Here is a 72,089-nt window from a genome sequence, read left to right as displayed (position 1 = left end):
CAAACAGAGCAGTGCTACTTGTCTTGTTTGACCGCCTAGTTAAGTTAATCAGGAACTAATAAAATTTATCGAATCTAGTAGAGCAATTAATTCCATTTTTGCATATGCTCCACCATCTTTTTCTGTTTCTTTATCTTTTTCCTTTCTTACTCGTTCAGCACTAGCATAAATGGGAGATAGAAAAACATGGCACTCCATAGGAACCTGCACTATTACCATCCCTAGACAAAATCATACCTGATATATGCAAGAAGCCTCCAGAAATACCTTAAAAGGAGGAAAGAATGTTTTCCTACACTTCACAATACAGCCAGACAATCGTTGTTGGAGTTAACCTAAAGGACACAAACTACATAAATATTTATGCCATTCTTTATGCCACTAGCTGACCCCAAATCCGGACTTGATGAACAGCATTCATTTCAACACAGTATAGGTATAGCCTTGTTCCAACACATAAAGAGACCAACTTGTATAGAGTAAAACTCAATCTAAGCTCAACGTTAATGGTTGCAACCACCCATTATAACAACACAGTCTCATAAGCAAAACACTGCTAATTACCCAAAATTGAAGAGCATTATTTTCAATTCAAATAAGCTGCATGCAAAGCAAAAGCTTACCTTGAACTTTTGATCCCGATGGAAGCGCGTGATTTTCAGCTTCGGCAGACGAATCTTCTGCCTTCACAGCCAACGCCTGAATATTTATTTATTTAAAGAAAAAAAATTCAAGTATTAATTAAATTATATAATATTAACTCCAATTGAAAAACGGAGATTGCCGAAAAAGAGAGGAATACACGAGAGAGAGCAACCGCAGCGCATTCCAGTTCGAGCTTGCTCTTGAGGATCGTGTGGTAATCATCCGAGTCAGTCGGAACAGTCGGCGTTTGATCAGACGGCGGATGATTATGATTCTGGCTATTAGGCCTTTTTATCTCCACCACGTTACCTTCTTCCACTTTGGAAACGGACGACTGAGGTGACATCAAGGACGGACCGATCACATTCTCGCCCGCATGCGACCCAGAGATCGCCACGCCGGCGCCGGAAAATTCTTCCAGAAACCTTTCCAACGCCCACTCGGAATGGCTTCGGGTCATCCCAAGCGCATCATCGGAAGCCGGAGCCGCCCAGAAGGAGTCGGAGAAATCGTCAACTGAGAAGACAGTATTCATGGTTTTCAGTGAAATATTGTTCCTTTTTCTTTCTCTTTCTCCCAATCTGCAATTCGCCTTTTTCCTCCGTAGCTTCCTGTTTTATCGTTTATGCGGGAACAAACATAAAAATATCAACTGTTTTGTTTGTTTAAGAAAAACAAACCACTTATATCTCGCCACATGCATAAATTCTACCTTTTTCCCACACGTGGTAGTGGGTAGTGAGTGCTTTTTGTGAAGCTAGGTGTGGCCCTGTCTGTGGGCTAAAGCAAAAAAAAAAAAAAGAAGAAGAGAGGGGTCGAGGGCTATGCAAAATTGTACGTATTAGGGAAAGTGTGGCGGTGTGCTGTGGTCCACGGGATGGGGACTGTTTCGGTACCCAAATATGGTTTTTTCACTTGCATTTTTAATTAATTTATGTTTACTTTTCAGAGTGATATTGGTATTCACGGGGATGTCAACACCTTAACTTTTCTGCATTCTGTTTTAATTTATTATAACATATGTGTCCAGTTTCTTGATAAATTCCACATTTATTGTAGATCTTTTTTTTTCTATTTTTATAAGTTGTGTGAATTAAAAAATTACATAATAATTAAATTATAATTAAATTAATAATTTATTCACAATTTAATGATAAAAATGCTTTGGTTTTCAATGAGTTTTCTTCTCTCTCTCTTTTTTGGCCTCCTGAGGATATTTGATTATTGTAAAAGGTGAAATACAAAAGTAGATTCCCAACACATACAACCATAGAGAACGATAAATAAAATAAAATCCAAAGTGTTGAGATATAGAATTCCTATCCAGACAACAACCAACAATAATGGTAACTTTGTTTTAATTACTGACTACCATCACAATAGTCTCTATGAAATTAAATCATAATTAATACGATAACTCAATTAATCAAATTTAATTTTCAATACAATATAATCATTTTAATATTATACTGTTGTATAATAATATTTTTATTTGGTTTAATTTTAAAAATATTTAATATGATTATTGATTTAACATTATTTTATATTTGTATATTACATATATAAATAATTATAAATAAAATATGCATTTTTATTTTTACAAAATAACTGATATTTAATTTTTATTCACACAATTAACTTGAAATTAAAGCTTGAGTCATAAAATTACATCAAATCAAAATTCATGTTAAATCAAAGTTAATGTGTAAATTTAAAATTTATCCCTAATTCATATATAAAATTAAAATCCAAATGCTAAATATGTTATATTGTGCCAAATCAACATAGGCATGAAAGTTATCAATTAAAATGAAAAAGAAAAACGATAAACCTAAAGTTTTCATTAATGTCAAAATATTAAAAGGAACTTGAAATCCAAAAATACCAAATAAGATAACCAAACTCGCTAGTTTGCAAAGCTATAGATGATATGATATGATTTTGAAACTTAACCCATTAACAACACCAAAACCTCACTTATAATAGTAAATATAGGCATCCCTCTTTATCTCTCTAAATGCCAGAGGTATGTAGCCAGTGGATGAAGCACCACTACCAGTTTCTCTTTTGCACTTCCTCTTCTTGGGTTTCACTTGCTGCTGAAAAGTTGATGGGTATCTTGGATGGACTGGAACCCATGAATCTTTTTGTTGTTGTTGTTTCTTATTTTCCTTCTCCATTTCATTATATCAATTATTTTCATTCCTAATTATTAGTTCAACACTAACTTCAAATGTTGCAAACATCATCATCATCATCATTATGCACTGTAAAAATATTTGTATCTTGCATCTAATACATATATATTAAAACATGGATATGAAAGTGAAATTATCTTTCACCCAATGTGTATATACAGTGCATTCATATATGGATTTTAGTATATACAGTGTATTCATATATGGATTTTACACCTACCTTGAGTTGGCATACGTAATTCACAAATATGTAGGACATAAATATCAAAACTAAATACATTTTGGTCTAATACATTATGTGATACATGAATTTTGACTTTTGTGATTATATACATGAAAATTTAATTTGATATAGAATTTACTTATTTTTTAATGTGAATAGTTAAATCAAAATTAAAGTTTCATATGTAAAAATTAAATCAAATTAAAATTTCATATATATTGTTGCGTTAATTTAAACTTGATATATTTTATTGCACTTCTAATTAAAGTTTATGGATAGATTTAAGATTTATCAATGTAGGCTAAATATCTATATCTATATGTATGCGTGTGTAAAAAATGATAAAAAGTGTTAATTAATCTTATAAATTGTAATAAGAGGTTTTAGTAAAGTATAAGTGATGGTTTATTTATCTTGGATTAATCCTTTCTAGATACTCGCAAACTAGTGGTGGAGGAGCTACAATTTTTTGTAACTCTTGATAGTCTACTTCCTCATATACATGATTTTCATAATCTATCTGCAATAAGAAATTTAAGATATATGTACTAATACTACTGCAAAAGAACAAAATGTAAGAAAGCCTAATAAGTTTTTCATGTATTTAAAATGTTAAAAAGGAAATAAAATAAAACCTGGAATAATTTGGTTTCACCACAGTAATTCACAACACTACCCTTATAGCTTTTGTTATCAAATTCCTTATTAACCAAAACTCCCATCCATTTTTCAGCTTTGGTAGCCATCTGTTCACACACACACATAATATCAATAAAAATAAGTTAAGAATAAATCAAGTAGGTCAAAAATTAGCAAAACATACATCAAGGTCATTCTTATTTTCCTTAAATTTGATTCGCTGATATTCATCATTTTTGTTACTTTTATTCAATAGGGAAGATTTCATTGTAGCATCCTCCAAGTAGTTATCTTGAACTTGATTTAATCCTGCGTCACAAAAATTATTGGTAAATTATTTATTAAAGGTTATATATTAATTAAACTACATTATTTCAATATTTGATTCATATCCAAAGAATTATCAATGATTATTTTTGTATATAATCAGTGATACTTGTATGAACAATAATTATAAATATTAATTACTTCATATAAACTATTTAATCAATATCAATAATAATTTATTATTAACGCAACTATGAAAAAAATCTAATTATATTTTATCGTATTATTTGTCTACGTCACACATATATTACATGTCAACTTAGAGACTAATTAAATAGAAAAATGGACAACAATGTTATTAAAGTATAAATAGTTGTTGATATAAATCATCGATTGTGTGAGTTTAAAATAAAATAAAATCAAAACCTACACAACTAAAATTAATCTAAATCATCATTTATCGTTCAAAAAATTCAACCAAGGTTCACCAAAGGAAAAAAATAAAAATAAATTAAGATTGTCACATCAATTAAAGCCACAAATATATATAAATCTTTCATATAACAAAAAAGAAATCATCAATCTAGACATTAAAATGAAAAGAAAACATAAAAAAAAAAAACATGAACCAAATCATTCCAAATGCTCTTATGGCATCAAGATCTCACCTCCAAGGTTGCCTTTAACATCCATAACTTCACTAATTTTCCAATGAAAATCTCTTAACAATTCTATTTACTATAAATTGGTGATGAAAATATATTATATTTATTATAAGTATGTTGATAATTATGAAACAACTTTTATTTGGTGAAATAACACCATGAACATTATAACAGGTCAAAATTATTTAAAGTAATTAATTTCAAATGACACATGCACTTGAGATTCTTTGCAAGAGTGGAAAGCACTTTAATTTATAACTATACTTCCAAAAAAGACAGCTAGGACTAAAAATGTCAGTTTTTTTGGTAAGTTTTACGAAATTTGGAATGTGAGCCCCACCTACTTCCAATAAAGTTTTTAGTTATAAATAGAGAGTGGGTTAGTTATAAATCTTATATGGTAAAATTTGCAATAAGTCATTTTGATATCAAGAATTTCATTCAAATTCAACACTTATGTAGCAAACAATTCACAATCAAAGTCGTTGTTAATAAGTTAACCACGCCAATTATAAAACTTAGATGGTAAATTTTGCAACAATTCATATTGATATAAAAGATTTCATTCAAATTCAATACTAGATTAATGCCGCTTAAGGAACATAATGAAGTTTTTATCATAAATTTTGGCTTTACCATTTTAACAAAGGAAGGAGCTTCTTGGGTCCGTGTGTTGCAGAATAAATATAAAATGGGAGAGGGATGTTCGGACTAGATCGATAGACAAAATTGCTCATTTATATAGAATTTAGCCAACTTTGAAGGACAACATCTCTTCTATTGTAAGAAATGGTGCAAAAATAAAGTTTTGGATTGACTATTGATTACCGGATGTTGGACTTTTGAAGGAGCATTATAAGGATTTGAGAGTTGTGGACATAGATACTTGTGTGAAAAGCTTCTTTCCATTGATGTGACACAACCACCTCATAGTCAAGTTTGTATTGATTTCTTCAGTTGGTTGCTGAACGAAACTAGTTTGTTTTCTATATCAAATGCTTATAAGTCTCATTTGTGTTACAACTAGAAAGTGATTTGGAATACACAAAGTCCCCGATGCATTTACCATTTCCTTCGGTAATTGCCATAACATATTACTAACAAATTCATATATTAAAGGGCGTTGATCCTACTTGCAATGTTTGTCGTAATTGTATGGAAGACCGTTTAGATGTTCTAGGAGATTCTGGCATGGCAAAAGTGTAGGAAAAACCATAGTTGCATATACGCAAAGTAACTTTTTTTATTCATAACTTAAAGTATAGCTAATTAAAAACCTTTTGAATACATTAGAATATTAATTTATCGATGTTTATTGGGAAACGTATTTTGGGTTAGTTGTTCTTATAGAAAAATAGATATAAGGTTCTGTTTAATAAGAAACATTAAAATGTTGATGAAATATGTAACACCCCTAACCCCTATCCGTCGTCAGAACAGGGTTACAGAGCATTACCGAAGTTTACAAATTTGTTATAGAAAAATTCATATCATTTACTATTTATATCTGAAATCAAGCATATTGTCCCTTTAATGGGCCCTCGAGGCCCAAAATATGCATTTAGATCAAGTTAGGACTAAACCGAAAACTCAGATAATTTTTTGTGAAATTTCAAAATTTTCTTAAGTGCAGGGGACACACGCTTGTGTGGCCAGGCCGTGTGGGCATTCAATGTGAGGCACACAGCAGTGTCCCAGCCTATGTTCAAATTAAGGTAGCTACTGACTTGGGTCACACGGCCAAGACACATGCCCATGTGCTAGGCCGTGTGAGCATACTAACTTTCAATAACTAGGTGTAGAGTTCACACGGCCAAGACACACACCATGTGCTAGGCTGTGTGTCACACACAGCTGAGACACACGTCCGTGTCTCTGCCCGTGTGAAATTTCTTGAGCATTCTGTTTCTCAATTTTAAGGATGTAGGGGACACATGCCCAAACCATACGCCCGTGCGCATGGCCATGTGTAACACATGGTTGAGACAAACGCCCGTGTGTCTGCCCGTGTGGATGAAAATTTGTCATTTTTAAGGCCACTTTTCTCACCCAATTTATCTTCCACCACATCATTACTTGAATACATTCACCAACATATTCAAGACATTAAAACTGTAATATCCCAAATTAGGGCCTAATCGGAATAGTGGTTTTGTGACCACAAATCCGAGGTAGAAAAATTTATTTTATTATCATTTTAAGGTCTATGGCATGATTGCATAATTGTGTGAAAATTTCGTTTAGAAATTTTATTGATAGAGGGTCCAATTTGATATTTAGGACTAAATTGCAAAAGTTGTAAAATGTGTGTTCTAGTTCACAAAGGTATTAAGTACTTGTGAGTAATGGGTTTTTAAAGTGGAGGTCCTTGGATAGTAATTAGACCATTATACTAGTTTGGACAAAAATACCTAAAGGAAGATAAAACACCATAGTTTTTAATTAAGGGCATTTTGGTCATTTAGTTATTAAAATGAATTAAAAACAAAATTAAAAGCCAATTTTTGTCCATCTTCTTCATGAGGCCGAAATTTCAAGGGTTCTCCATAGCTAGGGTTTGTTTCAAGCTTCCAAGCTCCATAATAAGTGATTCCAAGCCCCATTTTTAATGTTCTTTACGTTTTTAGAATCCCGGTAGCTCGATTTAGCTTATGCTAACAATAAGTCAACCTAGGATTCATATTTGGAAAAATACCCATAGGTGAAATTTGTGTATTTTGGTGTTTTATGATAGAATATGGGGTTTTAAATTATGTTAGACAACTTGTGCTACTTGGTTTTAAGTGAAAACGAGTAAAAGGGCTTAATCAGTAAAAATACCTAATAGTCATAAGTACATGTTAGAGTGTGAATTTGATGTTGCCATAGAAGGGAAAAATGATCAGCATGTCATAAAACATAAGAAAATAGGATGAGGTTTAATTTACGAGCCTTGGGGAAAAAGTGCAAATATGTGAAAGTTTAGGGGTAAAATGATAATTTTTCCAAAGTTCGTATTAGGGGATGTTTTGATGAATGTATGTATTAAATAAATTATTTGAGTTGCTTAATTAATGAATTAAGTTCGTTAACACCTCGTACTCGACTCTAGTGACATTCTCGGGTATGGGGGCATTACATTTAGTGGTATCAGAGCAGGTTTAGTCGGTTCTCGGACTAACGTGTTGTATGCACGGGTTTTTCTATACATGCCATATATATATTGTGATAGTGTGACGACTCCTGAAATTTTTTAATGATTTTTTATATAGTAAATGGATCCCGATCCAGCTGTGGCTGATGATGTAGAGAGTAATGCACCAACTCTGGCTGAAGGGGCGGTGCCAACTGAAAATCCACCTCCTACTGTTGGTCAAGGAGGAGGAGAAGGGGCTCGAGAAGCCTTTCTCTAGATGATGAATGCTTGGTATTCTGAGTTCGTTCGTACAAACCCGAATGCACAACCTCCCCTACCTCCCCCGATTCCTCAACCTGTACGCCCGATGTCTCAAGGTGTGGATATGATGAAATTTCACAGAACTCTATTTGATAGAATCCGTAAGCAAGGGGCTGAAGAATTCAGGGCAAATGTTGATGATGACGCAGAGAAAGCAGAGTTTTGGCTTGAGAATTCTATTCGGGTATTTGATGAATTGTTTTGTACACCTGAGGAATGCTTGAAATGTGCTATATCATTGTTGAGGGATTCAGCCTATCATTGGTGGAAGACATTGATTTTAGTAGTACCGAAAGAGAAAGTGACTTGGGAGTTCTTTCAAGAAGAATTTCGGAAGAAATACATCAGCGAAAGATTTGTTGATCAAAAGCGTAAAGAGTTTCTTGAATTGAAGCAGGGGAACATGGCAGTTACTGAATACGAAAGGGAGTTCGTCAGGTTAAGTAAGTATGCTAGAGAATATGTTCCTACAGAGGCTAAAATGTGTAGACGATTTGAAGACGGACTCAATGAAGACATCAAAGTATTTGTTGGGATTCTCGAATTAAAAGAAATGGTAGTACTTGTTGATCGAGCTTGCAAGGCTGAAGAACTACTCAAAGAGAAGAAAAAAGTAGAGGTTGAGACTAGAAATTGGAAGAAAAGATCGATGAGCAGTTCATTCTCACAGTAATCCAGAAAATCTAGAAATGTGAATCCTCGTTCTTAGGTGGACAATCATATGGAAATTCTAAGAAGCAAAATGTGAGTTTTAAATATCAGACTACTTTCGTGGCTAGTGTGGGAAATTCGAGATTTGTTAAGCCCGAGTGCCAACGGTATAGTAGAAATCACTTTGGCCCATGTAGAGCGAATGAATGTTTTCGGTGTGGTTCTCCGGATCATTTTATTAGAGACTGCCCAGAGAGAGTTGAGAAAGAAAAAATTCAGAGTGTAAAAGCTAGTGGTGCAGACTCGAGGGGAAGATATTCGAGGAAAGCTGGAAATGAAGCAAGCAACAAGAAAGTAGTCAAAGATTCAGCAGCTAAACCTGAAGCAAGGGCTCCAGCTAGAACTTATGCCATAAAGGCACGTGAAGATACCTCATCACCTGACATGATTACTGGTATATTTTCTCTTTATGATGTTAATGTTAATGCTTTGATTGATCCCGGTTCTACTCATTCATATGTGTGCATGAAATTGGTGTCTAGTATGAATATACCTGTTGAGCACACAGAATTTATGATTAGAGTGTCGAATCCATTAGGCAAATGTGTGATAGTTGATAAAGTATGCAAGAAATGTCCTTTAATGATTCGGGGTCATTACTTTCTGGCCGACTTGATGTTGTTGCCGTTTGATGAATTTGATGTTATTTTGGGTATGGATTGGTTGACATTGCACGATGCTATAGTAAGTTGCAAAGAAAAGGTTATAGAATTAAAGTGTGAAAGTGGTAAAATTCTGCGGGTTGAATCAGGCAAATCAAATGCATTATCTAGTGTGATTTCCTCGATGTCGGCTCAGAGATATTTGAGGAAGGGTTATGAAGCTTATTTGGCATATGTAATTAATACAAAAGAAATTGAAAAGAAAGTTGAATCAGTGCCAATTGTGTGTGAATTCGCGGATGTATTTCCAGAAGAGTTGTAGGGTTTACCTCCAGTCAGGGAAGTAGAATTTAGTATTGAGTTGATACTGAGAATAGCTCCGATCTCGATTGCTCCGTATAGAATGACACCAGCAGAGTTGAAAGAATTAAAGTCGTAATTGCAAGAGTTGATTGACAAAGGCTTTGTGAGACCAAGTTTTTCACCTTGGGGTGTTCCTGTGTTATTTGTGAAAAAGAAGGACGGTTCTATGAGATTGTGTGTTGACTATTGGTAATTAAACAAGGTGACAACCAAGAACAAGTATTCGTTGCTGAGAACTGATGATTTGTTTGATCAGCTGAAAGGAGTGACATGGTTTTCAAAGATTGACTTGAGATCTGGGTACTACTAGCTGCGAGTAAAAGAGTCGGATGTGCCTAAAATTGCTTTTAGAACAAGGTACGGTCATTATGAATTTTTAGTTATACCATTCGGGTTAACAAATACTCCTGCCGTGTTTATGGATTTGATGAATCGCATATTTCGGCCATACTTGGACAAATTTGTTATGGTATTTATAGATGACATCTTAATTTATTCAAAAGATGAGATAGCGCATGCCGAGCACTTAAAGATAGTTTTGCAAACTTTGAGAAATAAACAGTTATATGCCAAGTTTAGTAAAAGTGAATTTTGGCTTCAGGAAGTTGGATTTTTAGGTCACGTTGTTTCAGGTGATGGTATACGGGTTGATCCTAGTAAAATTTCGGCCATTGTGGAAACCACCAAAAAATGTAACCGAGGTTAGAAATTTCTTGAGGCTAGTTGGGTATTATCGGCAGTTTGTAAATGGATTTTCTATAATTGCTGCTTCTATGACTAGACTACTCCGAAAGGATGTTAAATTTGAGTGGACGGAAGAATGTCAACAGAGTTTTGAAAAATTGAAAAAGTTATTAACTAAAGCACCGGTATTGGTACAACCCGAATCAGGTAAAGAATTTGTGGTGTATAGTGATGCTTCTCGAAATGGCTTAGGATGTGTACTTATGCAAGAAGGAAAAGTGGTGGCTTATGCTTCGAGGCAGTTAAAATCTCACGAAAGGAATTATCCGACTCATGATTTGGAATTGGTGGCTATAGTGTTTGCTTTGAAGATTTGGCGACATTATCTGTATGGTGAAAAGTGTCGAGTATATACCGACCACAAAAGTCTTAAGTACTTGATGTCACAAAAAGACTTGAATTTGAGACAGCGAAGATGGTTGGAGTTATTGAAAGATTACGAGCTTGTTATTGACTGTCATCCAGGAAAAGCGAATGTGGTTGCCGATGCTTTGAGCAGAAAGTTGCTATTTGCTTTGAGAGCTATGAATACCCAGTTAAAGGTATTAGATGATGGTTCGATTCTAGCAGAGTTAAGAGTAAGACCGATGTTTTTACAAGAGATTTGTGAAGCTCAGAAAAATGACCAAGATTTGCAAGCCAAGAGAAAGCAGTGTGAAGCTGATACGGGATCAGATTTCAAAATCGGTTCTGATGGTTGCTTGATGTTTAAAAATCAGATTTGTGTACCGAAAAATGATGAATTGATTCAAAAGATTTTGCATGAAGCACATAATGGTTGTTTGGCAGTTCACCCGGGCAGTACGAAAATGTATAATAACTTGAAGAAAATGTAGGTGGAGTGGAATGAAAAGAGATATCTCTGAGTTTGTATCAAAGTGCTTAATTTGTCAACAAGTGAAAGCTGAACACCAAGTACCTTCAGGACTACTCTAGCCTATCATGGTTCCTGAATGGAAATGTGATCGGATTACTATGGATTTTGTATCAGGGTTACCGTTAACTTCGGGGAAGAAAAATGCCATCTGGGTAATAGTTGACAGACTGACTAAATCGGCTCATTTTATTCCAGTACGTATGGATTATTCTCTTAATAAGTTGGCAGAATTGTATATTAGAGAGATTGTTAGACTTCAAGGAATACCTTTGTCAATCATTTCGGATAGAGATCCAAGATTTACTTCGCGGTTTTGGCAAAAGTTGCAAGAGGCATTAGGTACGGTTAAATTTCAAGATCGCCTTTCATCCACAAACCGATGGACAATCGAGAGAGTAATTGATTCTTGAAGACATGATCAGATGTTGTGTATTGGAATTTCAAGGTAGTTGGGAAAGGTATTTACCGTTGGTAGAATTTGCTTATAATAATAGTTATCAGACGAGTTTGAAGATGGCACCTTATGAAACATTGTATGGTCGTAAATGTCAGATGCCATTGTATTGGACTGAACTCAAGGAAACTCAGATTTATGGAGTTGATCTAATAAAAGAAACTGAAGAAAAAGTGAAAGTGATTCGAGATTGTTTGAAGGCTGCTACGGATAGATAGAAATCTTATGCGGATTTGAAATGAAAGGAAATCGAGTTTCAATTTGGTGATAAGGTATTTTTAAAAGTGTCTCCATGGAAGAAAGTTCTTAGATTTGGACGGAAGGGCAAGTTAAGTCCACGTTTTATTGGACCTATGAAATAATTGAAAAAGTTTGACCAGTAGCTTATCGGCTAGCATTGCCATCTGAATTACAGAAGATGCATGATGTGTTCCACGTATCTATGCTACGTCGGTATCGTTCGGATCCTTCACATATAATTTCACCGACAGAAATTGAGCTACGACCGGATATGACTTACGAAGAATAACCGATTAAGATTTTAGCTCGAGAGGTCAAGCAACTAAGAAATAAAAGTGTCGCTCTCGTGAAAGTATTGTGGCAAAAGCATGGAGTAGAAGAGACTACGTAGGAACCTGAGGAAACCATCAGAAATCAATACCCACACCTGTTTACCGGTAAGATTTTCGAGGACGAAAATCCTTAAAGGGGGGAGAGTTGTAATATCCCAAATTAGGGCCTAATCGGAATAGTGGTTTTGTGACCACAAATCTGAGGTAGAAAAATTTATTTTATTATCATTTTAAGGTCTATGGCATGATTTCATGATTGTGTGAAAATTTCGTTTAGAAATTTTATCGATAGAGGGTCCAATTTGATATTTAGGACTAAATTGCAAAAGTTGTAAAATGTGTGTTCTAGTTCACAAAGGTATTAAGTACTTGTGAGTAATGGGTTTTTAAAGTGGAGGTCCTTGGATAGTAATTAGACCATTATACTAGTTTGGACAAAAATACCTAAAGGAAGATAAAACACCATAGTTTTTAATTAAGGGCATTTTGGTCATTTAGTTATTAAAATGAATTAAAAACAAAATTAAAAGCCAATTTTTGCCCATCTTCTTCATGAGGCCGAAATTTCAAGGGTTCTCCATATCTAGGGTTTTTTTCAAGCTTCCAAGCTCTATAGTAAGTGATTCCAAGCCCCGTTTTTAATGTTCATTACGTTTTTGGAATCCCGGTAGCTCGATTTAGCTTATACTAACAATAAGTCAACCTAGGATTCATATTTGGAAAAATAGCCATAGGTGAAATTTGTGTATTTTTTGTGTTTTATGATAGAATATAAGGTTTTAAATTATGTTAGACAACTTGTGCTACTCGGTTTTAAGTGAAAACGAGTAAAAGGGCTTAATCGGTAAAATACCTAATAGTCATAAGTACATGTTAGAGTGTGAATTTGATGTTGCCATAGAAGGGAAAATTGATAAGCATGTCATAAAACATAAGAAAATAGGATGAAGTTTAATTTACGAGCCTTGGGGCAAAAGTGCAAATATGTGAAAGTTAGGGGTAAAATGGTAATTTTTTCAAAGTTCGTATTAGGGGCTGTTTTGGTGAATATATGTATTAAATAAATTATTTGAGCTTCTTAATTAATGAATTAAGTTCGTTAACACCTTGTACTCGACTCTAGTGACGTTCTCGGGTACGGGGGCGTTACAAAAACCAAGCCAAAACCAATCTTATGCATGATATGTTATCACAAGCATTCATGTTTTTTTTTTTTTGTATAAACGTATAAGTTTACCAAAATTTAATCTAAACATACCAAGCACCTTTATGTTAATCATGATATACCCTTATATATATACAGCAAACATACCATCACTAGCCATTCCAATAGCTAGATTTCAACCAACCATTTACATGCCATCATTGACCAACTTAGACTATACATGCCATTATACCAAAATAAGTTTGTTATTTATACCAAAACGAGTTGAAGGATAGTGTGATGATGCTCCGAACTGTAGCACTTACCTGTATCCCATGCCGGGAGAGGGTACGAGGCATTACTAGACTTAAACACATGCATACAAACATTTTCGGGTCATAAAATTTCACTCAAATTTTAAAACTTTGAAACTTCCTTTCAACATCCCTAATATGGACCTACGAGGCCTAAATCACACTTTGGAAACCGTTCGAGAATAAATTACCCACTTTAGAAAACTTCAAAAAAATTTCAATGTAAACAGGGGCACATGTTCGTGTGGAAGGGCGACACGCCCGTGTGTCCTCTTAACATGGCCATGTTGAAGGCCCGTGTGGCTCACATGGCCTGAACATATCGGGACATGCCCGTGTCCCTAGCCCGTACGGATTTATTTTTCAATTTGAACCTACAGGATTTTTACACAGCCTAGCACACGCCCGTGTCCATGGCCTGTGTCCCTTACACGGCCATGACATGCCCGTGTACAAAAACCTTGACATTTTGTTTCTGAAGTCATCAATCCATTTAGGGGCACACGGCCAAGGCACACGCTCGTGTACTTGATAAACCATATTATATACACATTTTTATCCCATGATTGGCATATTTATGGATAATTTATCTTTGGTTTTACTAAATTTGATGCTCCTAATCTGTTAATTTCGTGTTTTATACTCAGGAGAGCATAGGATAGTGAAAACAGCAAGATACGGGCCAAAAACGGACAAAATAGGCTAAAATTAGTGTTTCACACTGCCTAGGCACTCCTACACGGGTAGGCCACATGCCCGTGTGTCATGGCTGTGTCGATATTAAACCACGTCAGAATTGCACACGGCCTGAGCACCTTCACACGGGCGTGGCACACGGCCGTGTCCCTATCGAGCCCAAGTCTAATTCTATTCAGAAAAGGCTAATTTTAGGCTATTTTGGGCATTCCAAAGTCTATGAAAACACCCTAGAAGAGGATCAAATGGGACACGAGAGCAGAGAGAAGAAAATACTTAAAGATAGCCATTAGAATCAGCTCGGAAGCAGGAATTACTTCAAGACTAAAGATCCCCATTCAATTTCTACCGAAGTTTTTGGGTTTCTTATGTTTTGTTATTTTCCTAATTTTGAGTTGTTTTCCCCTATCATTATGAACTAAATTCCCTAAATACCTAAGGGAGATGAAACCTAAGATAGATCTTATTATTATTTGAATTATATGATAAATACTTTTCTTATTCTTTGTTATGAATTTTAATCCTTACTTTAATATTCTAGGATATTAATTCAGGTTTTGATGTGCTTATTTAGTGGAGCAAAAGTCCCTGTTTAAGACTAGATATTCCATAATTAAGCAGAGTTGCATGCAATCCTAGAGATAGGACGACATAAATCTGCCGGATTAGAGTCAAATCAATAAGGGAGTTTATAGACCGAGTTAATGTGACAATAAGGGTTTTAATTAGAAAGAGATTTCGATTAATCAACCTAGAGTCAATTGTTTTTATTCTCGAAAAAGATATTAACATAAGTTAGGGATTTCTACGAATTAAGTCAAGTGAATAAATCGTCTAGTTCAAAAGTAATAAGTGAAGTCTAGGTGAATTCTTCCTTGGGTATTGTCTTCTCCATCGATTTTCCAAAAGTATTTTCCAACTTTAATCCCTGTCGTGTTCTTAGTTAATTAGATAGTTAATCTTAGTTAAAAACATCCCTTTAATTCTTAGGCTAGATAATAAAAAGATAGTAATTACTAGTACTTTTAGTCCTTGTGGATATGATATTTTCGGTCTCACCATAACTATACTACAGTTCGATAGGTGCGCTTGCCTTAGTCGAATTTTTAGTTAGTTTAGCGACCATCAAGTTTTTGGCACTGTTTCCGGGGGCTAAGATATTAGGAACACTTAAATTTTATTACTTTAGCCATTTTTTATTTTTATTGCAATTTGATTTTTTTTATTTTAATTACTAATTTTTCTTTTATTTACTTCTGGCAGGTTTTTATAGTTTATGACTAGAAGAAACTCGTCAGGACCTCTACTTTTTGACAGTGAAATTGAAAGACAGCTCGTAGAAATCGTAGAGAAATAAGGCGAAGTTTACGGTATATAGAGGAAGAGCACGAGGACGACAACACTAATACCAGGGAGATGGTTGAAAATCAAAATAATCCGCTGCCTCCTGTGGTTGTCGCAAATCCAGTGAATCAAAATCCTACTCTTCGTACCATGTACGACTATGCTAAGCCCAATTTAACAGGAACTGAATCGAGTATAGTTAGACCCGCTGTTGCTGCAAATAATTTTAAACTGAAACCTAACACGATTCATGTAATGGCCTAAATTCAAGGTTATCAGAATAGTAATTTTGTAACCACAAATCTGATTTAAAGAGAAATTTATTTTAATATTTTTGCATGAATATTTATATGATAGGAAAATCGTATTAAAATATCAATAGAAAAATTTTACCGATTTTGTGGTTAGTTAGAAAAAAAAAGGAATTATTGAAGGAATTGGGTAAAAACAAAGTATCGACACCTTGATCTCGTAAAACTGAGTAGGAAATATTTTTATAAATATTTATAAAATGTTAGTGATGTGGTATTAAAATTTCGTTAGAAAATTTTAACGTTTGGGTAGGTAATTAAATGAAAAGAACTAAATTGGAAAAGGTGTAAAAGTTGCTAGAATGATTAAATAGCTTAAGTGTCTAATGAGAAAGGATTTAAAAGATAATTAGACCCAAAATTTATTTGGGTTGGATGGTAAGGGCATGAAATCAGCAGGAAAATTGATGATTTAAGGGCAAAATTGGAATATTGCATAATTAACTGAATAAAGATAGGACTAAATAGAAAATATCTAGAGAAATCATTTTTCTTCATTCTTATCAGCCAAAACGCCATAGGAGGGGTTATTTAAGCTGGTATTCCATAATTTTTGCACCAAGTGAGTTAATCCTTGCCTTTTTCTTATAATTTTTGTGTTTTTAAGACTTTCACAACTAGGTCCTACTATTAAATTCATTAGTTTTTGATTTCATTGATGAAATTGAAAGTCACCATGGTTGAGTGCTATAAGTTTATGATGAAATAGAATGAAATTGAAGCTTTAATTTGTTTATAAGATGATTTTATTAGGTAATTTCAATAGAAATTTGATTTTTAGGATCTAATTGTGAAAATGTTTGGAATTAAAGTCAAGTGCTGAAATTATGATTCCCAAAGGTTATAAGGTAGTTTAAAGTGATAGAGTAAAGTGTTAATTGAAAAAAATCAGCTCAATTAAGAGCCTAATTGAGTAGGGATGAAATTATTATTTATTAAAAGTTTGGGGGAAAAATGGTAATAAACAGCTTGCACTAAAACAGTTTTGGAAAGCAGCAGTAGATTAAATTTTAAAAATCACCATAAATTCTATAAATTGAATTAGAAGATTAAAAAAATATGAATTAAAGCTTATTGAGTCTAGTTTCTCATAGAAGAAACGATTTAAGCAATGGATTTGTAAATCATGAGATATAATAAATTTTGTGAGACAAGGTCAGAATGAATTCAGGTTCCCCTGTTTTGACTTTGAAAAATCATAAAAAATTGAATAAAAATAATTATGGGCTTAAATTTATATGTCTAGAATCCTAAATGAGTTTATTTTTAAGATAAACAAACAATAACATCATTAGAATCTTTTATAAAGCGATAATTAATTTTTAGTGAAGAGAGGTCAGAACTATTGGATAGCAGAACATGGGTGACTTTAAAGAATAAACTGTATTTATTGGCTAGATCAAAAAATTTTGAAAATTTTATGATAAGAAGATATGTGAGTCTAATTTCAGGAAAAATTAGCGGATCCTAATTTTGAGTTCTGTAACTCAAGATAAAAATAATTTAGTGACTATGACTCAAGTAGACAACTTTGAATGAACTATAAATAATAGTTGAATTATAGAGAATGTTGCATATGAACATGAAATGTATTGATCGCATTATTTCATGATAGGTTTTAAATATTTATAATTAATCGTTCTTGAAACTAACTATTATCGCGATGTAGACAAGTGTACCTATCGAACAGTAGTATAGTTTTAGCAAGACCGGATTGTCGAACCCAAAGGAACTTAAAGTACTAGTAATGACTGTCTTTTTATTATCTAGCCTAAGAATAAAGAGGTTTTGTTTTGACTAACTAATTATCTAAACTAAGAATTCACAGAGAATAGAATTGGGGAATTACTTTTGGGAAAATCGATTGAATTAAGACAATACCTAAGGAAAAATCCACCTAGACTGTACTTGTTATTCTGGCTCCGAATCGGACAATTTATTCATTTAACTTGTTCCATGGAGATCCTTAAGTTATGTTATTATCCCTATTCAATACTAATAACGTTTGATCCCTAGATTGAATAATTGAGACTTTTCTCTAATTAACACCCTAGGATTGCATTAACTCGATCTATGGATCCCCTTATTAGGTTTCACCCTAATCCGGCAAAATCTTGTCACCCTATGTTTAGGCGTGCAAACAACTCCGTTTAATTCCGAAAAATGTACTCTTAGACGGGGTCTATTCCTCCTCTGAATAAGAGCTTATCTTGAATTAGTATCCTGGGATATCAAAACAAGAATTAAGAACACATAATTAATAATAAGTTAAATATTTATCATACAATTCAGAAAATAATAACAAGATTCGTCTTAGGTTTCATTCCCCTTAGGTATTTAGGGGTTTTAGTTCATAACTAAATAAGAAAACATCTCAGAATAATAAAGAATACAAAACATAAAGAAAACCCAAAAATCCTGAAGGGGAAATTGAGGAGAGATCTTCAGTCTTGATGATGAATCCAGCTTCTGAGATGGATCAATTGGCTTCCTTAGAGTAATTTCTTACTCCCTCCATATGTGTCTCCCTTTCTTCCTCCTCTAGGGTGTATTTATAGGCTTTAGAATGCCTAAGAGCCCTCAAAATTAGCCTTTTCTGAATTGGACTCAACTTGGGCTCGGTAGGGACACGCTCGTGTGTGATTACTTTAGGTCGTGCTCGAGCCTGCCAAATTGACACGGCTGTGTGGTCTGCCCATGTGAGGAAGTCCAGGCCGTGTTGATTTCGTACTTTGGCCCATTTTCTCTGTTTTTGGCCCGTTTCTCGTTCCTTTCGCTCTCCTATGCTCTCCTAAGAATAAAACATGAAATTAAAGCATTAGGAGCATCGAATTCACCAATTCTAAGGGAAAATCATCCATAAAATGCGTTAAGCATGGGGTAAAAATATGTATATATTACGGTTTATCAAATACCCCCACACTTAAGCATTTTCTTGTCCTCAAGCAAAATCCTCAACTCATAATCAAATTAAATCTTTCTCAACTTATAATCTCTATTGAAAACATCTCAAAATAATCCATAGGTAATCATACATTGAGAATTCAACTTAGAAGAACATAAAAGTTTCAAACATTCCAAGTTGAGTATTTAATCATGCAAACATAGGTCTCTCCCCTCATCTAAGTAATTACCTTTGATTTAGAATATCACAGAGATTCACATCCTCACTAAAGATTCACTCAAATCACTCGAGGTGTTTAAGGACAATAATTGAAGCACTCAATAGTCAATAATGAAAAATTATTACCATAGGTTGGCATGAAAATCAAATCTCCACCACTATAAATTGAGATGATACATCAATCACAAGGTCTTTAGAGGGTTGTAATGAGGCTTGGTTAAGGGGTGTGGTTACCAGCTGAAAGAAAAGGTTAGAATCGAGATTGACTTGAAAAATTTGCCTAACTAGAAAAATAGCTAGTCATCAATTGCATACAACAGAGCTTTTTCTCAGAATATGGAATTTAACTTCTTTAGCTCAGAAGATTACTACTATTAAAATGTATACACAATTTTTTTAAAATTAAGAATAAGTTAAATAACATAGGGTAACTATTAAGAACAAGACATAGCTAAGCAATTTATTCAACTCAAATCTCGACAAAAATAGGGATAAAAAATAATTGAAGGGATTTCAACAAAAAATGGGTTAAGGGTTAATATTAAGGGTAATACAAGAAATGTCTTGTTAGGCTTAAAGGGGTTTACTAGGGGTTAATCGTGGAGGTAGGCTTTTCATGGTATGAGTGGGTTAATCCTAAGTGCCTTAATCGTTTTGACATATCAAATCAAATGGTGGTGGTCTTGACATGCATAATCAAGCAAGTTCTAGAATAACAGTTCAATACTGACGCACTCAAGGCAATAATAAAAGTGAGCATGAAAGAATTAATAGATGCTCAAAAGGCTCAAAAATCTCACAAAAATTATGGCTTTTTGATGTTTAAAACTTGTGAATTCCAATTCAAAGTAATACCTAAACTTTGGGGAAACAACTTAAGATTTTAAATTCTTAAAAATCAACTTATCATGCTTGATTCTCTAAAGTCTTAAAGTTTAAACAATCAATGCATAAATGCCTATGTTTTAATTCAAGATATATCAATAAAAATTATAAATCAATTAAAATTTATCCTAAATATGATATGAAAGCTTTTCAAGAGAACAACACAGTCATTCAGGGATTTTTCTGATAGGGAAATGAAGTAAATACCCCCCCACACTTAAGATGTACATTGCCCTCAATGTAGAAAAATAGATATAAGAATATAGAAAGAAGATAGGGAGAGAAGTGAAACTTCCTGTATGATGAATTCCTCGAACTGGAGTTTTGGAGAGTAATCGGTGCGAGAGTGGAGGAGGATACTGTAACACCCCTTACCCGTATCCATTGCCGCAATAGGTACGAGGCATTACCGGAGTTTACTGAATATTTTCAGATAATTCTGAGTCATTTATTATTCATATTTTGAAAATAATCATAACGTCTCTCTATTGGGCCCTCGAAACCCCAAACATACATTAAAAACCAACCAGAATTAAATCGGGATCATAAAAAAAAATTTCGCAAAATCTTAAATTTTATTTTCATCTAAGTACTTACCATTTTAATACTTCTTATAATTAAACATGTTACCATTCAATCAATAGCTTGACACTTGTCTAAGCGTCAAACAACATCATTTTTAGTATACTTGCATATATTTCATATAAATTCAACATTTATATAGTTATTTTCTCGACATGTTACACTTGAGTTTAATAATTGTCTTTACTTACATAATTTCCTTGTATTAACATATCAAAGATAATCATATATGTACATGTCATGAAAATATCATTCTCTTACCGCTTTCTTCATAAGTATATATCAATCATTTCATTATATCAATATTTCATGCACCATCATTTCCATATATTTTATGTATATTTATTCCTAAAGTTTATATCAAACTTAACATAAATTATATTCCATGTACTTATTCTTATTTTGTTTATCTATCTTCATAATTATTTCATATAACTATTTTGTACATATATTTCCATATGACCAGTTCTTGTAAACATTTCACACAACTATTTCATATAACCATTCGTCATCTGATACATATTATCTGAATATCAATTGTTCAATAGATGTCATCGCGTCTCCCATCCACGGTCTTTTTTATCTTTGACATGATGCCATAGTGTCTTTCAACTATGGTCTTACTCATTTTCTGTCATATTGCCATGGTATCTTTCAACCATGGTCTTATTCATTTCATGTCACGCTGCCATGGTATCTTTCAACCATGGTCTTATTCATTTCCCGTCATGTTGCCATGGTATCTTTCAACCATGGTCTTATTCATTTCATATCAGGTTGCCATGGTATCTTTCAACCATGGTCTTACACATTTCATATCAGGTTGCCATGGTATCTTTCAACCTTGGTCTTACATATTTCATATCAGTTGCTATGGTATCTTTCAACCATGGTCTTACACATTTCATATCGAGAGCACACTCCATGAACCTCATCCTTACAAAGGGATTACCACCAAAGCTAAATCCTCAGAATATAAACTCATAGAGTATTGTCTGGATTACCACCAAAGCTAAATCCTCAAACGACAATTACTCTAATGAGCTTGGATCCAATTACCACCCAGCTAAATTCAGACCCTAATTTGGATTACCCATCCGGCTAAATCCATTTACACGTATTCTTCGGAGGGCTATATCAGGATATGATCACTCGTCCAGGTTAGATCCTTTTTACCGTCAATTCCTTTTTAGAGATCCATCGAAATTTTCTTTCATTTAACCGGGATTTCTTCCTCTTTTATCAAATATATCAATATTTCATTAATTTTCATACAATGAACATTCAAATTATTTTCACATCAATAACATACATTTCAAGCATTTAAGAATATAATTCAAGTTACACGAACTTACCTCATTTCTTGTTTGTGTTTATAATTTTATTAATCCGATATCTTTTCTTTTCTACGATCAAGTCTCATATTTGAGTCGTCCGGATCTTTATAAATAAATTTGATCATCATTTTCATTCATTTCATATTCTAATGCATTTAATTAATGCTCTAGGAAAAATTACCATTTTGCCCCTAAACTTTTAATTAATGATGATTTCATCCTTAGGGTCAAGGAAAATAAAATTCTTGCAATTTAATCCTTATTTCCAGCTATTATTCTCATATGTATTGATAACAGTTCAAGAATTCTATAAAATATCGAATTTTCCATAATTTTAACACTTTTCAATTTAATCCCTAAAACATGTTTTTCCCAGATCTTGAACTAAATTAATAATTTCATTCAATTTTGTAATTTAAATAATAAAATAATCCATTTCATGCAATTTGGTCATTTTTGACATTTTTACAAAATTGCCCATAAAGTTTTACTTTTATTCAATTTAGTCCCTGAGCCTAAAATATACAAATTAGCCATGCTAGATGAATATTCATACATATTTTTCCTCCTCCTCCTCTCCATTCCACATCCTTAATGTAGATAACACACTTGTAAGTAACATTATCCATAATTTTTATTATTTACTTTTATGAATATTCAAGCTGTCTATCTACGTCATAGTCACTAAATTATTTATATCTAGAGCTATAAAACTCCAAATTAAGATCCTATAATTTTCCATGAAACTAGACTCATATATATTCTTACCATAAAATTTTAATAATTTTTTGTTTACCCTTGTTTTGCTGTCTGACAGTTCTGGCCCTTCTTCACTAAAAATTAATTATCTCCTTGTACAGAATTCGAATGATGTTCCCATTTGTTTCTATTGAAAATAGACTCATTCAGTATTCTAAAAATATAAATTTAATCCCATAATTATTTCTATCAAAATTTTTATGATTTTATAAAGTCAAAAAAGGAGAACCCAAAATCATTCTAACCTTGTCTCACAAAATTCATCATATCTCATGATTTACAATTCCATTGCTTACATCATTTCTTCTATAAGAAACTAGACTTAATAAGATTTCATTTCATATTTTATTCATCCTATAATTAGATTTATACAATTTATGATGATTTTTCAAAGTTAGACTATCGTCTTTGTTTAAAACTGTTTTAGTACAAGATATTAATTACCATGTTATAACACCCTTATTTTCTTTTTCTACACCATTTCTCATCACTTTCTCTTATTTTCTCTTCACTAACATATCAAGAACATAGGACCTTATGTAAGAAAACTATACTATAACATTATTTCCATGCTTTGTCAATAATAACAAACTTAAAAACATATTGAAATCTTGATATACTTACCTTGTTCTATTGATACTAATCTTTAACTTGATTTTCTCTCTCCTCCAGCTTCTATTTCTTGAATCCAACTTGATATTCTAACTTCCCATGGTCTCCTTAACATTTTTCTCTCTTAGTAGCTATGGAAATTCTTTTGATTTCTAGGTGAAAATGGTGAATTTTTGGTGGAAGGACCAAATTGTAAAAAAACAAAATTTCTTTCTTTTCCTTCTCCTCTAACGTTGGTTGCATGGGAAAGGAAATGTGATGTTAATTCTTCATCTTTCCTTCCTTTTATACTAAATAAATAATAATATAATAATAATAAACATCTCATAAAAGTATTAATAAAATAATATTTATCTAATTAATTAATTTAAAATATCATCAACATAATCATTACATTCTAGAATTATCTCTCTTACTAATTGACCATTTTTCCCTTCATGATCTTTTAGAATTCCATCCTTGAGTCATCACTTAATTTGGTAAAATTGCGATTTAGTCCCTCATAATTTTTCACCTATTCAATTTGGTCCTAATTCATCAATTTTTCTTGGTTTCTAGATCATTCCACCCTTAAAATATTTGCACCATTAGTCCTTCAACTTTTTTATATTTACACTTCAACCCTTTAAATTTTGAGTATTTACTCTTGTGCAACAAGACTTTTCTCATATTTGCAATTTAGTCCTTTCTTGAATTAATATATCATAATATACTTCCCAATATTGACATAACTCAAAAATTCCCTTTTTGTCACTTTATTTCTTATTTTACTATATCACGGATAATATTTTACTGTAAAAATTTTCGGAGTATTACAGATACTCCGGCGGTGGTAGAGGTTCATTAGTCCATAAGTCCTGCGCCAAAAGAATATTATATCTAGTGGTAGCTATGGTCGTGGTCGATCAGGACATGCCAGTCGTGGAGAACCTTTCCCGGTGGAGTTTTTAGTTCCTATGCAATGATGAGCTTAGGAGCTCTATATAACTGTGATAAAATCAGGAACTTTTTAGGGGATATTAGTAAGAATAATTACTCTTAATAAAATAATTGAAATTGATAATAAAATAAAATTATAAAATCTTAATAAAATAAAAAGTAATTTTAATAAAAATTAAAAACATAAAATAATAAATAAATGTTTTTAAACATCTTCGTCGCTGAATGGTTCGCGAGGTGGGACTGGCGATGAGAAGTGGAGGTGCTGACAAATCTGCTGTAGAGTAGCATCAATATTGTCAAATCATTGAAAACATTGCTGCTCGAATTGAGTGAGGCGCTTAGAGATGTCAACATATGAAGCCGCCGCATGAACTAGACGAGAGGGTGGTGGTGGCTGAGTCGGTGGGTCCTCCTGCTGTGGAAGGACATCATCAGGAATGTCCTCGTAGGCCTCCTCCTCGGTAGATTGGGTGAGACGATATTGAGAAGGGTAGGTTTCTCAGCGCTTTTCGATCATCCTCATGCTAAGCATGCTCGAGATGCCTTGTGGAGACATCTGGCCAATGAGGGTTAAGGATGATTCTAGGGCTGCGGTGCTGAGGAGCCCGAAGTGTCTAGCCGACCAAGTAACATAGGGGCCAATGGAGATGACCCCCTTCTTATGCCTCTCCGTCTAGTTCTGAATCGCGAGGGCGATGAAATAGGCAAGGTCGATGATGTGCCCATGCGACATACACCATAAAAAGTAGGCATCGTGAGTGTTGACGAAGCCGGTGCTCTCTTGCCTTCCTATAATCGTGTGAGCCAAAATAGCGTATAGGTACCTCAGAGATAGAGGGAGAGCTGATGCCTTGGAATGGCTAGGATTGTAGGTGGCCCCACCTAGTACTAGTGCGTCTCAGCACCATGAAGGAGAACGATGGATGTGGTGGTTGAGAGCATGTAAGTAATTCTCCTCCTTGAATTCCTCCGTATATAAACCCAGCGCCGTATCGAATTCTGGGACGTTGAGCTGGCGGACTAATCCGCCTAGGTGAAATTGGACAGTGTCAAGATCATCGTAGTTCATCATCACGGTCTGAAGATGAAATGTGGAGCATAATTCCATTGAAAGCTCGAGATACGTCGGCTCGATGATCCCAAAGAAAAGCTCCCAAGCGTCGGTGGTTAAGAGGGCTCGAATCGCTTCAGCCAACTAAACTTGTTCTACCACAGCCCAGTCGATGCAGCGGCCCGCAATTAAAGTTCGGGCTCAGAGTATTTGGAATAGTTCTTCTTGGGGCCCGATGGGGAACCTCAGGAAAGGGTGACGAACTTTCGCGGTAAGACCCGGGGAAGATGACGCTCCCTTTCTTTTCTTTGAAGCAAGGACAGCGGCCTTTTTACCACGTGAAGATGACATGGTACCTGCAAATAGAATCATCAAGTCATCTTGATGAGTGGTCAAAGTAAAACGAAGACAAATTTTAAATAAAAATCATAATTTCAGCCACAACTATCAACACTTAACAATTTTAATTAAACTAATCCATACTTTTGTGGCATTACATAATCATGAATAACTAAAAAAAAAAAATTACAAAGAATATTGTATGGATGAACAAAAATGTCAATACAAAAGGCATGAGAAATCATGAATATTTACGTAAACTAGTCAAATGGAGTAGAGAAATCACGTAATGAGTAAGAATTTTAACATGAGAAAGATAATAACTATTCTAGATATAACATTTGTATGATAAAAATAAGAAAGGAACATGAAAAATTTCATATTATTATGATAAATAGCCCTAGAAATCAGTAAGAATAAACGAGAAAAGTGTGAACAAACGCTAGAAAGAGGAGAAGGGGCGTTAAAAATAGAGTTGGAGGTGGCGCATAGGCGTGGCAAGGAAGGCATGTGGACTTGTAGCGGCTAGGGTTAGGGTTTTTGGGTGAAGAAGACAATGAATAGTGCAGCTTATTTATAGATTTTGGGGCACATGGCCAGGTAACACGCCCGTATTTCCCAATTTCAGCCCGTGTGATTTGCGAATTTTGAATTTAGGTGCGTCTGACATTTAGTACACGCCTGTGTTCCTTGGGCGTGGTGCACACGGTCATGTCGCACAGCTGTGTCTGGCGTTGTTCTCTTCTCCCACGCCTGTGTATGTAGACCCATTCCCGTGTCAATCTAACAGGTTCGACCACGGGTGATAGACTCGAGCGTGTCGCACGCCCGTGCTGTTATAATAGGTTCACCCACGGTTCTTCCACACGGGCATGTCGCACGCCCGTGTTTTTTTGGCAGGTTCGACCACGGCCATGTCGCACGGCCGTAGCGTTTTATCGTAACCCGTGTTTGGGAAAATTGTTGCCCTATTTTCACACAGCCGTAAGCAAGCCTGTGTGCTTGGCCGTGTCTCTGTGGAAGACCTGTATTCAAGAGTTCCGTTAGTAAGTTAGGTGTTGAAGACTAAATTTTAAAAAAGTTAATACAGTTAGTGCCCGGGTTACCTCCCGAGAAGCGCTTATTTATAGTCTAAGCTCGACTTACCTCTCCGTTGAATGGTCATGGTGGTTCGAGGAGTTTATACTCCTCATTCCTGTTATCAATCTCATCAAATTAAGGTTTTAAATGGGTGTTGTTTACCTTAAAAGTGCCGAACTTAGGGTGACTTACCTCAACTGTACCGAATGGAAAAATACTAAGTACCGTAAGAGGGATTTCTTCATTCGGTCTGGCAGTGACAATGTGAGGATCTACGGCATCTAGTAAGACTTTATCTCCAACCTTAAGTTGATTTGGAGAGGCATCGAGCTCGTTCTGGCGTAGTTTTGGTTTATCATGTGTTTTCGGTTTATGTGTTCGCCATTCATCTAGCTCCTCTATTTGTAGCCTTCGTTCTTCATGAGTAGGTCCTCTACTATTGCTTGAGAAGGGCTCATGTGCTTCTTTCAGACTCATTTCCTACAAAGTAGGTTGTACCATATTGTCAGTTTTAGTAGAATGGGTTAAACAATCACCTTCAATTTCTGATGTGTTGCCAGAATTGCGAGCTTGAAAGGTGATTGTTTTGTCTCCTACACGGAGTGTGAGTTCACCTGTGCCAACATCAATGATCATTTTAGCAGTTGCTAAAAAAGGCCTTCCTAGAATTAAAGGATTGTTTCTATCCTCTTCTATGTCTAGAACAATGAAGTCCACGGGAAATATAAATTTATCGATTTTAACTAGCACATCTTCAATAATACCTCTAGGAAATCTTATAGTTTTATCTGCTAATTGAATGCTCATCCTAGTCTATTTGGGTTTCTCAAGACCTAATTGTTTGAACATTTTGTAGGGCATGACGCTAATACTAGCCCCTAAATCAGCTAATGCATTATTAACATCTAAACTACCAATTAAGCAAGGAATTGTAAAACTCCCAGGATCTTTAAATTTGTTCGGTAGCTTATTTTGCAGAATAGTTGAGCACATTGCGTTTAGCTCCACATGCAATGCCTCGTCCAACTTCCGCTTATTTGCTAAAAGCTTCTTTAAAAATTTTATTGCGTTTTGCATCTGCGATAGAGCTTCAATAAACGGTAAGTTAATGCGTAATTTTTTTAAGAGTTTAAGGAATTTACCAAATTGTTCATCTGAGCGGTCTTTCCTTGTTGCGTTGGGGTATGTCACATGAGGTTTATATTCGACATTCACTGATTTGTTTTTATTATGACGTACCTCACCTTGACCTTTGCTTACCACAGTTTCTTGCCTCGGTTATAGTTCAGGCTTAACGACTCCTTCGTCATCTTGAATATTAATTGCATTGAGCTGTTCCCTTGGGTTGGGTTCAGTATTACTTGTCAAGCTACCTTGTGGTCGTTCGGAGATTAGTTTAGAAACACTACAAGAAAATAGACTTTTAGCGGCGTTTTTTAGCCTTTAGCGGCGCTTAGCAAAAACTATTAGCGGCTTTTTTCCAAGCACCGCAAAAAAGGCCGCTATAGGAGACGCCGCCAAATTTTACGGCGTTTATCTGAAAAAAAGGCCACAAAAGATCAAGACTTTTAGCGACGCTTGTGAGAAAAGCACCGCTAAAAGTCATGGCTTTTAGCGGTGTTTGTTGGGGAAGCGCCACTAATTTTGGAAAATTTGAAATGTACATTTTTCACCAATATTCAACCCTTCCTACATTAAATTCAACCAAAAACAGCAAATACAGCATGAAATCCAACCAAAAATAGCAAATATAGCATAAAAAATATAATCAAAAACATTAAATCTAAATGATACTTCAAATTCAACGAAAGATCTATGATATAATTAATAAATTAAGTAATATTCATACAAAATGTTAAATATGACAATGTTAAAAACATTCTTACAAGGAGAAAACTAATGTCTAAGATGGCGGCTTTTGCGACTGCTGAAACATCTGCATCATTTGCTGAAGCTGTAATTGAAGCTCATCGTACTTTCTGCTCTGTTCTGCCTCCCTCGCTGTTGCCGCTGCCTCCCTCTCTGCTGCCTCCGCTCTAAGTTGTTGCTGGAGTTTTTCATATTTTCTTTGAACCTCGACAATTTGCTCAACCGTGTTCGCTTGCATCTGAGCTATCTGGTCTCTTAACCTTTGAACTTCAGCTCGAGCTTGACTCCCGTAAGGCATGTATTGCTGGGAGCTGGATCCAAAATATTGGGTCAGGGTAACACCAGATCCTTGAAATCGAACCCGACCGTACCTTTCAGGACCCAAAACTTCATTGATAATTTTGTTATCAATATTCTCAAGATTAACAGAACTGTTAGTCGAAGCAATCGCTTCATATTCTGCCTTCTTCTCCTTTAGTTTCTCCTAAAAAATCAATTAAAGAGTTAGAAACGAAATATATAATAAAAAGGAATGGAACATAAACTTAACATTATTTAAAACTAGTAATGACGAATTAAACCATAATTAATTAAACATTAAAAATATTTATAATAAATCAAATTTTATTAAGTAAATATACCATAATTTCTCCAGCTTCGGATGTCATAGGAGATCCATCTTTCTTCTTATAAGTAATCTCAAAAAGCTGAAGGTGTCCAACTTTTTGACCAGAAGAGATTTCCTACAATAAAGTAGTAAAAATATTATTTAATAGTAGAAAGTTATTAATATTTGAAAGAATTAATAATGTAGACACTCAATTTTGCCCGGCCCATTTCAGTATTTAAAATAATAAACCCCCCAAAAAAAAAAACGAAGTCCAAGTTCAGTCCAGAATTACAAATATAATTTGGCCCGATCGGAATGACCCATTACTTGAAAAGATTTAAGGTCCATCTACAAGCTTGACTCATATGGAAATATAATCTTCAATGATATGTAATCTTAGATATGATACAATCTTAAATATGATTGCAATCTTAGATATGATTGCAATCTTAGATATGATATACAATCTTAGAAGATATGATTTTGTAATCTTGGAGATTTAATTTGTAGATATCCTTTAATCTTAACCGTTGATGTAATTGATCTGTACCGTTGGATTTGGGGAGGCTCAACTACAAATAGAGGCCTCTCCCTTCATTGTAAATCACTTGAGTTTTGGGAAGCAATAAGAATTCTTGAAGAGCATTCACTCAAATTTCTCTCCCTCTTGCGTTCTTACTCTCGTGGTTTGTTCTTATTTTATTCTTCGTCTATCTTAGTTTTTCAACTCTTTTATTTTAATTTTTCATTTTTCAAATATGTATATTTTTCCTATCTTTTATACATTTGATTATGTATTTTATATATCATAATATTTAACCTTTTATATAGTTTATTTTCAAATATATATTTTCTATGCATGTATATATATTATATAATCATTTCATTATAAATATAAATTATTTTACATATTTGATATTTTATACATTATTTTTCTAAACCAATATATTTTATATCTTTTATATAATTATTATTCTTATAAATATATTTTTTATTATATATTATATTTTAAATTTATTATTAAATATCACATTTTTTATATGCTCATTCTATTTATCAATTGTTTATATTATACATATATTTTTAAAACTTATGTTTTTATTATTATACAATATTTGTTTTTACTTTAGCATTAATGTATTATTGTTATGTTATGTATTTCATATGTTATGTAATATCTTAGACTTTTATAATTTACTTTCAAATGCATATTTTTATATATGTACATTGATATATTGTATTATATGCACAATTTTATTTATTAATCCATTCATGTGTACATTAAATTATTGGATTTTATATTTTATGTAGATTCTATTTATCCATTTGCTATGCATGTCATCTATTTTACTCATACATATTTTACACATTAAATTTACCATGTTTTTATATTATTTAATGTTTTATTTATGATATATTGTATATAATTAGTGCATTTATTATGTTTTCTTTTTGGTATATTCCTATTTGCTTAGCATGATTATTTTTATTATTCTATTTTACCTCTATATAGTGATTGCATTTATATAAAGTGTTATAATACTTTATAATATACGCTATTTGAATATCTATGTTTCATAATATAGAATTGTCACTCTAAAAGGCCATTTAAAACAATATTTAAAAGTTTTATAAAAATAAAAAGGCAATGCTTAGTATTTGAAAGCTTGAGAAAAGTAGTGCCCTAACTTATTGGGTTGCAAGTTTTCTCGTTGAGTTCGAATAGTCAAGTACCCTTCTAAGTTTTTTAAGATTTTCAAAATACGAGCAACTGTCTTGGAATTTCAAAGCGTTGTGTCCTAACTTATTGGATATGGCGATTTGTCGTTTCGAGATAGGGATTTCTAAAAGGTTAACTTAGTGTCAATGTTTTGATACGAGTGAACCCAAATTTTCAAAATCAAAGTATTTTAAAGAGGATTATATCTTAAAATTTTTTAAATTTTCGACATTAAAGACATTTGATAATCAATTAAGTACCAATTTTTGGGCGTTACGAGGGTGCTAATCCTTCCTCGTACGTAACCGACTCCCGAACCCATTCTTTTATTTCGTGGACCAAAACTAATGATTTTAAAACAAAATGTTTTAAAGTTGATCCAATCACACCTAAAAAGATTGGTGGCGACTCCCGTTTTCATTTTTTTAAAATCAATTCCCATTATCCAAAACTCGATTTGAAAATGGTTTTGACAAATAAATTCATAATACCTCGGCCTCAGCTACAGAAACAAAACTTCTCAACCCTGCTGTGTGTGTGAATTTTTGTTTTTGTCTACTGCTTGTTCCAACTCGCTCACGGTCCTACATAATAAAATTATTAATATGTATATAGTAAACACTATATATAAGAGTTTGGAAATACGTAATACCTCTCCTTTCTTTGAATTCCAGAATCTAACCGCAGCTTCCTATTGGTACCTCAGCATTCCCGGCAGGACATCTCTCAATTTTTCCTCGAGGCTTATGTCTTTCTTAAAATATAGTTTTTTCAAACTGCTTTTATGGTCTCTCCATTTTTTTCCCAATGCCTTCTTGATATAGTCATCGGAGACCTCTAAAGCAAATCTCTCCTAAAAAAACACAAGTTTAGAATGTAAATATAAATGAAACTTAAACCAAAGTATTATAAATTACATTCACGTTTTGTTACCTTAATATTATCCAGAGCTTGATTTTTGTTGCTATCAGGCATGTGATGCCATGATTCGTAGTTGATGGGAAACATATTGGCATTTTGTGATATAATGCCCAAATAGCCTGCTAAAAGTCGAGCTTCAGATCCAACAGGCTGACCATAACTATTTCTACTTACTTTAACACGCTCGACAGGATTTAAGTCGATAAATCAGAAGCGATTACGCCTCGACCTCTGCGCGTCCCACCACTTTCAGCTGAAAAACGGTATATTATTATAATATTAAAATTGACAAATAAATCAAAAGTCAACACATGTAAAATGAACTTAACATTACTTTGAAATTCTGCAGGCTCGTCAAGTGTCTCCGGCACATTCGAAGATCCAACAACTGTCGATGTTCACTATTTGCTTCTTCTGAATTTGGAGTATTCTGGACAATACTTAAATCTCGTAATCTTCTTCTACGATTTTTCCCGCAATACACATAAAATAGTTAAAATTTTAGTAACAAATTACAACAATAATAGTACATATCAAATAGTTAAATAATATAACATTACCAAGATTAAAATTATAATATTACATATAATTAAAAAATCATAAAATCTTACTACATCATTATTCGTAAATATCTTCATCCACATCATGTCGAACCCATTTATGTTGTGTACTAGTACTAGGGATATTTTCATCTAAGTTTTGTTCTGGAAAATGTAATGTTTCTGATCTTTCGACGATGTCATCTCTACCTCCATTACCCATGTCGAACAAGTCTCTAGGGGTGTTTCGGAGTACAACATACCAACCCTCATCAGTTGAATCTTTCGAATAAAAAACTTGTTTCACTTGAGAAGAAAATACATATGGCTCGTCCATCAATTGTTGTCCAGTGTGAATCAAACGAGAGAAATTAACCATTGTAAAACCAAATTGATCTTTTTTAATTCGGCTAGCAGTATTAACATCAGCCCAATCACACCGAAATAAGACAACTTTCCATTTGCCATAATAATCCAATTCAATAATATCAGTAAGAAGTCCATAATACTCCACATTACCCTCAACCGGATTACTGTCCCTAGCACTAGCATAACTTGTAATTAAAGAATTAATAACAATTCCACAATTTTGAGTTCTCCTCATTCTCTCGCGATATTTTGTATGAAATCTGTATCCATTGATGAGGAAGGCACTATATTTTTTTATTACTCTATTCGGACCTTAGGAAAGCCATTTAATTTCGTCATTGACATCCCTCCCACTCTAAACCTATTGAATCGAAAGTAAATTAAGTAATTATAAATGTATTATGTAAAAACATTCTTATTTGATTAACTAAATTTTGCGATTATATGTAACTTATTAACTTTAATTACATACCGTTTGGCTTAACCATTCATGAAAAGATTCTGTGAATAACTTATTAATCTCTCGATGTTGTAATCTTCGAGAGCGTGCACGAGATCTCAAAATTTGTTTGTACTCACTATGTTAAAAACAAGTTTAATTGGTTAGAAGATAAACAAATCAAAACGACGAATATGTGAGGAAATTTTAGAACTTACTTGTGTAACAGTTCAACTGAATCGTGGTGAAAAAGTACATATCGATGTGCTTGTATCCACGATATATCATCTAATTCTGCAATTTCAACTTTGCTGATTGGTTCTCTATAACTTTGGAATAAATAAGTTTCGGCCAAGTTATGATCATTGAGCCCAACATTTCTATTTGGTCTATTCAATCGTGTTTCAACATCTTCTAAATATCTAGAACAGAAGGTCATGCACTCCTCTGCCAAGTAGCCTTCAGCAATTGATCCTTCTGAATAACGCTTATTGCGACAATAAGATTTCAATTTGCTTAGGAACCTAAACACGATATACTTTATCAAAAGTTGTAACTAAATGTATAGAGGCGAATGAATAAATACTTGAAAAATAAATTAGCACCTTTCTATAGGATACATCCATCGATAAAAAATCGGTCCACCAAGTATTGCTTCGTCAGGGAGATGGATTACCAAGTGCACCATAATAGTGAAGAAGGAAGGTGGAAAGATCTTCTCCAAATTGCATAAAGTCAAAGCGGCTCGATCCTGTACTTTCTCAAGTTCTTCAACATCCAAAACTTTGCCACAAATAGCTTTCATTATATTGGATAGTTCAATTATACAAGACGTCACGTTTTTTGACATGCAGTACCGTAAAGCAATTGGGAGTAAATCTTGCATCAAGATGTGGTAATCATGTGATTTTAATGAATATAATCTTCAATCTTTAAAACTCACACATCGAGATATATTTGACGCATACGTATCTGGGACCTTTATATCCTTCAATACCATACAAAACACCTCTTTCTCTTCCTTTGACATTGAAAAAATAGAAGGCGGCAACCGATATTTCCCATTCGGAAGTACTTGAGGATGAAGATCACGCCGAATTCTCATGTCAACTAAATCAAGTCGACTCTGAAGATTGTCTTTTAATTTTCCATCGACATTCAAAATAGTCCTAATTATGTTTTCGTAGACATTCTTTTCAATATGCATGACATCAAGATTGTGGCGTAAAATGTTGTGCTCCCAATAAGGCAACTAAAAAAATACTTTTTTTTCTACAAGTCAGCCTCATTAGGATCATCCTCTTCGTCAGATTCATCCCTCGATCTTCTCTTTGTTTGCGTGTTAGGTGGTTGATTCATCTTCCCCTAACTAAAGTTGATATCTTTTAACATAAACAAGATTTCAGATCCAACGGTCTGCTCAGGAGCTTCTCTGTACTCTTCAGTTCCGTCAAATAGAGTCCTCTGAAATCTAAATTTATGATTTCCATCTAACCACCGATGATGGCCCATGTAAGAGAACTTCTTTCCATTATACAACCACTTCGAACGAGTTTGCGCAGCACAACAAGGACAGGCATAACGTCCTTTAGTACTCTAACCCGATAAATTAGCATAAACCGGGAAATCATTAATTGTCCACAATAAAGCTGCACGTAAATTAAAGTTCTCCTTTCTTAATACATCATTTGTCTCAACATCCGACCATAATTGTTTTAACTCTTCAATAAGTGGTTGCAAATAGATGTCAATATCATTTCCGGGACCTTTCTCTCCAGGGATAATCATTGATAAAATAAATGAAGATTACTTCATGCAAATCCATGGAGGAAAATTGTAAGGAACAAGCACTACAGGCCAAGTACTGTACGAAGTACTCATGATTTAAAAGGATTAAAGCTGTCAGCTGCTAGCCCAAGCCTCACATTCAACGGATCGCTTGCAAAGCTTGGAAATTTACTGTCAAACGATTTCCAAGCTAAAGAATCAGCTGGATGCCTTAATAATCCATCATCGGTTCGTTGATCATTATGCCACCTCATAGAATCGGCCGTCTTTGACGACATGAAAAGCCTTTGAAGTCTTGGTATTAAGGGAAAAAATCACAAGACCTTGACTGGCTTCTTTCTTAACTGTGTCCCACCTTCATCCGCATTCACATCTTCTGTATTTCCATTTATCCAATGAGACTTACTGCAAACATGACAAGACTGTTGGTTCTTCTGATCACCTCAGTACAACATGCAGTCATTTGGGCAACTATGAATTTTATCATACCCAAGGCCCAAATCTTTTATTAGTCTCTTCATATCTTGACACGACTGGGGGATTTTTGCAAACGGAAACATCTCTCTCAGAAACTCTAGCAGCATTGTAAAAGAGTTTTCGGTCCACCCTCCCAAACATTTTAAGTGAAATAGACGAATACAGAAGGAAAATTTCGAATATTTTGAACCTTCGTAAAGTTCTTCATTCATTTTATTAAGTAAATTGTAGAACTTCTCTGCTTCTTCATTTGGCTTCTCATCACGTGCACTTGTTCCCGTTTCACAAAAAAACATTTCCACCAATATTATAATCATCGGGTGCAATAAAGTCAGTTGGAAACGATTGCTCACCATGTTATCTTGTCTAACATATTGATGGTAAGCAGTATCAGGATAAGTCGGATTAATCGTTGAAGAAGTTCCACTTGATGTACACTCTCCATGGAAAATCTATTTTTTATACCCCCGAATAAAGCCATCAACAATTAGATGCTCATAGACAACTTCACGAAAATGCCAATTGATGTTGCCACACCTCTTACACGGGCATAGAATCATATTCTCTTGGCTTGCATTTTGAAATGCAAAATTTAGAAAGGTTTGAACTCCATTTCGATATCCGTTGCTTACCCTTGACAAATTCATCCAACTCCTATCCATTTTGTTGTTCTTGAAGTCTAAAGTTGACAATAAGTTACACGAGTAAGTTGTTTAATTATAAGTATAATTAAGTTATGTAAGTTATGATATGATATATATTTATGTATTATGTAAGTTATGTAAATTATGTAAGTTATGTATTATGTACAACATAAAGTAATAAATATACAATTATTTAAATGTATTATTGTGTTTTGACTTTTAGGATATAGTTCCATGTTATAGTTTTTTAATATTTAAATTTTAGGATATAGTTCCATGTGTGTTAATTTTATGTAAATTATGTAAGTTATGAAATTCGATCTTTAAATTATGTAAGTCATGTATTATGTAAGTTATGTAAATTATTTAAGTTATGAAATTGAACTATAAATTATGTAAGTTATGTATTATGTAAATTATGTAAATTATGTGAGTTGTCAGAACTTGAAAATAAAATTTAATTTAATTAGGTAATTTGTAAATAAAATTAAAGTGAAATAAAATAGAATATTTAAAATAAAACTTTAAATACAATTTAATTTAATTAGGTAATGTTAAAATAAAATAAAATATTGAAATTATTTTTCGTGATTCAAAAAAATGAAATATTTAAAATAAAACTTTAAATACAATTTAATTTAATTAGGTAATGTTAAAATAAAATAAAATATTGAAATTATTTTTCGTGATTCAATTAAATGAAATATTTAAAATAAAACTTTAAATACAATTTAATTTAATTAGGTAATGTTAAAATAAAATAAAATATTGAAATTATTTTCGTGATTAAAAAAGAAATATTTAAAATAAAACTTTAAATACGATTTAATTTAATTAGGTAATGTTAAAATAAAATGAAATATTTAAAATAAAATAAAATATTAAAATTATTTTTCATGATTCAAAAAATAAAATATTTAAAATGAAACTTTAAATATAATTTAATTTAATTAAGTAATTTGAAAATAAAATAAAAGAGAACAAAATATTTATACAACTTCGCTTTTCATCTCTCTCGTTGTATGAAGTTGGTCAATTTGGAGCAGACAATGATGGCTACCATAAGTTTAATTTTTGGGGTTGTTCCTAGAGTCCATGATTTTGTAGAATTACTGTCGTTACTACTAAAAATGGCTATGATATAGGCAAGTTTGTCATACTTCCACTTTTCTAATGCAATCATCAGTAGTATTCCATTGAATCAACTGAGTTTTATTTTTGATAAGTAATTTTGAATGAAAAAATTTGAGTTAAGTAATATTTTATGATAAGTATTATTTTAGCATCTTAACTAAATTTAATATTTTATCGAGTTAAGTAAAATTAAATTTGAGTCGATCGAATAAAATTGAGTGAAATTATTCGAGTTCAATTAAAAGGAAAACATATCAAATTAAAATCTTATTATAGTGTAACTAATTTATAAATATTTTCAAAACAAAAATTTAAAAATAATTTGGAAACAAAATAGTTCTGCTCTAAACACAACTAGCAATTAAATCTATACAAAATCGCAGCCCCAAAATATTAATTTTTCCAAAATAATCATAATAAAACTATTATTGATTAGAATTTTGAAGTAAAACGTACATTAATAATTTCAACAACTTGGTCTACTCCACTCTCACCAGCAAACAGAGGCTGGAGTCAAGTACAATTTGTTAAGTAAGTTAAATCGAAAATGCATAGAAATAAGGAAAAAAATTTAGCAACGAAACATGTACCTAGAACAGATGTCAATGGTTGTGGTGTATTTAGTTGCACCAAATATTAATTCAGGTGCTCGATAGTACCAAGAACAAATGTAAGATTATAAGAGTAGCACCAAATATATTTCAGTTTAAGCAAATATAAAAACTTTATCAATATCAGTACCAAATATTAATTCGAAGATTAAATGGCGCTTCAGTTGAATCAATAGTTGCGTATGAGCAGAAGCGATCGATCTTGAATCGGTCCAAACAGAAAGTGTTTTTTAGTGAAGCGACAATCAAAAGAAAAATCTGATATGCCTTTGTATATATGCCATAGATATTTTAGGTTAACCTCATCTGAATTCCTAAAAGACATCAAAACTAGATAATGGATTCTAATTTTCCCAAATAAGCTAATTTAATTATAGAGAGAAATGAATCAAGCTGAAAAATGAATGTTATATTAATTTTCTTTTGGATTCTAAGTTCAAGCAGAGTCTTTAACAATTAACATGATACATTCATTTATATCTAGACAAGACAATCAAAGGCAGCCTGGTAATAACCTCAGCCCCTAATGACAATTAATTGTGTAATGACTAAAAAATAAAACTTAATTATAAAGAAATAAAAATTTGGGCAGCAGAAAAAAAGAGGCAGCAGCAATGTTCTTAGACTTAATTCAGACATGAAAAGGGGAAATTTCAACATAAAATCTTTAGACAAATATAAAACATGGTTTGTTTCTTTCCATTAGAATCATGTAGCAGCATAGATGCCTAACATACCTAACAAAGGAAAATATATTCATATTTTTACATATATAGCCACATAATTCGACAAACCCAAATTGTAAACACATTCCAAGTTTAAATGGGAAAAAAAAAGAGGAGGGCAGAAATTAATTATACTAACAGAGTAGATGTGTTGAATGACGAGGAAAAGCTGGTAATGAGAGTTCTATTTCAGAAACAAGGATATCTGCCATAATACGGCTACTTGCTATATTATGCCATGATACAAGCAAATAACATAATTATAACATGAAAACATAAATATTGCATATTGTATATAATACAAATTATTTATGTATCAAACTTTATAAGAATATAAAATAATTTAAACATGACCACATCATGAGAAAAAAGAATGAACACAGATGGGTACACAACTTGTCAGGTCTACTTCCATCAAAATCAGACAGTAAAATTCATAAGTAGTTAAAAACTGTAAGAATCAATAATAGCTAACTTTAGCTTGTAAAGCAAAAAAAGGACATAAGCTGACACAGATGGGAAAACATTAGCAAGCTTGCAAGCAGTCAACAAAGCATCTTGAACTCTAGCAATCTGGTAAGTGTTTGAAGTTAAATACATTACCTTAAGTCGTCAATATTTTTGAGGTATTGAGAAGGATGTCTCAAAAGGACTCCATAGTACAGATGAACTGTGTCATTGAGATTTGCTTTTACAAGCTACTGTACAGAACATGCTTATACAAAAAAATATAGATGGAAAAGAGGGAGAGAAAAGCTAGCAGCATACTCGAATCATAGCGAAATTACATCTCTTATAGCCAAGAAATGATGCTATTGTGATATCCCGAATTAGGGCCTAATCAGAATACTGATTTCGGGACCACAAATCTGAGATAGAAATAATCATTTTATGATTATTTTGAGGTCTACTATATGATTTCATGATTGTGTGAAAATTTCGTGAAGAAATTCTATGCATAAAGTGCTTACTTTGAAGCTAGGGACTAAATTGAATAAGTTACAAAACTTGCATTCTAGAAGTTTCTAGTATGAAATTGCTTTGAAATATTAATTAGGAGGTCTTAAATAGAAATTTGACCAATTTTTAAGTTTATGGACAAAAATTGGACATGGATGGAATTTTTGAAAGTTTAATAAGGAAGGGCATTTTGGTCATTTTGATATTAAATGAAATAAAATGGGAAAAATAACACAAAAATGATCATCTTCTCCATAAGTTGCTGCCAAATTTTGCTCTCCACCATAGCTAGGGTCTCAGCACTTTTAAGCCTTGATTGTAAGTGATTTCTATGCCCGTTTTTAATGTTCTTTACATTTTTGAAATCCTCGTAGCTCGATTTACCTGTTTCTACCAATATTTTGAGCTAGGGTTTATATTTAAAAATTTAACCATAAATGATATGCATGAATTTTGATGTTTTATGGTAGAATATGAAGCTTGAGATTGTGTTAAACAACTTTTGCTAAGTGATTTTACGTAAAAACAACTAAAATGACATAATCGGTAAAAATACCTAATGTTCATAAGTACATGTTAGAGTGAGAATTGGATGTTGCTGTAGAAGGGAAAAATGATCAGCATATCATAAAACATAAGAAAATAGGATGAAGTTTAATTTACGAGATTTGGGCCAAAAGTGTAAATATGTGAAAGTTTAGAGGCAAAATTGTAATTTTTCCAAAATATGATTTTGGGTTGATTTGAATAATACAAGTCCTAATTAGGCTATATTTGAAATGATAGAGCAAGGAAAATCGAAATTTGGGCTAAAATTGGCAAAATACCAAGTTGTGGACAAAATGGTAAAAATGACCATTTTCGCATACGAGGTAAGTTCATATGTAAATATTGTAATATAACTGTTATTTTAAATGCTTTAATGCTATTTATACGATATTATGATTGTTATCATGCAATTCTATGCTTTGTGATCATTGTTGGACAACATGCAAAAATTTTATGAATTATGTGAAAAATGTGAAAGACTATCGAAGTATCGTCATTGGTATTCCAAGGAGAATGGTAAAGAAGTACGAACGAGGAAAGTCCCGTTGAACTTTAGGAATAGATTCGGATATTTGGGCATCCGAACTCGTTGAGTTGAGTCCGAGTTCACTTATGGATGCGAACGTCCGAACTCGTTGAGTTGAGTCCAAGTTCATAAGATGTAACTAGGCATCCGAACTCATTGAGTTGAGTTCGAGTTCACTTATGGATGCGAACGTCCGAACTCATTGAGTTGAGTCCGAGTTCGTGAAATGTAACTAGGCATCCGAACTCGTTGAGTTGAGTCCGAGTTCACTTATGGATGCGAACACCCGAGCTCGTTGAGTTGAGTCCGAGTTCGCTTATGGGCGGGTTACATGGTAGCTTGGCTACATATGTGGCACTTATGTGCAAACTTTCCATGTATCCGAGTTATATTCCGATGTGTTCAACAGGTAAAATTCTAGTGAAATGGAAGAATACTCAAGATGCAAGTGACGTATTGGTAAGTGTTGTGGAATGGGCACTTTGGACAGGTATGTACTTAACCCTTGGGTTGAGACTTGATACGACAACAATAATGTAGTAAGACGATGAATGATGAATAGAAATGTGATATATGTTTTGGTGATATTATGCTAATGTTGGTTGGTATAATTGCTTTGTTAAGTTATTTTTTATTTGCATATGAACTTACTAAGCAGTTATGCTTACTCCTTCCCTTCAATTCCTTGTAGTTTTGACAAGCCAGTTTGGAGATCAGGACGGTCAGAGGCACGCTAACACTATCAACGGACCATCTCGGTATGGTGGCTTGCATATTTTGGGAATATGGCATGTATAGCATTATAATCCTTTTGTGTATATAATCTTATGATATAGATCATGGATGGCATGGAAATGTTTGAGAATGATTAGCTATTGGAGTGGCTAATCGAGATTATATTTGATAACACGTATGCTTTATGTGCTAACTAATCTATGGAAATCCATAAAATGGTGAAATTGGCTATAAAACAGAATCACACAGCAGCAGTGATGTGAGTTTGAAAAATCACTAAAAATATTAGAGATAGAATTAGATGATGAATAAAATATTGAATTTAAGCTTAATGAATCTATTTTCATGTGGAAGAAACAAAATAGGTAAAAGAGTTGTATTTTATGAAATATTTACGTTTTGGTGAAACAGGGTCAGAGCAATTTCTGAATCCCCTGTTCTAAATTTAAAAATTTACCATAAATTGTAAAAAAAACAATTAGGAGTTTTACCTTATATGTATGAAATCCTTATTGCGTCTAGTTTTGTGAGAAACAAATGGCATAGTCATTGAAACTCTGGACAGGGATATATCTAATCCGTAATTCACAGGGGTCAGAGTAGCCTAACCCTGAAATAGGGGAGAATTTAACTAATAAACTGTACTAATTGGCCCAACCAAAAATTCTAGGAAAATTTTAGTAAGTATATATATGAGTCTATTTTCATGGAAAATTTACGGAATTTGATTTTGAGTTTCATAACTCAAGATATGAATTTTTTATCGACTGTGACGCAGTTAGCCAGCTTGTCTGGAAATTCTAAAATAAATTGTTTGAGCTGTTTAATAAATGAATTAAGTCCGTTAACACCTCGTGCTCGAATCCGGCGATGGTCTCGGGTACGGGGCATTACATTTTTTGGTATCAGAGCTATGGTTTAGTCGGTTCTCAAACTAACCTAGCATGTGCAAGAGTCTAGCTATTCATGCCACGGATCCGTGATAGTGTGATGCCTCCCGACGCGTATGAGCACCGTCTTGTTTAGACAGAGGTACTCTCCAACTGAGCTGCACTGACCATGTTCAATGTGATGTGAAGGTGTTTGAATAAAATTACGATTATGATGAGTCTCGATTCAGAAAAGTATGAATAAAAGTTTATGTTATATATATATGTGATAACTCGTGAGATGAAAGTTCATGTTGTGATAAATATCCATACTTGCTTAATGCTCATATGATGTAGTGCACTTGGCTTACTTGATAAGATGCACGGGATAACGAGAAATTTGTAGAGGTATGAGTAAAGGTTCCTAATATCATGATATGAATGAAAATGTCATTGTCTTGATTGAACGTTGAATGTTGATGAATGTTAATGATATTTTTTATAGGATAAATGATTATAATAAAATGAATTTATCTATGTTAAATTGTTTGGATTGAATTATATGATTGTAATGATATGTATATGATGATGCACGAAATGAAAGTTGTGATTGTGATGCAAATATCTATGTTTGTTTAGCCCTTATATGATGTCATGAGTATGATTTGTTTGAGTAAATGAATGGATAAGTATGATTTGGACTGAATTAAAACGACGTCATTTACTATTTTGTTTTTTTGCGTCATTTTTAAAAAAACGCTGCTAATCCCTTAAATCTCTAATTAAATTTTACTTGAATTTTTTCATCTTTATAAATACTTAACGTAAATTTATTTAAACCTAATGATATTGTTTTAATTTTTTTATAAATATATACATGTTATTTTCATTTGATATTTATTAATTTTTAAATATAAACAAGTTAAATATTTTTAATTTTTTTTCTATTAGTTGTTGAATTATATGTAAGTTGTGGATTTAGTCATTTTATTTTTATTTTGTTATTTTTAGTCATTGCAATTTTCAAATTTTAAAATTGTAGTATTAATTAAATGGTAGCTATTAAATTCATTAAGTTTTGCTATTTCTAAAATCTAATGTAACAAACATATTACTCACAAAAGCCGATTCTGATTTAAGTGTTGTCATTTGTGTCAAAATTAAAATTTCAAATTTCAAAAAGTATAGGGACCAATAATAATCTAATTGGATAACATGAACTCAACCTACAACTTTACGCACAATACCAAGACTAATAGCATAATTTAACCAAACATATATAATTGCTATCATTTGAGTGATCATGACTAAAATTTTAAATTTTGAAAAGTACAAATGATAAAATTGATCGATTTGAAAAATACAAGAACTAAAACTAATCAAATTAAAATATAAGGACTAAATACACATTTTACATATAGTACATGGGATAATAGCATAATTTTCCTTTTTTTTAAAAAAATTAATACAACTATGATTCAAACCCAAATTACTCTTGAAATATATGAAACGACGTCGTTTCCTTTAAACTACTATGTTTTTTGCGGAAAAACGCCGCTAATCCCCTAAATCTCCATATAAAACGACGCCGTTTTCGTTATACTATTTTGCTTTTTAGTGGCGATTTTTCAAAAAACGCCGCTACTCCCCTAAATATCCAATTAAAACGACACCGTTTTCGTTGAACTGCTATGTTTTTTGCGGCGTTTTTTCAAAAACGCCGCTAATCCCCTAAATCTCCAATTTTAACGACGTCGTTTCCTTTAAACTACTATCTTTTTTGCGGCGTTTTTTAAAAAAAGGCCGCTACTCCCCTAAATATCCAATTAAAACGACTCCGTTTTCGTTAAATTGCTATGTTTTTTGCGGCGTTTTTTAAAAAAACGCCACTAATCTCTTAGTTTTTATATTTCATTTTTATTTGTTATATTGTATGACAACTTTGAAATTTTAAGTTTAAATTTCACTTAAATAAATTAAGTGTAGAGGAATTAATTTGAATTGAATTATTTTTAATATATCAAAATATTTTTAGATTAAATCTTAAACCATTTAATTTATATAAAGTTTATCTATTATCTCTTAAATAATTTAAACTATAATTATAATTTTAATATTATATTCAAATTAATATTATCTCTTTTACAATTATATAAGAAATCGTTTAATATATAAATTAAAAATACTAATTAATCATAACCCTAAACCTCTAACCCTATCCCAAAAACACTAAACTCTAAGCCCTAAATTATAAAAGCTAAATCCTTAACCCTAAATATAAAATGATGTTATATCAATAATTGTGTTAATAATTTACAATAACTGGATCAAATTAAAGTTCATGTATACAATTGCACACTAAACCGTTGTTCATGTATGATTTTGGGATTTAACCTATCTTGATATATATATTTTTTAAAATAATAATTTATATTTATCTTATTTAGATTTATATTATAAAAAAATCCAAGATACACAAGTTATGTAGTTCACCATATTTATCCCCAAACCCTAAAATTTAAATCATAAACCCCACACCTCAAACCCTAAACCCTAAATCTTAGACCAACATACACCTTAAACCCTAAATATATATATATTACAAGGGACAAAGGAAATTAAAAAGGAATTTTATTGCTTATCTAAACTCTAAAATAAATTGATTTTTTGTCATTTTATCAAAAACTCTAACCCTTAAACCCTAATAGCCTAACCCCTAAAACCATTAACAATACTAAGACCATAACCATAAAATAATAAACTCTAAGCTCAAAACTCTAATCAAAAAATAATAAAATAATATATCATAAACCCTAAAACCCCAAACCATAGATATTAAACCTTAAATCCTAAAATAAAATGATTCTTTTGCAACGATCTTTAGCAGCGTTTTTTAAAAAGTGCCGCTAAAGATCGATCTTCTAAACAAAGGGCGATGTCGTTTTGGTCAACTTTTTTTTGCGGCGCTTTTTAGAAAATGCCGCTAATGTTTTATCTTTAGTGGCACTTTCTAAAAAGTGCCGCTAATACTCGATCTTTAGTGGCGTTTTTCAAAAAGCGCCACTAAAGATCGATCTTCTTGGTCAACTTTTTTTGCGGTGCTTTTCAGAAAACGCTACTAATGCTTGATCTTTAGCGGCGCTTTTGGGAAAACGCCGCTAATGTTTTATCTTTAGCGGCGTTTTCTAAAAAGCGCCGCTAATTCTCGATCTATTACGGTGTTTGTTTCATAAATGCCGCTAATTCTTGACCTTTTACGGCGTTTTTGTCACAAACGCCACTACAGCTCTAATCTTTTTTGGTGTTTTATCCCTAGCGCCTCTAATGTACAACTTTTGCGGCGTTTTTGGTTCAAACGCCACTAAAAGTGCCGCTAAAAGCCTGTTTTGCTGTAGTGAAAGCTGGCCTATCTGAGTTTCGAGCCTTGGATTGACGGTTGTTGATTTTTAAGTGTTGTTTCAGTGTTCTGAAAATGGGTTTCTGACACTGATATAAACTTTGAGAGCATCTCTTCTAGGTTCGGCTTCTTTTCCTATTAGTAAGGTGGTTGTTGGTAGCCTGGAGGTGGTCTCTGATTTCCTTGGCCTCCCCATGAGAAATTTGGGTGGTTCCTCCAACCTGCATTGTAAGTGTTACTATATGGATTGTTTTGAGATCGAGAATTATTACCTCTGTAATTTAACTGCTTGTTATCCATGTTGTGGCCATAAGGTTGGTATTCTGAATGGCTTGTTCTACCTCCACTTGCTTCGCACTGCATTACTAGGTGAACCTGTGAAGAACTAAGAAAACCATCAATTTTCTTATTCAAGAGTTCTACCTGATTAAAGAGCATGGTGACCGAATCGACGTTATAAACACCGGCTATTTTTATTTGCTTTGTCCTCATGACTTGCCACTGATAGTTATTCAGTGACATCTCTTCTATAAACTCATAAGCATCTTTAGGTGTTTTATTATTGATGGTTCCACCAGCAACTGCGTTAACCATTTGCCGAGTCGAAGGATTCAGGCCATTATAGAAGTTTGAACCTGAAGCCAAAGCGGTAACCCATGGTGAGGGCACTTTCTCAGTAAGTCTTTGTATCTCTTCCATGCATCGTAAAGAGTTTCTAAGTCCATCTGCACAAACGAAGAGATATCATTACGTAATTTGGCCGTTTTAGCCAGCGAGAAATATTTTAATAGAAATTTTTCAGTCATTTGTTCCCAAGTAGTGATTGGCCCACGTGGTAATGAGTTCAACCACTATTTAGCTTTGTTTCTCAATGAAAAAGGGAATAACTGAAGATGAATGGCATCATCAGAAACACCATTAATTTTAAATGTATCGTATAGTTCCAAGAAGTTTGCTAAGTGAGCGTTGGGATCCTCATCCTGCAAACCATCAAACTGAACAAATTGTTGTATCATTTGAATAGTGTTAGGTTTTAGTTCAAAAGTATTTGCAGCTACTGACAGAGTCTAACTATGCTTGATTCAGGTTCTCATTAAAGAAGGTTTAGCATAATCATACATAGTGCGTGGAGCAGGATTTTGATTAACCACAATTATAGGAGGTAGCTGATTGTCTTGGTTTTCAGCCATCTCTTCAGTTGGGGGTTGAGTATCGTCCTCTTGCTCATTCTCTGTGTATCTTAAGCTTTGTCTTATTTCTCTTTGGTTTCTGCGAACTGTGCGATCGATTTATTCGTCAAAAAGTAGTGGTCCTGACGGGTTTCTTCTAGTCATAAATTATAAAAACCTGCCAAGAGAAAGAAAAAGTAAATTAATAAATAATAAAAAATAAAATAAAATAAAATTACAAGGAAAATAAATGGCTAAAGTAATAAAAATTGAGCGTTCATAATATCTTAGTTCCCCGGCAACGGCGCCAAAAACTTGATCGCGTTATTTCGTGATAGGTTTTAAATATTTATACTTAATCGTTCTTGAAACTAACTATTATCGCAATGTAAGCAAGTGTACCTATCGAACAGTAGTATAGTTTTAGCAAGACCGGATTGTCGAACCCAAAGGAACTAAAAGTACTAGTAATGACTGTCTTTTTATTATCTAGCCTAAGAATCTAACTAATTATCTAAACTAAGAACTCACAGAGAATAGAATTGGGGAATTGCTTTTGTGAAAATTGATTGAATTAAGACAATACATAAGGAAAAATCCACCTAGACTGTACTTGTTATTCTGGCTCTGAATCGGACGATTTATTCATTTAACTTGTTCCGTGGAGATCCCTAAGTTATGTTATAATCCCTATCCAAGACTAATAACATCTAATCCCTATATTGAATAATTGAGACTTTTCTCTAATTAACACCCTAGGGTTGCATTAACTCGATCTATGGATCCCCTTATTAGGTTTCACCCTAATCCGATAAAATCTTGTCACCTTATATTTAGGAGTGCAAATAACTCCGCTTAATTATGACAAATGTACTCTTAGACAGGATCTATTCCTCCTCTGAATAAGAGCTTATCTTGAATTAGTATCTTGGGATATCAAAACAAGAATTAAGAACACATAATTAAGAATAAGTTAAATATTTATCATACAATTCAGAAAATAATAACAAGATTCGTCTTAGGTTTCATTCCCCTTAGGTATTTAGGGGTTTTAGTTCATAACTAAATAAGAAAACATCTCAGAATAATAAAGAATACAAAACATAAAGAAAACCCAAAGCTCTTGAAGGGGAAATTGAGGAGAGATCTTTAGTCTTGATGATGAATCCGGCTTCTGAGATGGACTAATCGGCTTTTTTGGAGTAATTTCTTACTCCCTCCCTGTGTGTCTCCCTTTCTTCCTCCTCTAGGGTGTATTTATAGGCTTTGGAATGCCTAAGAGCCCTCAAAATTAGCATTTTCTGAATTGGACTCAACTTGGGCTCGGCAGGGACAAGCCCGTGTACGATTATTTCAGGCCGTGCTCGAGCCTGCCAAATTGACACGACCGTGTGGTCTGCCCGTGTGAGGAAGTCCAGACCGTGTTGATTTCGTACTTTGGCCCATTTTCTCTGTTTTTGGCCCGTTTCTCGTTCCTTTCGCTCTCCTATGCTCTCTTAAGTATAAAACATGAAATTAAAGCATTAGGAGCATCGAATTCACCAATTCTAAGGGAAAATCATCCATAAAATGCGTTAAACATGGGGTAAAAATATGTATATATTACGGTTTATCATGTATTAAATTGATAATTAAATTTATTTATTTAGATCCAAAAAATTCAAATACGAAGCTAGATCGAGGAAAAGAAAAAGTTCGAGATCAGTAGATTTGTGTATACGAACAAGTATCGAGGTAAGTTCGTGTAACTTGAATTATATTCTTAAATGCTTGAAATGTATGTTATTTATGTGAATATGATTTGAATGTTCATTATATGAAAATTGATGAAACATTGATATATTTGATAAAAAGGGGAAGAAATCCCGGTTGAATGAAAGAAAATTTCGATGGGCCTCTGAAAAGGGATTGACAGTAAAAAATACCTAGCTCAGACGAGTGATCCTATCCTGATATAGCCCTCCCAAAGAATATGTGTAAAATGAATTTAGCCCGGACGAGTAATCCGAATCAGGGTCTGAATTTAGCTTGAACTGGTAATTCAGATCCAAGCTCATTAAAGTAATTGTTATTGCAGGGGATTTAGCCTGGATTGGTAATCTCTCTATAAGTTTATATTACAGAGGATTTAGCCTGGACTGGTAATCTCGCTGTAAGGATGAGGTTCGCGGGCGTGTGCTCTCTGAAATGGAAATGTGCGCAAATGAATATGAATTGACGGACCCGGAAATGTACACTAAAAGTGTACCTCTGAAAATCCATCGAAAATTTCGAGAAATTCAACGGGATAAATATGGAAAAATAATAAGGGAAATGGAAATCATAGTATTGATGAGTTCATCAATCATGGTATATATATTATTGACACATGGAAATTATTGTACTAACTTGAATGTTGAGTTTGTGCATGTTAGGGTAATAATGCATTGAATGGATATATGAATGTTTATTGCATTGTATTGAAAATATTAGATAAGTATAATTCTTGTTACATGAGCTTATTAAGCACTATCAACTTCAAGATTTCAGTATATCAAGAAACTTTATTTTGGAAATCAATGGCATGTATAAGCTAATAAAGTAAATGTTAATGTGATATGAATGTAAGGTCAGCCATTGGTATGGCTAACAAATCTTGGTTTTGATATGTGATGAGGTTATCTTATAAAAATGCATGAATCTATCTTGAAAATATGTTGAATTGGATTGGTTGATGTGGATTGGTCTCGGTTTAATATTGCAGGGAAGGTTAGATATCTATAAAGGGGCTATATTGAGTAAAAAAAATTTAATTCGTAAACTCCGGTAATGCCTCGTACCCTATTCCGGCAATGAGTACAGGTAGGGGGTATTACAATTCAAATGATACAATAGTTTGTTCAGTTTGATGGTTTACAGGACGAGAATCCAAACACTCATTTAGCAAATTTTCTAGAATTCTGCGACACCTTTAAGATCAATGGCGTTTCTGACGACGTCATTCTCCTTTGGTTATTTCCCTTTTCATTATGAAATAAGGCTAAATAATGGTTGAACTCGTTACCACGAGGCTCAATCACTACTTGGGAACAAATGACCGAATTTTTTTTTAAATTTTTGCTTAAATATTTTTCACCAGCTAAAATGGAAAAGTTAAGGAATGATATCTCTTCTTTTATGCAGATGAATTTAGAAACACTTTATGATGCATGGGAAAAATACAAAGATTTATTGAGAATGTGCCCCCACCATGGGTTACCTCTTTGGCTACAGGTTCAAACTTTCTACAATGGTTTGAATCCCTCCACTAGACAAACGATTGACACAGCTGCCGGTGGAACCATTAATAATAAGACATCTGAAGAGGCTTATGAATTCATAGAGGAGATGTCACTAAACAATTATCAGTAGCAAGTCATGAGGACAAAGCCGACCAAAGTAGCCGGTGTTTTTAACATCGACTCGATTACTATGCTTTCAAATCAGGTAAAACTCTTGAATAAAAAGATTGATGGTATATTTGGTTCTACGCAGGTACATCAAGTAATTCAGTGCGATGCAAGTGGAGGTGGAATGAGCAATTTAGAATACCCACCCTACGGCCCCAACATGGAGAACAAGCAAATGAATTATATGGGTAATAATGCTCGACCTCAAAGTAATCCTTACCGTAACACTTACAATACAGGTTGAAGAAACCACCCAAATTTCTCATAGGGAGGCCAAGGGAATCAGAGACCACAAACCCCTCCAGGCTTCCAACAATAACCTTACCAGTAAAAGAAAAAGTCAAACCTTGAGGAGATGATGACAAAGTTTATTTCAGTAGCGGAAACCCATTTTCAAAACATTGAAACTGCACTTAAAAATCAACAAGCATCAATTCAAGGGCTCGAGAATCAAATAGGACAGCCGGATAAGATGATTTCAGAGAGACCACCAAGAAGTCTACCTAGTAACACCGAACCCAATCCAAAAGAGCATGTGAAAGTAGTTACACTAAGGAGTGGGAAAGTGTTAGCTGGATCTGAAAAAAATCTGCCACAAGAAGCTGACAGAAACGAAGATGAGGAGGAAAAACCCGAAAATAATGAAAAACCGATGCTAAGGGAATATAAACCACCAATCCCGTATCCAACAAAGTTGAAGAAAGACCACATGGATGCACAATTCAGTAAATTTCTTGAACTTTTTAAACAGTTGCATATTAACTTACCTTTTGTTGAAGCTATCTCGCAGATGCCTACATACGCAAAATTTTTGAAGGAGCTTCTAACAAAAAAGAGGAAGTTTGAAGAGTTGTCTACAGTAGAACTCAACGAGGAATGCTCGACCATACTCCAAAATAAACTGCCAACCAAACTGAGAGATCCAAGAAGTTTCACTATTCCCTTCTTAATTGGTAGTTTAAATGTTGAAAACGCACTAGCTAATTTAGGCACTAGCATTAATTTGATGCCTTACAAAATGTTCAAGCAACTTGGCCTTGGGGAGCCAAAACCTACAGGATGAGTATTCAACTAGCTGATAGATCCGTTAAATATCCTAGGGGAATTATTGAAGATGTACTCGTAAAAGTAGATAAATTCATATTCCCTGTTGATTTTGTTGTGCTTGACATGGATGAGGATGTTGAGGTGCCTTAAATTTTAGGTCGCCCATTTTTAGCCACTGCTAGGGCTATTATTGATGTGGGTAACGGTAAGCTTGTGCTTAGGGTAGGTGACGAAGAGATTATTTTTAAAATTTATGATGCCATGAAATTTTCTAGAGGACAAGATGACTCCTGTTATTTTATTGATTCTATTAATCATGCTACTCAAGATTCTTTACAGGAAATCATACAGAAGGACACCTTGGAACTGTGTCTTGCCCAAGGAGAGGAGGTAAGTGACAATGATTCTGCGATAGGTAAGACAAAAGCTGAACTAAATTCTAATAAGCCTTCATTGAGACAGAAGATTTATGAGGGTATTGAGGTAAACAATGAATTAAAATTAAAAGCCTCTGTTGAAGAACATCCTAAATTTGAATTGAAGCAACTACCAAATCATCTAGAATATGCGTTCCTTGGAAATAATTCCATATTACCAGTGATCATTGCTTCAGATTTCCAGCCAACCGAAAAGGATGAATTACTTCAAGTATTGAAGGAGCATAAAAAAGCTATAGCTTGGAGGATTTCTGACATAAGAGGGATTAGTCTTTCTTTCTACAGACATAAAATTTTAATGGAAGATAAATATAAACCTTGCGTGTAAGCTCAAAGACGACTGAATCCTAACATGAAAGAAGTCGTAAAAGCTGAGATAATTAAACTTCTAGATGCTGGAATTATTTATCCTATTTCTGAAAGTTATTAGGTGAGTCTTGTGCAGGTTATCCCTAAGAAAGGAGGCATGGCTGTTGTGGCTAATGAGAAGAACGAATTGATCCCAACACGAACAGTCACGGGATGGAGAGTTTACATTGACTATAGGAAATTGAACGATGCCACAAGAAAAGATCACTTTCCCTTACCATTCATTAATCAGATGTTGGAAAGATTATCTGTGACAACCCGAATTAGGGCCTAATCGGAATAATGATTTCGTGACCACAAATCCGAGATAGAAATAATTGTTTTATAATTATTTTGGGGCTTATGATATGATTGCATGATTGTGTGAAAATTTCGTGATGAAATTCTATGCCTAAAGTGCTTAAATTGAAAGTAGGGACTAAATCGAATAAGTTGCAAAATTTGCATCCCGGAAGTTTTTAGTATGAAATTGTTTTGGAATATTAATTAGGAGGTCTTAAATAGCAATTTGACCAATTTTAAGTTCATGGACAAAATTAGGACATGGAAGGAATTTTTGAAAGTTTAGTAAGGAGGGCATTTTGGTCATTTGGATATTAAATGAAATAAAATGGGAAAAATAACACAAAATTGATCATCATCCTCCTTAGTTGCTGCCGAATTCTCCTCTCTCCATAGCTAGGGTTTCTTCAATTTTCAAGCTCCATAGTAAGTGATTTCAAGCCCGCTTTTAATGTTCTTTACGTTTTGGAATCCGGAAGCTCGATTAAGCTTATGCTAGTAATAATTTAACCTAGGGTTCATATTGGGAAAAATACCCATAGGTGAAATTTGTGTATTTTGATGTTTTATGATAGAATATGAGGTTTTAAATTATGTTAAATAACTTGTGCTACTCGGTTTTAAGTGAAAAGCAGTAAAACGACATAATCGGTAAAAATACCTATTGTTCATAACTATATGATAGAGTGAGAATTTGATGTTGTTGTAGAAGAGAAAATGTTCAGCATATCATAAAACATAAGAATAAGGGCTGAAATTAAATTCGAGCCTAGGGAAAAATTGTAATTTTGTAAAGTTAGGGGCAAAATGTAATTTTTCCATGATGTGATTTTTGGATTGAAATAAATAGTATGAGTATTAAATGAGCTAAATGTGTTATTATAGATCAAGAAAGACGCGAATTGATCTCGAACGGGGAAGGAAAAGTTTTGGACTAAATTGCAAAATTTCCACATTTTGCACCAAGGTAAGTTTGTATGTAAATATTACAATAATTTCATGTACATTCTTATATTTCAGCCTATTATATAAATATACTAGCTGATGTTAAAATATAAATCGACTATTGGAAGAATGGAAATAAATATAGAGAGAGATCCGGTTGAACATTCGAGAGATCGAATGAAATAGAGGAACGTAGCTAGGTCACATGTATGATGCTTTGAGTGCACATCATGTGTACAAGAAAGCTACGAGACACCTGTAGTAGCTAGGTCACATGTGTGATACGAGATGTATCCCATGTAGACAAGAGAGCTACGTGAAAGATAAATGTAGCTAGGTCGCATGCGTGATTCCAAGTGAAGGACACCATGTAGACAAGAGAGCTACGAGAAAAATCGGCTAGGTCGCATGAGTGGTACTAAGTGTTCACCATGTGTACAAGAGAGCCGAACTAAATGAAGTATGATGGTGGGGATGTGTCTGAAACCATTAAATATCGAGGATTGATCCGAATTGTTCAACGGGATGGTTTTGTGGTGATATTGTGGTTTGGACCTACACTTTTGGTGAATGAAATGTGGTGAAAATGATTTGTGGTATATACATATATAAGATAAAATGAGGTTAGCATAAAGAATGTGTGAAAGAGTGAAATTAGCATTAAAACTGTTTTAGATGGTAGCAGTGACGTGATTTTAAAAATCACCAAAAATAGGAGGAATATAATTAGAAGTTGAATGAGATGTGAAATTAAAGTTTAATGAGTCTACTTTCATGTAAAAGAAACATAGCAAGCAAAGGAATTCTATATTTTGAGATATTTACAATTGTATGTGACTTGCTCAGGATGAATACGTGATCCCCTGTTCCAACTTTGAAAAATCATTAAAAATTGTACAAAGCAAATTAAGAAATATAGTTTACATGCCTAAATTCCTTATTGAGACTAGTTTTAAATGAAACAGACTTAAGGGTTGTTTGAATTGTGTACTGAGAGAAATTCAATTCGTAGTGAACAGAAGTCAGATCAGTAGAGCTGTGTAACAGGGGAAACTTTAACTAATAAACTGTACTAATCGGATGGACCAAAAATTATAGAAAAAAATTAGAAAAAAGATTTATGAGTCTAGATTCAGGGAAATTTTACGGATTTGAATTTTGAGTTTTGTAACTCAAGTTATGATTTATTTAGTGAATATGACGCAACAGAGACAGCTTAATCAAAGTGGAATGAATAGTGAAGTTAAAGTAGATATACTTGAATTGTTGTGTAAACATGTTAGATTCTTTAATTAGTATTTACATACTTACTTACTAAGCTATAAGCTTACTTTGTTTCTCTCTTTTGTCTTATAGTGTCCTCCGGCTTGCTCAGGAGTTAAGGATCGTGAAGATCTACCCGCACTATCATACTTTAGGGTATTTGAACTAAACGTTTTGAATTATGGCATGTATAGTAGGCTTAATTATTTTGTTACGTGTCATATTTGTCTAGGTTTAAAATATTAGTTACAGTACTCGACCAACTACTTTGTACAAGCCATTAAAGTTGGCTAATATTGTTCAAGACATATGTTATACGATGCACTATCAAATTGGATGACATGTTTATATCTCGGTTATGTTTAATGGTACGTGTTATGTTTTGGTAATACCTTGTATCCTGTTCCGGCGACGGTAACGGGTAAGGGGTGTTACATTATCTGGGCATATGTATTATTGCTTCCTAGATGGACTCTCTGGTTATTTCCAAATCCCAATAGCTCCTGAGGACCACTAGAAAATGACATTTACATGTCCTTTTGGATTATGTAATGCCCCTGCTACTTTTCAACGATGCAAGTTGGCTATTTTTTATGAACTCGTAGAAGATATTATGGAGGTATTTATGGATGACTGGATGACTTCTCGATATTCGGTAAATCTTTCCATCTTTGCCTTAAAAATTTAAAACGAGTCCTAATGAGATGTGAGGAAACGAACCTTGTACTAAACTGGGAAAAATGTCACTTCATGGTTCGTGAAGGGATAGTGTTAGGTCACAAAATTTCTAGCAAGGGGATCGAGGTTAACAAAGCAAAAGTTGAAACTATTGAGAAATTACCTCCCCCTAATTCAATTAAGGCTATTCGAAGCTTTTTAGGTCATGCTGGATTTTATGGAAAAGATTTTTCTAAAATAGCTAAGCCTTTAACAAATTTACTAGAAAAAGATGTGCCTTTTAATTTCAGTCAGGAATGTTTAGAAGCATTTAATACTCTTAAGGATAAATTAATTAATCTCCAATTGTAGTTGCACCTGATTGGAATTTACCCTTTGAATAATGTGTGATGCGAGTGATTTTGCAGTAAGTGCGGTTGTTAGACAGCGAAAAGACAAGCATTTTCAACCGATCTATTATGCTTGCAAGACATTGATAGCCACACAAGAAAATTATACGACGACTGAGAAAGAATTGTTGGCTCTGGTTTTTGCATTAGATAAATTTAGACCATATTTAATATTATCTAAAGTTGTCATTTACACTGACCATTCAGCACTTCGATACCTCCTTACTAAAACAGATGTAAAACCTCAACTAATAAGATGGATTTTATTGTTACAAGAATTCGATTTAGAAATTCAAGATAAGAAGGGAGCAGAAAATCTTGCAGCAGATCATCTATCTAGATTAGAAAACCCACAACTCAAGAAGCTTGATGAACATGAGATAAATGACTCATTCCCTGAAGAACAACTCTTTGCTATAGCTGACTCTGAGGAACCTTGGTTTGCAGACATTGCGAATTATTTAGCTACTAACGTTACACCAAAAGGGTTGACATATTAGTAAAAGAAACGATTCTTCACTGATGTGAAAATCTATTTTTGGGAAGATCCTTTTCTTTTCTGTATATGTGCAGATCAAGTAATTAGAAGATGCATCACGAAGTCAGAAGCAATTAAGATCTTGGATCATTGCCACTTAGGATCGACTGGAAGACATTACAGTGGGACTAGAACCGCACATAAAACGCTTGAATCAGGTTTTTATTGGCCCACACTATTCAAAAACGCCAACAAGTATGTTACTTCTTCTGATAAATGCCAACGAACAGGTAATATCTCTAAATATGATGAAATGCCTCAAACGTACGTACTTTCATGTGAAATATTTGATGTATGGGGTATTGATTTCATGGGTCCATTCCCTAGCTTATTCGGGAATAAATACATCTTAGTAGCTATTGATTATATGTCCAAATGGGTGGAAGCCCAAGCTTTACCTACTAATGATGCTAAAGTGGTGGTGAGGTTCCTTAAGAAACTCTTTTATCGATTTGGAACATCTAGAGCAATTATCAATGATAGGGCCACTCATTTTTGTAATGCTCAATTTGATAAAACCCTTAAGAAATATGGAGTTTACCACAGAACAGATACCCCCTACCATTCTCAAACTAGTGGACAGGTCGAAGTCGCAAATCGAGAGCTTAAACGTATCCTAGAAAAGACTGTAGAGTCAAATAAAAAGGATTGGGCAGTGAAAGTAGATGATGCTTTATAGGCCTATAGAACTTCTTATAAGACCCCCATAGGAACATCTCCTTACAAACTTGTTTATGGGAAAAGTTTCATTTACCATTTGAACTAGAACATAAAACATTTTGGGCTATAAAATTCTTAAATTTTGATCCAAAACTCGTAGGTGAGAAGAGATTGATGCAGCTGAACGAGTTATATGGATGGCGTGCTAATGCATATGAAAACTCACGATTATACAAAGAAGCCACGAAGCGTCGCCATGATGCTCGTTTAAGGCAACACAAGCAATTTGAAGTTGGAGATCTTGTCCTGCTATACAACTCAAGGCTCAAATTGTTTCCTGGGAAGCTAAAATTACGATGGTCAGGTCCATTCGTAGTCCAAACCGTTTTTCCATATGGCACAGTAGAGGTAAGTCATCCAACCCAAGGCACTTTCAAGGTAAACGGACATCGTCTTAAACTTTACAACGGTGAGGATTTTAAAGATAATGAAGAGGAGTTACAGCTCCGCGAACCTGCCTAAATATGCCCACAAGGTAAAGTCGAGCTTAGACTTTAAATAAGCACTCCTCGGGAGGCAACTCGAGCACTAACCCCACTAAATAACTTTATTTTTCTTTCATTTTTCAAAATTTAACTGTAGGTATTTTTGGCACACACGGCCGGACACATGGGCGTGTCCTAGGCCGCATTTTCTCACCACGAATTGGAGACATGGGCATGTCGTGAGCCGTGTAAACTCTTAAAGCCTTAGTGTTTACATTCGACAGTGGTGAACATGGCCTGGACACACGAGCGCATCCATGGCCGTGTTAAAACAGTACAAACATTTTCCCCATGACAAGATGACACACGGGCTGTGATAAATAGCCACAGTCGTGCGATACGGCCGTGTGCATCACACGGCTAAGGGACACGGATGTGTCCCAGACCATGTTGAAATTGCACTTTAATTCCCCAAAAATCAGCAGAGGCACGACATACGTTAAATTACCACGGCCTACGAGGCAGCCGTGTAAGTCAAACGGTCATGAAAACTGGCATGCCCGAGGCCGTGTGGGAACTTGCACAAACAGTGAAACTTTCAACAAGTCAGAATAGAACACGGGCTTATGCCACGGCCATGACCAAAAGCTGTGGGCAATCCTGATTACATAACATGGGTGTGTTGAAACTCACACAGGCGTGAGAGAAGTGAACGAATCAGCACATGGCTATACGATGTGACCATGTGGCCCACACGGCCTAGACATACGGACTTGCTCATAGGCCGTGTGCAACACTGACTTAAATCATCAGACCATAAGTACAAATCAAGACACGGGCATGTTGGACCTAACACGGGTGTGAAAAAAGCGAACGAACGAGCACACGGCCTTACAACGCGGCCGTGCGCACCACACGACCTGAGGCCACAGGCGTTTCTAAAAGGCCGTGTGTGGTACTAACTTAAAATTTCATGAAAAACACGAGCTAGGAGCACACTACACGGGCGTGGGCCACGGCCGTGTGGTCCAATATGAGGCCTGCACGATCGTGGCCCCCTTTTTTTTCTTCTTAATTAAAAACCCTAACCCTAAATACTATTTAAACCTACGATTCACTCTTCACTATTCCCCCATCTTCTTCAACCAGCCCCCTTCTCCTTCTCCATTTTTCTTTCCCTTTCATTTTCCTTTTCTATTATTTCCTCCTTCTCCCTCTCTGTTCCTTTCCTTTTTTCTTTCTTACTCCCCCTTTCTTCTTCTTTGTTCATCCCCTCAACTAGACTCCGATTGTTCAGCAACCATAAACCATCGCGACCACCACCGACCACCACTATCGATTTCTTCTCTTGCACCTCTAACTCTTTTACATTATTTTAATCATTTTATTATTACTATTATTTTTATTATTACTATTATTACTCTTATTCCTTTATCACTGTTCTATCTTATTCCTATTTGATTGATATATTGTTATTATTACTATTACTTTACTGATATTGTGATTCTTACTCAGTTACAGTTTTTCTTGATTTTATGCTTAAGTTAGTTTTGGACATTCGCAATATGCTGCATATATATTTAGGGCCATTTGTTTTGTTGATTTAATTCGTATTTTGCTTGTTCATTTATTTTTATATATATTTATTTAGTACTCAATTATTTAGTTTTCTACTAGGTATTACGGTTCTACTTATTTCGTCTGCCTGATTAAGTTGCACTTGGATGATTGTTTCTTATCCGTTTGGCTATTATGTTGATTCGAATTATGTGATTACTTTCGCAGGACATTATGAAAAACACAAGAGGCAAGAAAACAGTCATTCCCGCTTTTAAAAAATGGAAAAGAGCGACATCCTCAACTGTAACCACTGAGATACGCCATCCTTTCCTCCAATTTCCACCAGGTCTTCAGGAGGAGTTGTTTCAAATTCTACGTGCCTGACCCCTTGGTGTGGGCCATTGCGTTAATTGGGCCACATTAGAGCAGGTCCACTTAGCTGACTCAGCTCGGGCCCTCCTCGCTACCGCTCCTTGGGACTACTTCTTCGACATTATTGAGCCGACGTACTTGGAGTTCACTTTTGAACTTTGTTCGACATTTCAGTTACAGACGGTTATGGCGGAGTACGATGACCCAGGCACAGTCCAATTCCGTCTTGGCAGTCTAGTGCGGCAATTGAGTGTCCCAGAATTTGGAGTTGCCTTGGGACTTTATACAGAAGACTTTATGGAGGCCGAAAATTTTCCCCATCTCCACCATCATATCCATTATGCACCTTCCTCATGTTGGGCAGCCCTCATGCCTGCAATAGGCATCTATGACCCCAGCCGCTCCAAGGCATCGACTGTATCTCTAGCACTACGATATCTCCACGCCCTTTTAGCCCATACCTTAACAGTACGATGAAAGAGCATCGGGGTCGTTAACACTCACGACTCATACTTTTTATGGAGCATGAGGCAAGGGCATGTTTTTTATCTCGATTCTTCATCGCCTTCGCTTTTCGCGATCAAACCGAGTGACATCGAAAGGGATTCATCAGCATCGGCCCTTACGTGACTCATCTAACTCGACATTTTGGGCTCCTAAGCACATCGGTGCAGTCCTCATCGCTCACACTTATCAGCCAGATGTCCCCACAGGGCATCTCAAGTATGCTCTACATGAGGATGGTAGAGCGTCAGCGTGGGTTCAATCCTCCTCAATACCGACTAGCACGAGCCACCGATGAGGATGACCTCAACGATATTCCTGACGATATCCCTTCATTTCATGAGGACCTACCTTCTCAACCACCACCGAGTCATAGAACAGTTCATGCGGCTGCTTCATTGACAGAAATTTCTGACCACCTGAATCGCTTTGAGCAATATTGCACTCAGCGATTCGACAGCATAGAGGCGACTCTGTAGCAGATTTGCCAGTATTTCCACATTTCGCCTCCAGACCACCACCTCACGATCTAGCTACCGATGAGGACTTTTAAGTCCATTTATTTTCACTTTGTTTTTCTTTCCCTTTTTATTTTTATATATATATATTTTTAATTTTTATTTTTATTTAAACTTTTCATGTTCTAAAAGACTTTTATTAGTATATTTTGAACCCCTTAATTTTCTGGCTGTTTCTTTATGAGCAACCATAACAACCCCATCGATATAACTTCCTAAAACATTACTGGTGATATCGCAGTTTCAAAAGAGTCAGTCGATTGGTGTTACTCAGTAATATACAAACAAACTTACGGGGACAGATAATCCACAACTGCCATGTCCTGCTCGACCACGACCATAGCCACCACGACACTGACCACCACGATAACCTCTTCGCTTGGCACTGTGATTGTGGAACCCAACCTCTACCACCACCTTCACCTCTGCCTAGTTCCACATGCATGTCATTCACAATGTCTACAAATCTGCTTCCACTATTCCAATGAATACATCCAAATTCAGGGCAGTTTCACTTCTTCCCCTCTGTTATGATATTATGCTTATATTGTTATTATCTCATATTACTATTAGAATGAATTTTGATTGACTTATGATTTTTATTGATATGTTTGGATCAAAACATAGGTAATTGTGCATTGATTGTCTAACTTTAAGGCAATAGAGAATCAAGCATGATAAGTTGACTTTTGAGAATTAAATTTGCTAGGTTGTTTCCCTAAATTGAGGTATTATCTTAAAGTTCTAAGTTTACAGGATTGACATCAAATACCCATAATTTTCGTGAGATTTTGAGCCTTTTACAGCATATATCTTCCTTGCTCACTTATTTTATTGGTTATGAGTGTGTCAACATTGATTTGCTATTCTAGAACTTGGTTCGATTATGCATATCAAGACCACACCTTTGATTTGATATACTGAGTTGATAAAGGCACTTAGGTTTGAACCCACTTATCCCACAAAAAGTCTACCCACATATTTGATCCTTAGTGAACCCTTTTGAGCCTTAAACATCGTTTCTTGATTTTCCCTTTAATGATAACCTACAACTTAACCCTTTTTGATTCATTAAGAATATCTCCCTTTTTATTGACTCCTTTTTTATCGAGATTTTATTTGATTAGTTACCTTGCTATGTTCGTTCATTTCAGTTGCTGAGTTATTTCTTACTCTCCATTTTTGTAACTTTTCTTATTCTTAAAAAAAAAGAAAAGAAGAAGAAGCCGAATATTTATTCATATAATTACATATGGTTATAGAAAGTTTGGATAAGTTAAAGTTATTATATTGAGAAAAAGCTCACCTCATTAGTTTTGGATAGTTTTAATTCTGACACTTGTTTGTAATTCAGTAGTTAGCTTTATGTCTCTAAGATTGGTAATCTATTAAATTAATCTCGATCCTAACCCTCTTTTTCAGCCTTTATCCACACCTTTAACCCAAGCCCCGTTACAACCTTGTTAAAGACCTTCTGATTGTGTATCATCTCATTTATAAGTGGTGGAGATTTGACTTTCATGCAAGCCAATGGTAATAACTTTTCATGTTTGACTATTGAGTGTTTAATTATTGAAACTTAAACACCTTGAGTGATTTGAGTGAATCTTTAGTGAGGATGTAAACCCTTGTCGATTTGGAATTAAAGGTAATTACTTAGATAAAGGGGGATACCTATGATCTTATGATTAAAATGCTCAACTTGGATTGTCTGAAACTTTAATGTTCTTTTAGTTGAAGTCTCAATGTAAGATTACTTGTGGATTACTTCGAAACATTCTTGATGAGAATTATAAGTTGAGAAGAATTTATTTTAATTGTGAGTTGAGGATTTTGCTTGAGGACAAGCAAATGCTTAAGCGTGTGGATATTTGATAAACCATATTATATACATATTTTTATCCCATGCTTGGCATACTCATGGATTATTTATCTTTTGTTTTACCGAATTCGATGCTCCTAATCCATTAATTTCATGTTCTATACTCATGAGAGCATAGAATAGTGAAAAGAGCAAGAAAAGGGCCAAAAATGGACAAAATAGGCTAAAATCAGTGTTTCACACGACCTAGGCACTCCCACACGGGTAGGCCACACTCCCGTGTGTCATGGCTGTGTCGACATTAAACTACGTCAGAATTGCACACGGCCTGAGCCCCTTCACACGGGCGTGGCACACGGCCGTGTCCCTGTCGAGCCCAAGTCTAATTCTATGTGGAAAAGGCTAATTTTGGGCTATTTTGGGCATTCCAAAGTCTATAAAAACACCCTAGAAGATGATCAAAGGGGACATAGAGTGTAGAGAGCAGAAAATACTCGAAACAGCCATTGGAATCAGCTCGGAAGCAGGAATTACTTCAAGACTGAAGATCTCCATTCAGTTTCTACTAAAGTTTTTGGGTTTTCTTATGTTTTGTTATTTTCCTAATTTTGAGATGTTTTCCCCTATCGTTATGAACTAAACTCCCTAAATACCTAAAGGAGATGAAACCTAAGACATATCTTATTATTATTTGAATTATATGATAAATACTTTTCTTATTCTTAGTTATGAGTTTTAATCATTGCTTTAATATTCTAGGATATTAATTCAGGTTTTGATGTGCTTATTTAGTAGAGCAAAAGTCCCTATTTAAGAGTAAATCTTCCATAATCAAGCGGAGTTACATGCAATCCTAGAGATAGGACAACATAAATCTACCAGATTAGAGTCAAATCTAATAAGAGAGTCTATAGACCAAGTTAATGCGACAATATGGGCTTTAATTAGAAAGAGATTTCGATTAAGCAACCTAAAGTCAATTTTTTTTATTCTCAAAAGAGATATTAACATAAGTTAGGGATTTCTACGGATTAAGTCAAGTGAATAAATTGTCTAATTCAAAAGTAATAAGTGAAGTCTAGGTGAATTCTTCCTTGGGTATTGTCTTCTCCATCGGTTTTCCAAAAGTATTTTCCAACTTTAATTTATGTCGTGTTCTTAGTTAATTAGATAGTTAATCTTAGTTAAAAACATCCTTTTAATTCTTAGGCTAGATAGTAATCACTAGTACTTTTAGTCCTTGTGGATACGATATTTCCGGTCTCACCATAACTATACTACTGTTTGATAAGTGCGCTTGCCTTAGTCGAATTTTTAGTTAGTTTAGCGACTGATCGCGTGATTTCGTGATAGGTTTTAAATATTTATAATTAATCATTCTTGAAACTAACTATTATCGCGATGTAGGCAAGTGTGCCTATCGAACAGTAATATAGTTTTAGCAAGACCAGATTGTCGAACCCAAAGGAACTAAAAGTACTAGTAATGACTGTCTTTTTATTATCTAGCCTAAGAATCTAACTAATTATCTAAACTAAGAACTCACAGAGAATAGAATTGGGGAATTGCTTTTGGGAAAATCGATTGAATTAAGACAATACCTAAGGAAAAATCCATCTAGACTGTACTTGTTATTCTGGCTCTGAATCGGAAGATTTATTCATTTAACTTGTTCCGTAGAGATCCCTAAGTTAGTTATTATCCCTATTCAAGACTAATAACGTCTAATCCCTAGATTGAATAATTGAGACCTTTCTCTAATTAACATCCTAGGGTTGCATTAACTCGATCTATGGATCCCCTTATTAGGTTTCACCCTAATCCGGTAAAATCTTGTCACCCTATGTCTAGGCGCGCAAACAACTCCACTTAATTATGAAAAATGTACTCTTGACAGGGTCTATTCCTCATCTGAATAAGAGCTTATCTTGAATCAGTATCCTGGGATATCAAAACAAGAATTAAGAACACATAATTAAGAACAAGTTAAATATTTATCATACAATTCAGAAAATAATAACAAGATTCGTCTTAGGATTCATTCCCCTTAGGTATTTAGGGTTTTTAGTTCATAACTAAATAAGACAACATCTCAGAATACTAAAGAATACAAAACATAAAGAAAACTCAAAACTCCTGAAGGGGAAATTGAGGAGAGATCTTCAGTCTTGATGGTGAATCCAACTTCTGAGATGGATCAATCAGTTTCTTTGGAGTAATTCCTTACTCCCTATTCTGTATCTCCTTTTCTTCCTCCTCTAGGGTGTATTTATAGGCTTTGGAATGCCTAAGAGCCCTCAAAATTAGCCTTTTCTGAATTGGACTCAACTTGGGCTCGGCAGGGACACGCCCGTGTAACATGCCCGTGTGCGATTACTTCAGGCCGTGCTTGAACCTGCCAAACTGACACGGCCGTGTGGTCTGCCCATGTGAGAAGGTCCAGGCCGTGTTGATTTCGTACTTTGGCCCATTTTCTCTGTTTTTGGCCCGTTTCTCATTCCTTTCGCTCTTCTATGCTCTCCTAAGTATAAAACATGAAATTAAAGCATTAGGAGCATCGAATTCACCAATTCTAATGGGAAATCATCCATAAAATACGTTAAACATGGGGTAAAAATATGTATAAATTACGGTTTATCAACGACCATCAGTACTAGTCCGTATCCTCCACAGGGTTGAGACACACGGCCGTGTCTCCGCCCATGTGGTTACTATTGGGCATTCTGTTTTGCCAAATTTAAGTGCAGGGACACACAACCTGACTACACGCCCATAGGGTAGACCGTGTGTCACACACAGTCTAGACAAATACCCGTGTGTCTATCCGTGTGGGCAAAAACAAGGCTATTTACCAAGCCTTTTTGTCACCCTTACTTGCACCCACCTACAAAAACATCGAACAATACCAATACCACATAAACACATGACCATATCAGCCAATACGTAGGCATCCATACATCATTTCCAAGCTATTTCCTATTACATACAACATCTCCTACTTATCAACACAAACCATGCAACAAACACATCCATGAGAATTCTCATCAAATATATTTAATAATAATCAATATTAGCCAACATCAATAGCCTATACAAAATGAACATCACATCCATATGAGCCAACACTTATGGCTACACCAACATGACACTAAACAAAAAAGACCACGTCCCTATACATGCCACGCTCAAAACATTTAAACTAAATATACCAAAAACTTTAGGTGATAGTGAGATCAATGCCTCCGACGTCCCTTGATTCCAGAGCTAGCTTGGTGGCACTATAAGAAAATGGAAAAGAGAGGAAGTAAGCATAAAGCTTAGTAAGTCACAAGTAAATAATTAATATCGCTTTACCAAGTAACATCATACTCATAACGTATCGTACACTTGCACAAGATTCTCGAATGACTATAGACATAGCTTACTTATTTTTACCCTTACTATTCATATACATAACCCGAGCTCATTCTTATGAGTTTCATGTAGGTACCTGTACCACTTGCAACATAATTGTAACTTTTCTCAATCGTGATATAATCTTTAAATTTCCCATTGAACCATTCGGAATAATATATGGATACCCGATAAGCCTCATACAAAAGGGTAAGATGCTGATGCCATGTCCCAGACATGGTCTTACACTGGCTCTCGTATATCGGTGCCGATGCCATGTTCCAAACATGGTCTTACACTAGCTCACATGTCGAGGCTGATGTCATGTCCTAGACATGGTCTTACACTAACTCTCATATAAATACCGATGTCATGTTCCAAACATGGTCTTACACTAGCTCATATGTCGAGGCTGATGCCATGTCCCAAACATGGTCTTACATTAGGTCTCATATAAATGCCGATGCCATGTTCCAAACATGGTCTTACATTGGCTCAGATAACCCTAGTATCACAGCATGGATGTCCGATCTATTCTTACGGTTCAACCGGGAGTTTTACCGCATCAAATTTCGTCATGCATATTCATAACAAAATCAAACATTTCATGCAATATCAATTATTTAATGCATAATAACAATAGAGTTGTGATATTTACGTGCAACTTACCTCGGTATACAAAATAAGGGCAACTAGTTTGATTTAGTCCACTAGCTTGGTTTTCCCCCGGTCTAAGTCTGGATTTCGTATTTCTTGATCTATAATGACAAAATTTATTTATTTAATCATCACATAAATCAAGACATTCCAAAATTCCTACTTTGGCAAAATGATCGTTTTGCCTTTAGACTTTCACAAAATTATGATTTTTCCCCTAGGCTCGTAAAATGATTTTCATCAAATTTCCACATTAACCAAGCCTAGCTGAGACTAATTTAAACCTATAGCATCTCACAATTTCAATTATTTCACACATTTGCAACCTATTTTATAAACTTCACAAAATGATCCTTGTTGGTGTTTTCATGAACACCACTTCACAAAAGTTGTTATTTAACAACCATGATTCATTTTCTTCTATAAAAATTCAGCAAAAAAACATGAATACTCTCATGGCAACACCCTAGACTCTCAACCATTTTGCAAAATAGTTCTCCCATTAGTTAGCTTATACTACAAGGGTCCCAAAAATACAAAAATCATCAAGAAAGATCATCAAAATCACTTGTAAGGGATAGAAGTTACTAAAATTTTAAGCTCTCAAACCCCCTATTTTTGTTGAAATTTTCGGTGGTGAAGAGAAGGATGAAAAAGATGATAGCTAGCCTTTAGATTTATTATTTTATTATCAATTAGGTCATCTAATCTTTGACCATTCCATGAATTAAGGCTCCATGTCTAGCCACTAACATTTTATTGGTCTATTTACTCAATAAGGACCTCTAATGTTCCATAGCTATTTGACACCTTTAGCTAGTAGAACAAAACTTTTACACTTTATGTGATTTAGTCCTTTTTTTCAAAATTAAGCATGCAATCACTAAAATTAATTCACAAAAAATTTCAAACACTCATATAATCATGCTATAACACATAAAATAATATAAAAAATTTCTCTAACCTCAGATTTGTGGTTCTGAAACCACTGTTCTGACTAGGCCCAAAATCAGGCTGTTACACGAACGATTTCCAACCTTTATGAGCTTCTGAGCACTATAAAACAAAGGAAAATAGACAGAGTAAGCATATAATGCTTAGTAAGTTCGTATAACAAGAAATTAACTTACCAATCATGTTCATTTAATATAAGTATACATAGTTCATCCAAATGAATGAAATCAATAACCTAGACACACATAGATCCTCATCAAGCATGTTAGTTATGTACATTCATATAAATACCAAGAAATATAGATGAGCCCATCAATATACTCTTTTTCCTTATACATGTATTTATCACTCCAAATATCTGATGAACATGTGCATATCATATTTTTGTACTTCAAGTATTTCACATAATATTTCATTTTAATTTCATAGCATTTCATACCAAAACTTTACCCGTTGAATCATTTAAAACATCGATGGATACATGGGCAGTACATACGAAATGTACTATACGGTAAATCCTTCAACTCATATTCAGGAGTGCTTATAATAGCACATAAATGGGAAGCTTATCCGGGCTAAAATAGGAAGCTCATAAGAGCAATATTCAGGAAACTCGTGTGAGCCTATACGGGTAGCTCCAGCGAGTCATTAATCGGGAAACTCTGGATAGCCATGTACCGAGAAGTTCAAGCGATCCATATTGGAAAGCTCACAAAGAGCCAATTAACGGGAAGCTCATAAGAGCTAAGGTGTGTCCCCAACACATGTAGGATCACAACCTATCGGGACACTCCGAAGAGCTATTAACGAGAAGCTCATGAGAGCTAATATCGGGATGCTTTTTTGAGATATGGTGTGTCTACAACATATGCAAGACCACAACCAATACGGGAGCCCTATATCCAATCGATTTTCATGTATTCAAACAGGTTTTAATATTTATCGAGCATTTTTCAGATATATGACTAATTTCATAAACATAACAATTATAAAATTCAATATTCAGATTTACAACATTTAATTTAGACATATAAATGTACACAATTTAGTTACATGAACTTACCTCGACATTTGTTCGTGTATGAGAATCTACTAATCTGACGCTTTTTCTTTTTCTCGATCTAACTCCTTATTTGATCTTTCCGGATCTATATAAATGAATTTAACATCAATTTAATACATTTCATACTCAATTCAATTCAATTCACATCCTAGAAAAAATTACCATTTTGCCCTTATACTTTCCATAAATGACTTTCGTCCCTAGGCTCGGAAAATAGAATTTATGCAATTTAATCCTTGTTCCAAGCCTAGCTGATTTTTAAATATAACATTTACAGCCCATATATTTCACAAAAAATCAAAAATTTTCCATGAATTTTTCATCTTTTCAGTTTAGTCTCTAAATCACAATTTCATGAAAATTTCCTTTACAAAAGTTATTTATCTATCAACAACCTTTCATTTTCTACCATAAATTTCATAATTCATGCATATTCATCCACTAAAAAAATTTGGTACTTTAATAACTTTACAAATTAATCCCTAAAGTAGCTAGATTAGGTTACTACGATCTCGGAAATATAAAAATTACTAAAAAAGGGACATGATTACTTACCCAATTAAGCTTGCTTGAATTTCTCTATTAGTTAGGGTTTCCATAAAAAAAATTGGGGAAGATGATGAAATAAGATGATATTTTATCTTTTAATTTAATTATCATCTTTTATTTTTCTACTTTCCAATTTAGTCCTTTTCTTTTCTTAAATTTCCATGGATGAATCATCAGAAAATATCTACTAACTTCTCTTAATGGTCTAATTGCCTTATAAGGACCTCAAATTTTGATTTCCATAACTATTTGATCCTTCTAGCTACTAGAATTCAACTTTTACATTTCATGCAATTTAGTCCTTACTAACAATTAACCATGAAATTGGTAAAATTTTCTTAACAAAATTTTCATACGTCATTCCTATCATAATGCAAACCATGCAATGATATTAAAATAATTTTTCTTTCTAACTCAGATTTGTGGTTCTGAAACCACAGTTTCAATTCCATTGAAAGCAGGCTATTACAAAATAGTGCGACAAGTATATAGTTGGGCATTGAATATAAAACAAAGATATATGGGAAAAGTTGTAGGGTTAAATAAAACTAGTAGACTAGTGAAATGGCACCCTCCATGTGTAATACCCTATACCAAATCTAAAAAATGAACTGATATAAAGCGGTTACTTATATATATATCAAAATATACCAAACATAAGTCATATAAATAGTTAATCTCAACAAAACATTTATATGCCAACATTGGCCAAAATAACCTATACATGCCATAATAACCGAAATTAATTTACTGAAAGTACCAAAAGGACTGTTGGATAGTGTGAAATAGCTCCGACCAGTTTGCAACCCGAACAAGCTCCCGAATTACTATAAAACATGAAAAATAACACAAAGTAAGCATTTAAGCTTAGTAAGTTCGTATAACACGGAATTTAACTTACCATATATCCATAAAATAGGTAAGTAAACATAGCATATCTCAACCACTTTGGCCAAAAGCCTAAACACATGATCACCAACATAATAGCCAAGAAAATCACATATAAGATCCAACATACATAGTTGAGTTGATAAAATAATCATATTTCATGTATTTCATGTAAATACCAGTAATAGTTCATATAAAACTCATATAATCTCGTAACAGAACTGTGCCTGTTGAACCATTTAGAATATTGTTGGATACACGGGTAGTACACACGAAGTGTACTGAACTGTAATCTGTCAATTCACGTACATGTATGCTCATACGAATTGTAAACGGTAAGCTCCTCCAATCTGAATAACGGGAAGCTCATGTGAGCTGAATAACGGGAAGCTCATGCAAGCTGATTATTGGGAAACTCATAAGAGTTGAAATCGGTGATCCTAATGACATGTCATTTGTATCCTACGGATACCTAAGGTTCAAATAGGGCTCGGTAATTGTCGAATATACAACCGGTATTTATTCATGGAAATTATACAATTCACAAACAATAATTCAATTTAACACATATAAATGTACAATTTAATTACACGAACTTACCTCGATAAGTGTACGTAGATCCGAAAGCAACTAATCCGATGTTTTCTCTTTGCCTCGATCTAACTCTGTACGAGTTTTAACAGGATCTATACGAATAAATTTAACTCATTTCAATATAATTCTCATTCAATTTAATTTAACATGAAATTTTGGTAAAATTACTATTTTGTCCTATACTTTTAATTTCTTTGTAATTTAGTCCCTAGGCTCGAAAAAATGAAATTCAGACAATTTAATCCTTACTCAAGCCTAGCCAATTTTATAAATATTAATAGCAGCCCTTATATTTCACAAAATTCACAAATTTTACCATAAATTTATCATCTTTTTCAATTTAATCCCTAATTGATAATTTCATCAAAATTCTCTTTACAAAAGCTGTTTACCTAACAACAATCATTCATTTTCTATTATCAAACTTCAAAATTCAAGCATATTCATCAATGGAAAAACCCTAATACTTTAACAATTTTGCAAATTAATCTGCGAACTAACTAGATTAAGCTACTACGATCTCGGAAACATAGAAATCATCAAAAACGAGACAAAGATTCAAACCTAATTGAGTCATTTTTATCAAAATAGGCATGTAAATGGTAAAATTTCTTAACGAAATTTTTATATGGTATTTCTATCATGCTGTAGACCATAAAATAATATTAAAATAAATTTTTTGACTTCAGATTTGTGGCCCTAAAACCACTGTTCCAATTTCACTAAAAACGGGCTTTTACAAGTGATGTGTGAGTCGAGTCACATAAGGGCCTAAAGTGATAGAACCCCTCCTACTATGTTCTGTCTGATGGCGAAAGGTGAGAGTGATGAAGTAGGTTAAATCGAAAATACGCCCCGTGGCCATGCTTCAAAAGAAATATGCATCGGTTGTACCGATGACTCTAGTGCTCTCTCTCCTACCGGTCAATATGTGAGCCAAGACAACATGAATATAATACAAGGCCAGAGGAAAAAAAGTCACCTTCGAACGACTCAGGCCATAAGGCATTATACTCGTCGTGAGGTCTACCCGGCAAAGAGATAGCGAGTAGATGTGCCAGTGTAATAGGCCCAATTCGCTCGGGCCCATAGATTAAAAACAATAAATAAACCAAAAATAAATTTAAAAAAACCAAAATAAAATTTTTCAGTCCAGTCCATTTACGAATCACACTTATAGCCCAACAATAAACCCAAATCCCTAATTAATAGCCCAAGAATCCAAAATTACAATGACCCAAAGGCAAACTGGCCCAAATGGCCTGAGCAAATGAGATCTGCTGGAAACCCTAGGCCACCAAGCCGCTGCTCATGCACGTCGTTGCCTCCCCACAAGTGGCATTCTTCTCCGTACATCCACATGGCCTTTGTACCTGCGAAAAATGAAAAAAACAGCAACAATATACAGCAAATTGACAGCAACAATAACAAAAAAGATTTAAGGGAAAAGGATTTTATTTTTTTTATTTATTTCTCCTTATTCGGTTATAAAAGGAAACCGAATATAATTTGTAAAGGGTCTGATTTTTTTTTTCCGAATACAAAGAAAACAAAGAATTCACTCAAATATTGAAGGTGATTTATGATTCATATTATGTCGATTTCTTTATTATGCTTTTAAAATTCTTTTCAAAAACAAATAAAGGAGAGGAGCTAGGGAACCTACCCGCAGTTTTAACAATCGGAGACCCTTTCTCCGATATGGAAATTGGACCAAAGGAGGGGAA

The 72,089-nt window shown here is 34.0% G+C and overlaps 1 protein-coding gene and 2 non-coding genes across 4 annotated transcripts in view; 1 reads left to right on the top strand and 2 right to left on the bottom strand.

The window, feature by feature from the left end:
• The window catches only part of LOC108470803 (light-inducible protein CPRF2), a 3,334-nt gene extending 2,009 nt beyond the window's left edge, over positions 1 to 1,325 (bottom strand). The window contains exons 1-2 of one of the 2 annotated variants that reach the window (XM_017772276.2): positions 803 to 1,325; positions 624 to 699 (exon numbers count right to left, since the gene is read on the bottom strand). In XM_017772276.2, coding sequence (XP_017627765.1) covers positions 624 to 699; positions 803 to 1,180 — 454 coding nt within the window. In that variant the 5' untranslated portion in view covers positions 1,181 to 1,325. The remainder of the gene's footprint in view (positions 1 to 623; positions 700 to 802) is intronic. The other variant, XM_017772277.2, reaches the window with a different exon arrangement.
• Positions 1,326 to 46,449: 45,124 nt separating this feature from the next.
• On the top strand, positions 46,450 to 46,556 carry LOC128285082 (small nucleolar RNA R71). The gene has a single exon (XR_008275497.1). It is a non-coding gene; the product is annotated as a small nucleolar RNA R71 (small nucleolar RNA).
• Positions 46,557 to 50,096: 3,540 nt separating this feature from the next.
• On the bottom strand, positions 50,097 to 50,203 carry LOC128284721 (small nucleolar RNA R71). Its single transcript, XR_008275144.1, has one exon. It is a non-coding gene; the product is annotated as a small nucleolar RNA R71 (small nucleolar RNA).
• Between the last annotated feature and the right edge of the window lie 21,886 nt (positions 50,204 to 72,089).

This window comes from Gossypium arboreum, chromosome 11 (assembly GCF_025698485.1).
Source record: "Gossypium arboreum isolate Shixiya-1 chromosome 11, ASM2569848v2, whole genome shotgun sequence".
Taxonomy (NCBI): Eukaryota; Viridiplantae; Streptophyta; class Magnoliopsida; order Malvales; family Malvaceae; genus Gossypium; species Gossypium arboreum.
Note: the sequence above shows the minus strand (reverse complement) of the source record. Positions and strands in the feature narration are given on the sequence as shown.